This window comes from Scomber japonicus, chromosome 7, assembly GCF_027409825.1.
Source record: "Scomber japonicus isolate fScoJap1 chromosome 7, fScoJap1.pri, whole genome shotgun sequence".
NCBI lineage: Eukaryota > Metazoa > Chordata > Actinopteri > Scombriformes > Scombridae > Scomber > Scomber japonicus.
Genome location: NC_070584.1, coordinates 30,127,420 through 30,198,506, shown reverse-complemented (window position 1 = coordinate 30,198,506; position 71,087 = coordinate 30,127,420). Strand labels below are relative to the sequence as shown.

At 41.0% G+C, this 71,087-nt stretch overlaps 2 protein-coding genes across 3 annotated transcripts in view; one reads left to right on the top strand and one right to left on the bottom strand.

The window, feature by feature from the left end:
* Nucleotides 1–13,765: 13,765 nt before the first annotated feature.
* On the bottom strand, nt 13,766–45,837 carry LOC128361502 (tensin-3-like). 2 transcript variants are annotated; one of them, XM_053321990.1, is made up of 15 exons: nt 45,403–45,837; nt 43,819–43,869; nt 43,556–43,678; nt 42,991–43,055; nt 39,534–39,617; nt 39,113–39,225; nt 36,962–37,022; nt 36,770–36,845; nt 35,947–36,076; nt 35,583–35,648; nt 32,570–32,674; nt 25,148–26,089; nt 15,739–15,869; nt 14,097–14,205; nt 13,766–13,981 (listed from the first exon to the last, which is right to left on the bottom strand). In XM_053321990.1, the coding sequence occupies exons 1-15, from the start codon at nt 45,550–45,552 to the stop codon at nt 13,875–13,877; spliced, it is 2,313 nt and encodes a 770-aa protein (XP_053177965.1). In that variant the 5' UTR covers nt 45,553–45,837; the 3' UTR covers nt 13,766–13,874. The 2 variants fall into 2 exon arrangements, with proteins under 2 accessions (XP_053177965.1, XP_053177966.1); XM_053321991.1 differs by lacking the exon at nt 45,403–45,837 and having other exon boundaries at nt 39,534–39,612; nt 43,819–43,884.
* Nucleotides 45,838–52,209: 6,372 nt separating this feature from the next.
* Nucleotides 52,210–71,087, top strand: part of LOC128361500 (PH domain leucine-rich repeat-containing protein phosphatase 1-like) — a 35,701-nt gene continuing 16,823 nt past the window's right edge. The window contains exons 1-4 of the mRNA XM_053321988.1: nt 52,210–54,031; nt 64,757–64,953; nt 68,737–68,862; nt 69,478–69,626. Coding sequence (XP_053177963.1) covers nt 52,498–54,031; nt 64,757–64,953; nt 68,737–68,862; nt 69,478–69,626 — 2,006 coding nt within the window. The 5' untranslated portion in view covers nt 52,210–52,497. The remainder of the gene's footprint in view (nt 54,032–64,756; nt 64,954–68,736; nt 68,863–69,477; nt 69,627–71,087) is intronic.

Genomic DNA, 71,087 nt, shown 5'->3' with positions numbered 1-71,087 from the left:
CAGGTCTTAAGGTCTATGGCATGTTACAGCTGTTCACTGTGATCACAGGCTTCGGCCTCTCAGGGGGACGAAGAGGAAAACTGGGCCAAAAGAGCAACTTGAAAAGAAGCAGGAACAAAATGAGAAGGAAGACACCTGCTGTGACCCTGAGACCCTCTGAAGCTCCTCACTATTCAGTCTTTATTATTATTTTATAAATAGTTTAAGGTGAAAGTTGTTGTTTTTTAAATAAATGTAAGACAATACTGGATCCTGATGATGTGGTTTTACTGTGTGTCTGTATATAACATGATGGATTGATTGACATGTATTTGACTAATACAGGAAGCATTATGTAGTATGAACCAATAGTTAGCATGTTCTGTCCAAGCTGCTAAACTAATAGAAGAGCTGCATATTTAGTCAGCAGTTCATCTCATGCTTATATATTACATTACAAACACGACTGATACTATAGCTCCTCTACATTAAATGCTGAGGTGAATCTGACAACTTGCCTCATTGGAGGAGGATGCACATATAACAGGAGAGGGAGTACATAACTTAAGCTTATATACTTGCTGGAAACCAGTAAGAGGTGAATTTATATGCACATGCAACTTTTTTGAAGTTATAACTGGCATCTACAAGCAGTAATAACACAGAGGCAAACTACATAAAGTTACTTCTACATATAGTGTGTAGAAATGAACTGTGTGTGTGAGGACAGAGCCCCCCCCACACACACACACACAAGTAATGTTGGCATAAAACCAAAGAAAAGCACATATGACAGTCCTGCTTATTGTCTGTCACACGAGTTAAGAGCACTCACGTCCCTTCATTCAAGGTTTTAGTAAATGTGTCTGTTAATCATCACAAAGCACCAGACTCTACATATCTGCCAGGATGAGTATACAGGAAGCCCTTTACTCTTATTAAACTGTGTTAACTACTTATCAGCTGCACAATAAACATCTTCTCACATGAATTACATCATGCATTCAGTCTGAGTTTAAACCCCTCTGTTTGCACGCATATTACAACTATGAGGTTGCCTGGAAACCATCTGTCAGATAAACACAAGCACAATAGGCTCAGATACTATGAACTGACTGCAAAGTGCAACAGGTTGTTTTTATTACTGCATTAATCCAAAGCAGTGTGTCCAAAGCAGAGTTGCACTTTCTGTTTTAGCATCTGTAAACTAAGCTCACATTTTGGCTGAGTCACTCACAAAAACAATGATATACAAAGATCTACAGAGATTATCTTGATAAAAAATAAAGCTAGCTAACAGCCAATAATGTGTAGACATATCTGTCAAATAGTCTGAAAAGTCGGCTACAACCCACATCAACATTAAGCATATTTTAGGGGTTATTGTGATATGTCATGCATTTGTTAGTATGTTTGGCATCACTGGTAATGAACATGAAGCTTTCTCTCTTTCCTCTTAGTATCACTTGACTCTGCATTAGAATGTCATCAGCCGTCTGGTTTCTCCCTCCTACGTCTACAAAAATCAATCACACTCAATCCCCTCTGTGTCCTCCCCTCCTACTCCTATTCAGGACCTCTGAAGTGTCCGAGTGTTTTTTTTTTTCTTTCCATAACAGACTAGTGGGCGGTCGCCTGTAAATCAGATACCTCTGTCCTTCTGTTGGTGTTTAGACAGACAGCTTTATCGATTCAGCGGAGTGGCAGAGGAGAGACGAGTTACGAGCCAACTGAAGAGGGAGTGAAGAATAACAACAAAGTGGAGAGGGGAGAGGGAGAAACAGGGTGAAGGGTAACAATAAAAAAAGGGGGGGGGGGGCTGTGTTGGAAAGGAAAAAGGAAAGGGTAGGGGAACGAATGGTGTCATCGCAGAGCCGAGGTGTTTGAAGTTTTCTGATAATCACTTGACAGTTTTATAAACTGCAGCTCGAGCTACTGCAATGTTTGACTCATAATAAACCTGCAATTATAAGAATATATTCTCCAGACTACAGAGACGTTCCTGCTTCCACTTTCTCTCAAGAACATGATAAGAATCAATAGTCTGTTTAGTCTCAGCTGCAGAAATGTTCTAGTTATTTGATCGTGTTTTGCAGCTGGATTGAAATTCCTGAGCCTGTACCCATCTGGAGAAGTGATCATGGTGTACAAATTGTTCTCTGTTGTTGGGGCTCATACATGACGAATGTTCAAATGTGCCACAGGCTTTTCCAGGCAGCTCCCTGTTTTCTAATTTGTTAGTAATTGGAAGATATTGGCAGACACGGCTCAACGTCACTCTGTCTGCGTACCACAAAGTTTGGTTAATGAGAAGCCATCAAAGTCTGTTTCTGGTCAGCTTCTCGTATAAACTGGGTTTTTGTTTTGTTTTTTTCTGTCTAGTTTAAAATGGGTTGAAAAGTGAAGTTTTTAGACTCGTTGGGTTACATATAACAGCTGTTTCAACAAAATTTCAATATTTACACATATATTTCAACACAACAGCTGTATGCAACCTCAACATCTTAAAAAGCTGTCACTTTTTAATATAACCTGGCTTTAACTAAGAAGAAATCAATGTCGACTGAACTTGAACTGTGCTTTTGATTGATGGTTTTCACATCTTTCACAGAGGAAGCACGCCATTTATAATCAACCTGTGATCTCAATATATCCTCTCAGACTTATGAACACATACACAGACTATAAGCATCCTTCTCCAAATCTTATAAGTATTAATCACAGTCCTTAGATGAAGCATGGTAGGATAAAGGTGGAAGTTATTCAGTCTCAAAGTACTAGTCTGAAATTTGTTGTTACTCGATATGAAAAATAACATTTATGTAGCGCTACTGTCTGACTAAGCTAATTAAACTCAGCAGGAAGTAGTTGCAAGCTCATGATTTAAACAATCAAACTCAATAATTGCTTGCATTGGAATCAGAAGAACTGCCTCATTTAATAAACAATGGAAAAACATGATGCAGAAAGAATGGAAATATGGCCAGGAAATTATATATGCATCGTGGTGGCTCATCATTGGCCCTGTAAGCAGTTAGCATCGTCTTTAGCAGTTACTTTAGCAGTTAGCATCGTCTTTAGCAGTGACTTTAGCAGTTAGCATCGTCTTTAGCAGTAACTTTAGCAGGTAGCATCGTCTTTAGCAGTGACTTTAGCAGTTAGCATCGTCTTTAGCAGTAACTTTAGCAATTAGCATCGTCTTTAGCAGTAACTTTAGCAATTAGCATCGTCTTTAGCAGTAACTTTAGCAGTTCTTTGTCACCATACAATTCAGAATAAAAACATCTAGTTGTCATTTAAACTCGACATTTTTCTGGAAAGTTATGACCTTTATTTTATTGACTATATTTCCAACATGTAACTATCTCTATCTCTTGACAAAAGTGCTTAAAAAGTGAAATCCTTGCACACCCTGCTAGCCTACTAGTTAAGACGCTTGTCAGATAATCAACTCTGGCGGTGGACTTTTGTTGCATGTCGTTTAATGTCTGTCCCCTTTTTGTTTCCTGTCATGTCTCATCCGTCGCCGTCCAATAGAGGGATAAAATGAAATTCATTACAGTGTCACACTCAGCTTTACAAGTGAGGTGCAGTAATAGCACAGCAGGTTGCCTTCATCTGACTAAAGCATGTATTTGTCTATGCTGCTAGCTTTACGTCCAAATTTAGTGCAAATTTTAACCAAATTTGAAGAAGTGCCAGTAAAACCTCAAACTGAAAAATAACATCTCACAGATCTGATGTTTCAGCTTTAGTGATATTTATATATCATGATTTAATGGCTAAAACTGTTATAATTTAGCTTTTTATTGACATTAAGCATTTTTGTGACGTTTTTTATGTGCAAGTTAAAAATGTGAATAAAAACAGGTGAATTGAGGAATGATACTGCAAAATAAGCTGGTGAACTCTCTAACTCTCTTTGGGTTTCACTGAGGCTGCTCATATGGAGACTGTCTCTGTTCCTACTCAGCTGGAGTACTGACGTCAAATACAAATCTCATCATATTCACTTCAGAACAACCGTGTCAAGAATGCAGCCCCCCCCCCCCCCCCCCCCCCCCCGCAAAAGGACGCAAGGTACTCTAACCAAAAAGTGGAAACTGGATCAACTTTTGCAACAGAAAAGTCCAAGGATGCAACTGGCAAGCATCTTGATATTACAGTTTACCCTGCAAATGTCAAGGTTGGTGTTGTGATAACTGATAAAATTGTCATTTGTGTGTCACCAGCAGCATCTGGCCTTCAAAATAAAATGGACTCATACTAGATCTTCAAATGCATAACTTTAAGAAAATGCCCATTCCAATGCAGTTTGTTGTTTTCTCGTTGCAGTCCTGTTGGTCTAATACTTTTTCTCAGCTGATGATGCACTACTCATTACATAAATTTCATATTTCCTGTTATTAAGCATGTCTTGTCCTGCGGCTGTGTACTGTAGATACACCAGACACCATAATCTCATCGGAGATAATAGACCTCATGGACATCTCATGAGACCGATGGGCCCACTGCTGTTCTGCTAAGTCTCACGAAGGCTCAACATGTGTGTGTGTGTACTTGTTGATTGATTCTCTTGAGGAAAACCAAATCCATGTTTTCCTCAAAGTCCACTTCAGTCCATGCACCCTGAACTGACCCTCTGTCCGCTGTGTTGTCAACATTTTCCATCCTTGAGGAGTTCAGATTTTCTGCCTCTTTGCCCTTCATTTCCTGCAACCCTGCGAAAGTCAGACGTCTGCAAAGCGTCTCCAAAACAGCACTCATCATTAACTTTTGTCTCATAGCAAATTATCTACTTTATCCAAACTTGCATGTGGCAGATAATATTTTCAACCTGCTCAAAAAAAAAAAGAAAGGCTTTGCACAAATTCCTCTTGTGTTTTGCTCTGTGTAAAAACCACACGTCTCCTGTGAGGGAAACATTTTTATGTTGCATGAAGCCCATTTTCAGCTGGGTCCCAATCTTTCCTGTTTCATCATTTGTTGGAAAACTCACTATTTCTTTTATAGATTTCATGAAAGTGCTGCAAGAGTTTGAGACTAGTTAACTTGTGGTTCAAAAGATGTTGATCCATGGTGTACGGCATCTTCATTCAATGTGGTAAAAACCTCCACGGCTATAAGCATCCCCCCCCAACAAAAACGACAAATCTTCAAAGGCTTTTTTTGGTTGAGTTCAGGTCATTAGTGCAGAAAAAAAGGGGGACGGGGGGAACGAGAGGGGGGGGTCGGCCTCCCCTCGGTTAACCACCAATACATAAGCCTTCCATGACTCCACGATGGAGGCCAAAATAGCCTTAAACTGGATGAGATCATGAACACACAGCAGTGGAACAAACCACCTCATCATCTCACCATATGTGAGATGTCAGAAGCAGCTACAGAGAGAGCTGTGCAACACTTTAGATCAACAGAGACAGAAAAAGACGGAGAAAGGTGAGAAAAAAAAAGGAGTAAAAGGCATCTGACACTGAAAAATTCCAGAAGCTGTTTGCAAATACCAGAGGCCAGGAGGAGAAGAAGAAGAAGAAGAAGAAGGGAGTGTATCTGTGTATGAATGCCCTCCTTAAAATTCCCAGTAGGGACAGAGAGAGAAGATAACGCTGTATAAACAAGCAGAAAACACATCCTGGTGAGAGAAGAGGAAAAAAAAAGATAAAGAATGCACAGAGAGATGGATAAGTGTTAAAAGCTGCTGGATTACTCAGAAATATGAAAAGATGAAGATTTGTGGAGCCTGAAGAAGAAAAGAAACCATTCAGTCATAGTGACACACGTGTGAGTGTGTGCCTACGTACCGAGAGATGCGGTCATGATGTGACACCTTCAGAAGTATCCTGACAGTCGCCGCCGGTTTCCTGTTTACCCCCCAAAAACTCTGTGGATCTCTTCTTCACCTTCTTCCTGTTTCAAAATCTCTCTCTTTCTCTCTTCTTTAACTCTCTCCTTCTCTCTCTCCTTCTCTCTCTCTCTCTCTCTTGGGTCGTACGTACGCTCTGCCTCCCAACGTGAATGAATCTCTCACAGTTACCAGAATCTCCTCCTCTCTCTTTTACCTCAGCAATCTGATTCGACTAACTTACTGGAGGTTTTTTTTCCCCTTCTCTCTCTCTCTTTTTCTTTTTCTCTCTCTCTCTCTCTCTCTCTCTCTCTCTCTTTCAGGAGCCGGTTTGCTGCCGTTTCGCCGCCATGCCCGATTCCTTTTTTTTTTTTTTCTTCGTCCCCCCAGATGGAAAAAAATAAGCTCCCTGTTTTGTTCCTGGCTTGTTGTGACACCGTTCGACTTCTGGGTTTGTATGGAGGGAGGGACACAGAAGGGGAGGGAGGAAGAAAGGAGAGAATTTCTACCCTCTCCCACCACCCCCCCCCCTCCTTCTTCCCCCTCCATCCTTGTCTACATACCCTCCCTCCCTCCCTCCCTCCCTCCCCTTCCTCTCACTGACCACTAAGCATTGTTTCTGCTGGGCCACTGCGAGCACTTTCCCCCAATCAGAATGGATTCCAGTGGGGGGGTTGGGGGGGGAGGGAGGGGGTCAGAGGTTGCATGTGGCCTTTTATGGGCTAGCGAGAGAGACGGAGGGGAGCGGGGGGGGGGGTGGTAGTGGTGGTGGTGGGTTAAACTGGGGGTTTCTATGGCCTCTCTGTCAGAGCATGTGTGTCCACTCCCACCATCTGCTTTGCCACAAACACCGAGACAAAGGCATGCAGACAAACACACACACACACACACACACACACTGACCACATCTCCTGCCATGTGTCTAATCTTAGCACGTCATAAATTACACCATAAAGCTCTTGATTGAATCGTGTTTGAGTTTACTTTTTGTTTCAGTGAAAGCATGTGTGCTGCTCGCTGCTCATGTTTTAACCTCCGTGTGTCACAGGAAATGAACTGGAATGGACATCGGCTCTCTCTCTCTCTCTCTCTCTCTCTCTCTCTCTCTCTCTGTCCATCTGTGCTGCTCATTTATCAGAAGCCGCAAGGGTCAGTTTTCAGATGTGACAGAATTAGTCATAACTCAAGTTCGTTTTTAAAGTCCCTGTATTAAAAAGGAAAAGTGTGACATTCTGGCAAGCACACTTATTCACTTTTATGCCAACACCACTGTCAGATGTTTGGGTTCAATATAAGGCTCGTTAACTCTTACATACTGTTCAGGGTCTAATTTGACCCATTTTTACATTTGAGAGAAGAGGAATAAATAATTAAATAGAGCTAACACATAAGGATCCTTTAAAAAAGTCCAGTATATATAGTTAAATAAAGCTGAGTAAAGTGTCTGATAAATACTGAATAAATAACAATATGAAATCATTTAAAACAGGGGTGTCAAACATGCGGCCCATGGGCCAGATACGGCCTGCTGAAGGGTGCAATCCGGCCCACTTGCCATCCTGTGTTCTTTTCCTTCCTTCCATCTGTCCTTCCTCCCTTCCTTTTTTCCTTTCTTCATTCCTTCCTCCCTTTCTTCCTTCTGTTCTTCCTTCCTCCCTCCCTTCCTTTTGTCTGTACTTCCTTCTTTCCTTCCTTCCGTCTGTCTGTCCGTCCTTCACTGTCTGTCCTTCCTTCCTTCCTTCCTTCCTTCCTTCCTTCCCGCCATCTTTTTAATGATCCGGCCCACATGAGATCAAATTGGTCTGTATGTGGCCCTTCAATGAAAATGAGTTTGACACCTCTGATTTAAAAGGTAGCTGTTGTATATATGACACATTTAAGAGTCTTATAATCAATACATAAAGGTGCATTATATGAAACTTGATTGATTTATATTGATTTTATTTATTATTTTGATGTAAATATTATCAACACATTTTAAAAATACTGTATAGATAAAATGACTTTAAACTTAAAGATGACCATTTTGCATTTATGTGATCATAATTGAAAACAGGTGCATTACTAAAATAACTTAGATTAGGTTGTTTTTAAAGTGTATTAAAGATGAGCTAAGCATCTATTTTAAATGACAGAGTTTGAGGTAATTAGACTATAAATCATTTCCTTGATGAAAAGCAGCACTTGACATTTCTGAGATGCTTCACGTTCCTCTCATTCATCACTGACGATCAATCCAGTCAATCTGAAGAAGAAGAAGAAGAAAAAGAAGAAGGAGAGTTTCTCCTGAGTCTGCTTCTGCCCTCTCAATCACTCCCTGCGGGACTTTCTCCTGACCTTTGACCCCTGAGGTTCAGACAGTCAAGTGTTTGTCTGAGCGGACCATCTGCCTCTGCTAAACCTCAGCTCATAACATCTACATTCCTCTGGCTGAAAGCTGCTTCCGCTGGCTGAGAGCTTCTGTATATATATCACTGTTTATTTTGATATGCTCCCGAGTACACAAAGGAAATGTTATTACGTAACATTTTAGAGCTGCTGCACTTTTGCTGTCTTGGGGAAAAATAAAACAACTTCAGAGACAACAGTAGCAGAATTCATCTTTAGGTCAAAACACAAAACTCACATAATGATATTTTTTTTTTGCATCTATAAGTTTGTTGATCTTCTTCTCTGGTTGAGAGATTTCGTGCTCTTTGGTGAGCAATTTCACGACCGCTTTGACCTCATGGAAAAATAAAAAAAAGCTATAAACAAGTAGATTTATCATATTTAACATTTTTCACTTGACAGCCCAAACAACATTTGGTGCATATGACTTCTGTGTTTTTGTATGACCTCATTTGGCCATTTTAAAGGTGAAAGGTCATCCTTAAATGTCGATTAAAACTGGGAAATATGCTTAAAAAGTGAATTTAAGACCCAAATGCCTTTCCTTCCTCCCTTCCTTCCTTTTTCCTCCTTTCCTTCCTTGCTTCCTTTCTTCCTTCCTTCCTTCCTTCCCTCCTTCCTTCCTTCTTCCCTTCCCTTCCCTCCTTCCTTCCTTCCACCTTTCCTTCCTTCTTCCTCTTTTCCTTTCTCTCTCTCCCTCCCTCCTACCTTCCTTCTCCTTCCTTCCTTCTTCCTTCCTTCCTTCCTTTCCTTCCTTCCTTCCTTCCTTCCTCCCTCCCTCCTTTCCTTCCTTCTTCCCTTCCTTCCTTAACTCGAGGACAACAGGAGGGTTAAAGGTGAAAAGTCATCCTTAAATGTGGATTAAAACTGGGATAAAAGTGGCTGAAAAGTGCATTTAAGATCCACATTGAAACAATAAAATCAAGTAAGATATCAGGTAGTGGAGTAGTGTACTAATCTTTTACTACAACATTAAAGTGAACATGATTGGTGTTAAATCCAAGCAGAGGTGTCATGTAACAGAAATCATATGACTGTGTAGGTGTGAGGTCATAAACGGGGGAGCAGGAAAAGAACCAAACAGGAAGTAGCGCTTGTAAAGTCCATTTAAAAGGTCAGTGACCGAAAAATCAGTGTCAAGGATATAAACCTGGTATGAAGAAAACAATGAATTAATTATTACATTATGTTGTATTATGATGTATTTGTGCATTAAATGATGCATATGCTTAAAAACTAATGTCTCAGATATATTATATTATATTTGAGTACAGTATCTAAAAACTGTCTTCTTTCATAATGATATAAGGTTTTGATATAATGTATTGGATTCTTATTTTTATTTAAATATTGTACACAAGTCAGAATGGCATTACCCTAATCCACCCTAAGTCATTTTTTAAGTCATTTTTTGCTACTCTATCTATTCTAGACCTTAACCCTTAACTCTCGTATGGTCCTCCTGGGTCATATTGACCCTGTCTGTTTTGACTGTTCCTTCTTTCCTTCCTTCCTTCCTTCCTTCTTTCCTTTCTTCATCCCCACTCTTTCTTTCATTTTTCCTTCATTCTTCTCCCTTCCTCTTTCTTTGCTTCTTCCATACTTCTTTCCTAATTTCCTTCCTTCCTCCTTTGCTTCCTCATTCCTTCCGTCCTTCTTTCCTCCATTCCTTCCTTTCCTTCCTCCCTTTCTTCTCACCTTACTTCCTTCCTCTTTTCCTCCCTCCTTACTCCTTTCCTTTCCTTCCTTCCTAACATAAAACTTGTCCAAATAACCTTCTTAACTTCCTTCCTTCCTCATTCCTTCCTTCCTCTTTTCCTCTCTCCCTCCCTCCTTACTCCTTTCCTTCCTTCCTCATTCCTTCCTTCCTTCTTTCCACCTCCTTCCTTGACCTGAGGACAACAGGAGGGTCAAACAGACTCTTTAACACGCTGTTAGAAGCATGATTGGTTAAGGTGGTTGTCCTTTTTTACTAATTAGTTGAAAAACTGAACTGGATTGGTAGAAATGAAGCTTGTTGGTACAGTAGGCCTATACTTTGATAGAAATGATTAAAAACAATGTAGAAACTAGTGTGTGTGATAGTAATGACCAGGGAAAATAAAACATTCAGTTGTTTACCATCATGACCATTTTTATACCATAGTTGGGGAAACATATCCTGGTGGAGATACAACTCATAAAATCCAAAATATACAAAATATTTATTTAAGTGCAAATTCATTTTCTACTCCTGCCTGTTTTAGGGCTAAATCACCAGAATCACTGCTTCCTAGTCTGCTTTACTTCATAAATATCTGCCGACATCACCAGGTCCTCGGCGGTGAGATTAGCCTGGTGATAACCCGGTGGGAACTCCTCTCTGGGTGGGGGGGGGTTGGCACAGCTGACTGAGTGCATCATGGTTGTTTTGGAGCTGCCCTCTGTAATCGCTCCCCACATTAAAGTAGCCTCTGGTCAAATTCAGATAGCAGTAATTACTGTAAACATAAAATAAAAATCATTTAAATGAAGGAATCTAAGCGTTCTGTCTCGACATGGCAGATTGTTTCCCAGACGTTGGTCCCATGTCTTTGACTGTGGGAAACAGGAAACTCTTGTCTGCCCCCAAAAATGGGAGTGAGCTGAAAGATATTTTGTGCCCTTTGTTAATTCTTCTGTCCACGCGGCGGCGGACAGAGAAGAATCAGCTGTTTGTCTGTACACAAGTAATAATTCCTCTTTCATCGTCACCTTCTCCATCCTGCCGCCAACGTGTTTATAATAAACAGGCGGACCTGAAACCTTTGACAGGATGAACACCATCATCAACATCACTGTGGGTTTGTTATCAATAAACAGATGAGAGGCTGCTACGCTCGCAATAGTTTCTGTTTACATGCAGCAGGTGAAAAATAAGACACATGAGAGCAGAGACGGAGCCCATATTTACAACTCTGACCTAATTTAATAAAGATATTTAACTAAAAACAGGCCCAGTTTCACTCTGCCTTCATCCTCAATTACATTTATTAGTACATACAGGAAGTAATGAGTGAACAGCAGCATCTAAATGTGTCTATATTCTGTATTTATATCTGTATTTAATGTTATTTTGTATATTCTGGTTGATATTTGATGTGCTTAGTAACATCAGTAGTAGCTTTTATACAGCTAAGTTATATCTGTGTATGTTTAGTTCAGTAAATAAGTGCAGTTTGTATCTTGTTAAACAGTTAATGTACATTTAGATATAGGTAAGTGATTTCATTGAATAAGTTAATTAATAGTAATTTGTTAGCATGATATTTTGTCTGTTAAAATGGTGATGATCTGTTCCTTCTTTCCTCCCTTCCTTTCTCTTTTCCTTCTTTCCTCCCCCCACCTTCCTTCCTTCCTCCCTTGCTCTTTTCCTTTCTCCCTCCCTCTCTCCTACCTTCCTTCCTTCCTTCCTTTCTTCCTCCTTGACTTTTTCCTCCAACTGATGATTTTTTGCCACAGACTTTGTTGCTAAGATCGTCACTAAGGCTGTTTCATGATTGTTTCACATTGTCTGCTTGCATATTTCACAGCAGATTCATTCTCAAACATACGTGGAAGTACTGAGACTTTTATATTTCCAGTAAAGAACGGGGGAAAATATTAAAAATCCTATAAAGACTGTTTGCTTACGTAGCCTGTGGAGCCAGAGGAAGCTAACTGGAGCTAACCAAACAGATTCAGGCCTATCTGTAGGACACAGGAGCTCAAACAGCCTAATGCATGCAGACGCTGAGCTAAGGGGATGCAATAAGGGTCGGTATAAGATCAATAATGTGTTTTTAGCTAAATAATGCAAAGTTATTCCTCTATAGCCCCAGAGTAAAAATATAGATCTGTGCATGTTTTCTTTAAAATATATAATAAAAAACACTTAAAATAACTCATTATGCTCCCTCAGTGAAAAATCCAAGAACCATTAATATGCAGATATTTTAATATATTATAATAAGCGTAACTATTGGACACAAGATGAAAAGTCCCTTGAAATAACTGCTCCCTCAGTGAATTTTTTTTTAGATATATTATAATAAGCGTAACTATTGGACACTTGCTGTATCGTACTGTAGTGAAAAGTCCCTTCTCAGTGTGCGTGCAGCGGAGGTTTTAAACTCCTTAATCAGATAAATGTAAAAACAAACAAACTTGTAGTGTCAAGCCTTTGCACTTTAAAAAAGGTCAAAAACATTCAAGTGAAGTAACAGAAAGCAAAACACACTTTTGAGAGTAGGAGGCGGACTTTAAGTTGTGCAACTGTGCAACGCTGAGCTGCTGGAGGAACAAACGTTTAACAGCCAGAGTTTGATCTTTAGTATCATCTGAGGTATTCTTCTACAAACTAAGTCATACTGTGTGTTCATGTGTATTTACACACCTTTATACCTTCTTTCCTCCCTCCCTCCCTTCCTTCCTTCCATCCGTCCTTCCTCCCTTCTTCTCTCTTTCTTTCCTTCCTTCTTTCCTTCCTCCATCCCCCTTTTTTCATTCCTTCTGTCCTTCTTTCCTCCGTCCTTCCTTCCTTTCCTTCCTCCCTTCTTCCTTTCCTTTCTTCCCTTCCTTCTTTCCTTTCCTCCCTCCCTTCCTCCCTCCTTCTTTCCTTTCCTCCGTCCTTTCCTTCCTTCCTTCCTCCATCTTTTCCTTACTTCTTCCTTCCTTCCTCCTCCCTTCCTCCCTTTCTTCCTTCCTTCTGTCCTTCCTTCCTCTCTCCCTGCTTCTTTCCTTCCCTCCTACCTTCCTTCCTTCCTTCCTCCCTCCCTCCTACCTACGTACCTTCCTTCTTTCCTCCGTCCTTCCTTCCTTCATCCCTTCCTTCTTTCCTTTCCTTTCTTCCCTTCCTCCCTCCTTTCTTTCCTTCCTTCCTCCCTCCCTCCCTTCCTTCCTTGACTCGAGGACAACAGGAGGGTTAAAACTTTAAAGCCACCACAGGAACACGACAACCGCTCTGATCAGGTATGAACATCAACCACTGAAACTACGCTACTGTTTTTCCTTTTTTTCTACTTCTTCTTCTTCTTCTTCTTCTATTGACACCACCACCAGTAAATTCCTTCTGCAGCTGTGCGTGGTACGTATCTGTTTAGGCACCGGTCTCTCTCCGGATGTCCCGGGCCAACAAAAGACCCTCCCCTCTCCTCCTGTCCCCTCCCAGAACAGGACGTGAGTGGACATCCTGCAAGCAGTGGTCTCTTCCTCTGTTACTGTCGACTATTATTAGCAGACACCGAGCATCAGCTGTCCTGCATAAGGCCTTAAAGGATATCTAAAAACCTCTCTTTACCCCTAAACTGCTTCTTTTTTCCTTTTTTTCCTTTTTTTTTTTTTTACCTCAACATGACGTAAGAAACCTAAAAATAATGAACCCTATTTAGCCAGAAACAAGCATTCACAGTCTGTCTCTAACCAGACTTACCAAAAACAGAGCCATACCCACATTTGCAGCCAATGGCAACAATGAGCGAGCCAGGTGTGTGCGTGTGTGTGTGTGTGTGTGTGTTTTGATATATTGTGCCAGGAGTACATTCCAGCCAGCTCCTGAACCCTGTCCGGCAACTATCAGGGGTTCGAGTGTTTTGGTTGTAACTTTCTCGCCACTCAGGCTGAAACAACCACAGACACACACACACACACACTTATATATATATTGTCACACACACACAGACACATACTCCTGGGAAAGTGTACCTTGAGTCCAGCTGTGTTGCTCCCACTGGATGCTGGTTTTGAGCTGGGAAAACTCTGGGAAGTTTTTCACTAGGATGGAGAAGGAAGGAGAAGGAAAAGACACTGATAAGATAAAAAAAAAACAAAAAACAGAGAAACACCCACAAGTGAGAAGTGTCCATTTTTTTGGGGCGTTATCGCTTACCGTAGGGCGTCGGAGGAGTCACTGGGAAGGACGGAGTGGACGGGACGATGTCAGAGCTATCCGTTTGTCCCCGATAATCCATGCTGTTGGTTTTGTAGAGATGCCCGTACTTTATAATAAAAAAAGAACAACAAGGAGAAATAAGTAAGAAAAGGAGGGTTAGGGTTTTTTCCAAAGTCTTATGAGTTGACAAGCCCACACACACACACACACACAGACACACACACACACACACACACACACACACACACACGAACACACCAGCAGATATCAGTCTTGTGATCTGTGTGTGGCTACAGACTGTGTTTTGGTGTAAACAGTCGGGCCATTCAAGCCACCCAGCCATAAGAACGAGCACAAGAAAGCAGAAAGCGCGACTAAAAAAGAAGAAAAACAAAAGACAGACAGATGGAGGGAGGAAGGGAGGGAGGAAGGAAGGTAGAAAAGACAAGCTTAAAAAAAAAGGTAAGATTTTAGAGTTAGATAATCACAATCTGAACCAAAGAACCAAAGAGACAGTTCACCTCTAAACTTCTCGCGTGGTTTCGTTTCAAATGATCCAAAATATAGAAATAGAAAATATAGAAAAGTCCAAAGAGAAAAATCCAAAAAGTAAAAACTGATTTGTCTATCAGAGGTTTTTTCTTCACCTTCAGCAACTACAACAGTAACATGTTGATGCTTCAGTATTAATAACAGAATTTATTACATGTATTATAATATATTAGTCACAGTCACCTGATTTTCTGCAAAATTACTGCTTTTAATTCTTTACCTAAGTAGTCACTATATTTACTTAAATTGTCTATATTTATATTCTGGGGCTTTACTTTGATATCTGTTCATGATTCCCAGTTAAAAAGCTTCTTATTTATATTATAGTGGTTCTTTATGGAGACACTCAGTACTTCAGGTTAAACATTAATACTATTACTAATTACTTAATCTATCACAAATGACTATAAGGCCCCTGCAGATGGAGCCAATAGAAGATAAATGTGTTGCAACCCAACTTATTTATATGTTTAAAAATATATATGTTTATTCTTTTTCTTTTTCAAGCTCCCTATTTTACTTTTTTATGATTTTTGAAGTCTGTCCAAACAGTAGTAAGGTATGTAAGTGATGGAGGACAAAATCCACAGTCCTCCTTCTGTATAAAAATGCATTTAAAAAGTTGATCTGAAGCTAATATGAAGCTTCAGACGTCCACATGAGTCAACTCAAGTCTTCTATGTTTCAACATTTACTTAAATTGTCTGTATTTATATTCTGGGGCTTTACTTTGATATCTGTTCATGATTCCCAGTTAAAAAACTTTTTATTTATATTATAGTGCCTCTTTATGGAGCCGCTCAGTTCAGCCTCTGTCTCTGTCTGAAACAAGCCGTTTTAACTCCTGTCTCTTTAAGTCTGAGCTTTAAGGATCTGAGAGAGGTTCACAATTTTATCAAGACTGCCTTAAAAGCACATTTGAAGATCTTTTAATAGTCAGTATGAACAGGAGGAATGATTACAACCAGGAAAAAACCTCTTTCACTGCTTCCATCAATTTTTTTCTACTATGTTTGCATCAGTGTTTAAATATAAGAGAAGTGTAACTACCAGCTGTTAGATGAGGTGAACAGAGGAAGTGTTTTACCTGAGGAGACAGTGAGGGGGGGCTGTGAAGAGGGGAGCCTCTGAAGCTCTGAGGCCCATTCGCTCTCCACCCTGGACTACGGAGACCACCACAGTCCGTCACATCGCTGACCTGTTTCTGCTTCGTCCAACCTGATCAGAAAACGAGAGATAAAGAGAAGAGTGAGAGAAGAAGAGAGGGAGGGAGGGAGGCAGATACGGAGAGAGCCAGACAACCAGACATGATAAACAATCTGATTTGAAACTCAGTCATGTGTTCGATATGAAATCAGTTGTGTCTGTTCTCCTTGATCAGGGGTGTCAAACATGCGGCCCGCGGGCCAGAACCGGTCCGTCTAGGGGTGCAATCCGGCCCACTGTCCATCCATCTGTCCTTCCTCCCTTTCTTCTTTCTGTCCTTCCTCTCTATCTTCCCCTTTTCCTTTCTTCCTTGGTTCCTTCCTTCCTTCTGTCCTTCCATCGGTCCTTCCTTCCTCCCTTTCTTCCTTCTGTCCTTCCTCTCTACCTTCCCCTTTTCTTCGTTTGTTCCTTCCTTCCTTCCATCTGTCCTTCCTCCCTACCTTCCCCTTTTCCTTTCTTCCTTCCATCTGTCCTTCATACCTTTCTTACTTCTGTTCTTCCTTCCTTCCTTCCTTCCTTCCTCCCTCCCTTTCTTCCGTCTGTCCTTCCTTCCCTCCTTCCTTCCTTCCTTCCTTCCTTCCCTCCATCTCTTTAATGATCCGGCCCACATGAGATTAAATTGCTCTGAATATGGCCCTTGAATGAAAATGAGTTTGACTCCTCTGTTCTAGATAGATCCATAACATTAAATCTCATGACACCTTGTTATTATGATCGGGAGCCAACTTGGCAACAAAAAAGGTGATGACACCGCACCGGTTCATGTTTGGCTTGTTTGTTTCAGACAAAAGCATCTATCAGTGTGTTTATCAGCAGCGCAACAAGGCCGAGGCTGTGACTAAGCAAGACTTCACTGTGACCAGATGGTGGAACATCACGGAGGCCTGTCGGAAAAACATCTGTTGGAACAATCAGATGAGAGTAGATCATTACCGCCCGCCCCCAACCCCGCCCATCTCCTCAGGCTGGATCGCATCCAGAAAACATATAGATTTACTGAGTTAACTCTCACATGTGACTATAATCTATCACCAGCATGACAGATATGTAGTGTATAATTATGAATGTTTATATCACTTTTTCCCCCTAAATGTCGGCTACTTAATGACAACTATATATTTAAGGTATATCTGATTTGACAGAGACGATTAGCAAGCAAAGTGTAAAGCATTAACTAGCTTAGATGAAATAAGATGCATAACGGAGGTGCTAAGGTTTGTAGTAATTTAGAAGCAGCAACATCATTAAATAGTTTATCCATGTGAGCAATGACAAGTAAAATCTCATGCTCATTAAATATCTTGGTCACCATTAAACAGATTTAAAGTCATACATTTATGTCTATGTACACTTCTCCAGATTTAAGGCATCTGTATTAAAAATCAGCCTCAAAAGTCCAGCATCATTCAGGCTCTACAGATTAATCTTTCAGTGTATGTTATAATACAAAATATTCACTGTTTGCAACTTTAATTTGAAAGTTTGAGTATTTGAAAACATGTCATCCATATAACATCCATTAAAAAAAAAGTATTATCTATCCTGTGATAAGTCACCATCACATGTGTGACAGTAAGCTTTGAAGTCTGGTTAAGGATGAACACAAATGTACTTTTCTGAGTAGCAAAAATCTGTGAGAGGTATTCCAAAAGTACTTACACCAAACTTTAAAAACACATGCAATATGAAATCAATAGTTTGGAGCTATAATTTGTGTTGCATCCTCCTCCTACCAACCTGTTGCTGCTGCATCTGGTTCAAACTGCTTATTATCTTTATTTCATTTCATTATGATTGTTTGGCTTCAGATGGTTTGAATGCATTTTTGAACATGTTAAGGTGTGTTTGAGCTGAAATGGAGTCAGATGGGAGACAGAGCGCCGTTATGACAGGCAGAAACAGCTTTTTCACTTATTATGTATAAACTGTAAGAAGATTGTTGGGGGAGGAAGGCCTTGAAGGATTTCTAAAACTCTCCACAGAAAACACCTGCCACTGAGTTTTATCAGCTTTTATCAGCCAGCTGGCTCGATTACATCCCCGGTTACACTTCATCAAGAATCTGGACCAGATGAGTGTCATATTTTTTTACAGAATACTTTGATATCGATAGTTTGGCTGTATTTGGAGGTTGATTTTGGACTGATGTTTTTGCAGTCAGTGTAAAGTAGTAATGTGAATAAAAGCTGCCAGTAATGATTATTTTCATAATCTGTCAATCGTCTTCTCACATCTTACTATCCAAGTTTCTCAGAGTCCAAGATGAAGCATTCAAATGTCTTGTTTTGTCTGACCAACAGTCCAAAACCCCAACGATACTCAGTTTACGCCCCTCACATTGGAGAAAGTAGAAAACAGCACTTAACATGATCAAACTAGGGCTGTCAAACAATTAATTTTTTTAATCGAGATTAATCGCAGAATTTCCATAGTTAATCGCGATTAATGGCGTTTAGAATTGCATGTTTAAAATCCTGTTATTTTACATTTGAAGGCAGTTTTAAGCCCATAATGTAAAGCATTTCTTACCAGAGTGTCTTAACTGGGAATCAATCACGGCTCTGCTGCGACTCCCACACTCCAAAATGGTCCTTTGGTGGGGCTGAGGCTCGCTTGGCTGCACCTGGGTGTTTAGCGTGGAGGTGCTAACTCAAACTCGACGTACTCCGGTGGTAGTTAAACTCCGTTTGACACAGGTTGCATTTTAGTTTTGACTTGTCAACTGAACCGTCTGGAAGTGTTTTAAAGTTAAACAAGCCGTTCAAAAGTCCAGTAGCTCTCTTACTTTCCATCAGCGCGGTAGGTTTACTGCAGGGGGCCACTTCAAAGCATAGCGCAACAGCTAGAGGAGCCGTCTACGGGTGAGTAGAAGGGACAAAAAGGCTTGCAACATTAAAATGCGATTTAAAAAAATAAAGCGTTATGGATTGCATTAATCTAATCTAATCAGCCCTAGATCAAATATTTAGGCATTTATCCAGAGGACTGTTCTTTATCTTGCAAAGAAAGAAAAATGGTCGATCTTTGTTTACTGCAGGCCAAACGCTGTACAGCATTATGTTGGAAGAATGTTGGTTGCCCCTCTTTTAACCACTGGTTGAACAACTTAACATCGAGTTTGGCTCTTGAGAAGCTGACCTATATTGATAGAAAGAGGATTTTTCTGGAACTGTTGAAGGGTGGAGATATGGAGAAGGCAGCGGGAGAATGAGATAATAAAAATATTTATTGTGTTGGTGGGAGTGTACGATGTAACCTATATTAAGAATATTATTATTAATATTAATTGATTATTATTGTTATTATTTTAGATGATTATTTTTATATTTATGTATTTATTTAATTTCTTATTTATTGCTCAGTACTTTGTTGACTAATTTGTTGGCTTATTTATCTTTTTAAATATTTATTTTATTAGGATATTTAATTTATTTACCTTTTCTGTATTATTAATATTTTCATTATTATTTTCATTACTGCCATATGTTTAAATTGTTGGATGTTGTATGAATACAAAAACCAAGAAAGAAAAAAAAAAAAGATAAAATATTAGACAATTAATCTTCTGTTTCTCAACTAATTGTAGCAGCTCTACCAAGAAACTAAAATAAAAAATGGAGATGTGACAGTAGAGACAAAAAGACATTTCAATCATTGTCTTACTTTTACTGCATTACAGCCTTTTTAAGCTCATGGAAACACACCGAATCCCCCGACCATACCACAGAAACCAAAGTCTGACTGGCGTTACATCACTCTAGACATTTACCATTTATGGGATAAAACTCAATTGTGCATATCAACTATAAACAGCGATAAGAGGAACATTGTGAGCTCAGCTTTCAGTGTGAACATCCATCATGTAGAAATCACATGAAAGCCAAAGTCAGTCCAACTGAAACTAATCCGGTTCCTCTGCGACACCGGCGGGTCCCGCTGAAGGTGCTTCCACTCTTGGGGTTAGGGTTAGGTTTTTTTCTAGTGTCGAGTATCATGGCGCTTGTATATTTGAGAGAGCAGAAGTCTCTTGTCTTTTGAAGAACGTGACCCTGAGATGATGAGAGGGGAGAAAGGAGGCGTGATGCAAACACACTGGAGAGCAAAGTGTTGTGTTGGACTTCAAAAGCATTCCTGATCCCTTACAAATTCCTGCCTCAAAACATCGCCTCGGAAAAAAAACATGCTTTACTACTAGACTTCTGCTCGCACACACACACACACACACACAAACACACACACACACACACACACACACACACACACACACACACACACACACACACACACACACACACACACACACAGATTGTCAAAGTAACCGATCAGTGAAATATTAGAGCTACTGCTTCAAATATGCCCCTAGGACATGGGTGTCATTTTCATTCAAGGGCCACATACTGCCTAATTTAATCTCAGGTGGGCCGGATCATTAAAAAGAAGGAAGGAAGGAAGGAAGGAAGGAAGGAAGGACAGATGGAAGGAAAGAAGGAAGGAAGAACCGGAGGAAGGACAGATAGAAAGAAGGAAGGAAGGAAAAGGAGGAGAAGGAAGAGAAGACAGGATGAAAGACGGAAGGGTTAGGGTTAGGAAGGAAGGAAGGAAGAGAAGAAGTAGGAAAGGAAGGAAGGGAATTTGCAAGGAAGGGAGGAATAAGGAAAGTGGGCTGGATTGGACCCCTCAGCGGGCGGGATCTGGCCCACGGGCCGCATGTTTGACATCCCTGCCCAAGGAGCTATCAACCTCCTGCCCCCCCCCACCCCCAAACACAATCACTGACCTACATACACACAATCACATATGCTCAATTTCCTGAGTTCAAATTTCATGATTGGAGGAGAACTTGAAGACCTTTCCCTGACCTGATGTCGTCCAAGGGTCAAAGGTTAAACGTCAGCAGTAATGTAACCCCCTGCTAGGCACATGGTCGCGGGTCACCAATAACCACAGAGACCCTGACAGACATGATTCAGGAGGTGTCACGGCCCGTTCTCGTCAGCGCTAGACTCAGTCAGGAGCTTCCAGCATGAAGCATCGGGTTAGCTCGGAGGTTAGCTTTGATGAAACAGCTGCTCTGTATGCAAAGAGCTGGGAAGTGATTACATCACTCGAACACCTTTTGACCTGCAGGCTGTCAAACAGTAAATGAATCAGGCACGGAGGTCACGGCAGAAATGTGCCTCTTCCTTCAGGCTCTGTCCCCGATGGATACGAGGGAGGATAAATCTGTCATTATGTCCCAGCAGGGTGAGAGGAAAGGAGGAGCGCCCAAGAAGCTGAGCGGAGGGGTCAAGAAAACGTTCAGGTTCAAAGTTGTACTTGTCCTCGAGTCATTTTAGGTTTAACAGCGTTTTCAGAGAAGATCAAAGGACAAAGAGTACAGTGAGTAAGAACAACCAGTGTGTAAGTTTACTGCATGTCAAACTCAGCCCTGATCGCTATCTGTGTCATACTTTACGATATCAGATTGTAGATTAATGTGTGGTGAATCGTGGTACTACGATGTCAACAGAAATAAAGTGTATGAAAGCCAGCACACGCCATGGATCACCTACTCTGCCTCTCATTAGCTTAATGGGGATTTCCACCAGGTCCGTCACCGGCGCGGAACAGCTGTGCTTCGGTTTAGCTCCGTCCTCTGCCCGGCGTCAACTCACACCGGTAGCGTTACAGCAGTGGAGCTCTGGGAGAGAAATCTGCCTTTTAAAATGAAGTTGCACTGCTAATACAGTAATTACGGCAGCCCAATCAACTCCAAACTTTTACTGTAGTAAATTACTGTAGTAGCAGCACAACTAAATGGCCCGGTTTTGTTAACTTGAGCTTGTCGCGAGTTACAAACAGCTCCGTCAAATATAAAAATGCTACCTATTGATAGCGCTGCGGCACGAAGAGCCGCTGCTGGGACGTTGCTGACACGCTGCTATAGTGTTACCTATCAGCTCCGGTGACCGTGGCGCAGCTGTAACGCGCCGCTGACGGACCCGGTGGAAATTGGGCTTTACACTAACCGATCTCACTCCTCTCGCCTAAACCTAACCAAACTAAGCAACGAAGGGAACAAGTGTTAGCCAATCAGAGGAAGAGAAGGGGAGAGGTGGGTCTTGCCAAGAAAAGCAGTGGGATCCGTAATGATACGTCTCCGAGACTGTCCTCTGAAGAAAAACATAACCATCGTAATGCCAGTGGCTCCAAACGACCAATATTTACGTTGAAATGACAGATGCCATCTAGTGGCCGCAGTAATTATCACCAGAATGACGTCACTATAGCAACAAAGCCCACAAAGGGAGGAGGTTACGTCGGGTGATCATTGTTCCTTTCCTGTTTCCAACCATGGAGTCAAGTCTGTTCTTTAAAAAGCATCAAAACTACAATCTTCCTTTAACTTTAACCATGTGGTTATTATCGTTACCATGACCACGAGGGTCACCTAAGGTTAACCAACCCCATGTTTCTTCAATCAAATGATAATTTTCACCCAACCCCAAGATCTGATCTCTCCCTGAAGTGGTTTTTGTGCCTAAACCTAACCAGATCTCAACCACAGCATTGTCACATCATAAAACAGCTTTTTTTTTTTTTTTTTTCAATCTGTGATTTGAAACAGTTTGAAACAGACACAAATAAATGATGTCATCCTTCTGATTACTGGCAATAGAGGCGCCAGATCAGAAAACACTGCTATGTGTTGTTATGGAGTCCCACGGTCAAATAACATATTTGGTTGCTAAATTTGAAGGACGTGTTAACATCGTTTTCCTTTCCATCTCCAGTGTTTGTTGTTTGGTTTGTGTGTGTGTGCCATATTTAAACTTCATTAACCCTCCTGTTGTCCTCAGGTCAAGGAAGGGAGGGAGGAAGGAAGGAAAGGAGGAAAGGAAGAAAGGGAGGAAAGAAGGAAGGAAGAAAGGAAGGAAGGAAGGAAAGAAAGGAGTAAGGAGAGAGAGGAAAAGAGGAAGGAAGGAATGAGGAAGGAAGGAAGTTAAGAAGGTTATTTGGACAAGTTTTATGTTAGGAAGGAAGGAAGGAAGGAAGGAAGGAAGGAAGGAAGGAAGGAAGGAAGGAAGGAAGGAAGGAAGAAAGGGAGGAAGGAAAGGAAGGAATGAAGGAAAGAAGGATGGAAGGAATGAGGAAGGAAGGAAGGAAGGAAGACCTTCCTCCCTTCCTTCTTTCCTCTCTCCCTTTCCTCCCTCCTTTCCTTCGTTTCTTCCTTCCCTCCCTCCTTCCTCCTTTCCTTCCTTTCTTCCTTCCTTCCTTCCTCCCTCCATTCCTTCCTTCCCTCCTTCCTTCCTTCCCTCTTCCCTCCTTTCCATTCCTTCTTTCCTTCCTCCCTCCCTCCTTTCCTTTCTTCTTCCTTGACTCGAGGACAACAGGTGGGTTAAACTTCAACTTTTGAAAACTCAATTTCTTTATCAGTATTTGAACAGTTCTGTTATTCTTTAATCAGAAGTTACACATCCTAATCCTAGATATAAATGTTCTTTGAGCTCAGTCCTGAGTCCTGCTGCAGGCACGAGCGTCTTATATCCTTGACCAAAGCTTAGCAGATAAGGAAGAACTCATTTAATCTCATCTTCAACAGTAAATCAGTGCCTTCTATAATTATATCAGTGCACAATGTTTTTCTTTAGCTTGAGATTTACTGTGGTGAGAGGTCAAATGGGTCCGCCATTCACTGCACATACACACTTTAATTATGTAACCTTTTTTTTTCTGCCGAGCTCTGTATATTTCCATTTCCAAATAAGACAGATTGGAGTGTAAACACATCATTGTGTAGAGAGAGCAGAGGTCCTGATATTTTACACTGCTGCTTACACTGCAAGAATATCCACTACCTGTTTAATAAAACGCTTCCACACTTTCAGCAAACACTGCACGCACACAGACACACAGACACACACACACACACACACACACACACACACACACACACACACACACACAAACAGACCAAAACACCACAAACACAGATGCATGTCTCTCTCTCTCTCTCTCTCTGGTGGAGATTTCCACAATCAGCCAGTGCTTCAGTCCTTCAGTCTGGGTTATAAATGCTCCTCTGTGTGTGTGTGTGTGTGTGTGTGTGTGTGTGTGTGTGTGTGTGTGTGTGTGTGTGTGTGTGTGTGTGTGTGTGTGTATGTTTGTGTGAGTTCAGCTCTACATTATAACAAGTTCAGCCTGGAAGCTTCCTCTGACCACCAGCCTGTTAGCACAGGTGTATTTTTCTTAGTGTGGCATGTCAAGCCAGTGGAAATGTCACAGTGGACTGCTGTGTGTCTCTGTGCGGGTAGAGATGTGTAAATGAACTGTACGCTTCAGTTAAAGGGTTAGTTCACCCAAAATACATACATATTTTATCATAATTATATTTAGCAGTGCAGATAATTTTGGTGTGAATGCTGAGGTTTCATGAAATCTCCCTTTTAAACATCAGCAATTCAATTTAGGCGAATGTTATTTTGTTTCTGGTGAAAAATGACACAACTAAGAGTCTGTATAGTTACATAGATACAGTGCTGCTTTGAGCTAAATGCTAACGTCAGCTCACAGTAACAATGGTGTTTAGGGAGCAATGCTTTCAATGTTCTCCATCTGGACATTTGGTCATTTGTACTAAAACACAAAGTACAACTGAGGCGGATGAGAACATCATTAGTTTTGCAGATATTTGATCATAAGCCAAATGTTTTGACCAGATGATAAAAAAATCAGAGTATCAACAAAGTTAATTCATCCTAAGGTGAACATAAATGTCTGTAGCGAATTTCATAGCCAGTCCACCCAATAATAGTCAAAACATTTCACTTAAAACCACAGATGTGAACCTCATGATAATAAGTCAGAGGATCACCAAAGCTGTAGGTTTCATCATCTCTAAGCCACGAATACCTGTGCCAAATTTTGATGAGGAGATGAGGAGATATTTCACTGGATAAATAAGAACAATCATGTTAATCCATCGAGTGTTTGTTGAGATATTTCAGTAACCACCACAAAAGTCAGCCTCATTGTGGGATTGTGGGTGAAAGTTCACAGTCTGAGGATCAAGAATGTCTTTACAAAATAAAATGACAATGCATACAGTAGTTGTTGAGATATTTTAGTCTGAGTAACAGAGCCACTTTCTAAAAACTCAACATCACAGGAGTCTTTTTATATTATTTTTTATATAATTTGGGTGAAATGACCCTTTAAACCGTCTGCTCTCACCACTGGAAAAAGAAATGTTACTCTTCAGTGTTTTTAAACCAATTTTAAACCAATATATTTATTTTGACAGGTCTTACCGGTCATGTGAGTACTTCCTTGGTGGCTGAGTCCGTTGGTTTGGAGGGAGGCGGATCGTGACAGGGGGGCACAGCGGGTTGGAACAGGAACAAATGTGGGATCCAAATCCAGAATCAGCTGGTTTAGCTGCTCTATAGACTCGTCAATGTCTGTGGCTAAAGACGCCATCTCCTCCTCCTCCTCCTCTTGGCAAGGCGAAGTTTGTGAAGTGTGGGTCGTGCTTTGTGTGACGCTGTCTGTGCAGTCCTCGTTCACCAGACCTCTCTGCACCGCTTCCCTGCTACTGAGCCCCCTCTGTGGCGTTTCAGGAGATACCAGAGGTGGTGGTTTCTCTTTTCTCGTCCTGTTCGTCCTCTCCTCTTGCCCGTTTACCGCGACGTAGTTTTCAGTGCGGACATCGACTATCTGCTGCTGAACCCAGGAGTGAGTGGAGTACTCAGTCTGAGCTGATCTCTGCACTTCAGGCAGGTTCTCAGACGAGAGAGAGCACATACTGCTCGAGCTAGGCATGTCTAAAGTAGAAGTCGCCACATCATCCTCGTCATCCAGTATATCAGTCTCCCTCTCGATGGATGACACCTCTCCATTGATAGTGTGCCCTAAGCCAGACTCATCTCCAGTCATCTCCCCCTCCCCTCCGCTGGCTATACCGAGCTCAGTCATAACCTCCAGAAGAGGCTGAGCAAGCGCGAAGTCGACCCCAGGGAGAAACCTCTCTGCCTGGGTGCGCTTGTCCTGAGCGGCCCCTCTCGTCTGTCTGGCTCCGGTCGGCCCCTGAGAGGCGACTGACAGGCCCGAGTCACTGCTGGCAGACGGAGCTCGGTCGCTGCAGCTCGGGCTGCTGGCCGTCGGGGGGAACGGAGCTCCTTCCTCACTACTCTGCTTCTTCCTCACTTTGGCATATAAACTGCTATTTCCAGGGTCCAGGATATGAAGGGGAGCTGTGAAGACAAGACACTGTGTTACATATAAAAGGTTTACATGTTAACAGAAGGGCGAAGAGTATCACCAGTATCACCAGTATATCAAAAAAGGAAATTAGGGCTGCAACTCATAACTTTAATTCATTATTGTCTTATCAACAAAATGGAAGAAAATAGAGAAAAAAGTTCATCACAGAGCACATGGACACTTATTTAAATTGCATGTTATGTCCAAAAAATGGCCTCAAACTTCAAGATATTCAGTGTACAATAAAAGGAAAAGCAAACGTAAGAAAATATTCACATTAAAGAAGCTGGAACTAGATCATTGTTTTGCATTCATGCTTTAAAAAAATGATGATAATGATGTTTGATTGATAATTACAGATTCATTTTCTGTCCATCCACTATTTAATTAATTGATTCATCATTACAGACATATTTAAATTGCATGTTATGTCCAAAAAATGGTCTAAAACCTTCAAGATATTCAGTGTACAATGAAGGGAAAAGAGGAAATATTCACATTTAAGAAGATGCAATAAGATCATTTTGGGGCATTTTGGCTTAAAAATGATGATAATGATGCTTGATTGATTATAAAGATGAAAAATTTCAGACATATTTAAATGAATGTTTTATCCCCAAATGGTCCAAAAGTTAAAGATATTCACTTTACAATAAAGAAAACCATTTACCAGTAAAATATTCACATTTAAGCTGGAATCAGATTATTAATTGATTCATCATTTCAGCTCTAACATAAATTGTATTCATTTGTATGCAGCAGTCCTCTCAGTCAAAGGTTTAAAGCAGCCTGTATGAAGCCTGAGAGGTAAAATCCAGGGCATGGTAACATTTAAAGGTGATGTAGAGGAAAATGTCAACTCTGTTTAACCAACTCTTTTTCTTTCTTTTGCATTCTAGCAGCACTAATTGGAGGTGTTTTAAATCTTTAAATCAAAGTTAAACTGTAAAAGTGTAACCTAAACACAACGTTACTTAATCTTTGCATTCTTGCTGTGTGACTCCGTACCTGCACGACTACTGTATATGATTCATTATGACACACATGCATAAACACACCACCTGTTGGAGCCCAGCCACGACTCCAGACACACTTCATGTAGATAAAACAGAGCCCCTTTGTATAGTCTGGCGGATGCATATGCGTGTATTTGTGTGTGTGTGTGTGTGTGTGTGTGTGTGTGTGTCATGCAAAGGGCATGCCTGTCACAGCAGTCTCTACCTGATAAAGCCAGATAGAGCTGATTGCACACACACACAAAAACACACGATCACGCTCCGTTTTGTTCAACTTTAAGTAACCGTAGCAACATGAGAATATATTTCTGACAAAGCCTAAAAGTTTGGAAACACCTAGACGGTAAAATATCAAACAAAAAGTAGGGTTTTGTTTTTTTTTGGATAAAGGTTAACAGACTTAGATGAGATAAGAGCGTCTCGTACAGTCAGTGATTGCGACAGTACATACAGTGCATACCAGAGCTGTATGAGCAGAGCCTCTTAAGTCCAGAGAGGCAATAAACTCAAATACCAGACATGCATGTTAAAACCTCACAGCTGGTCTAATAAGCCCTAAACACACATGCACAAACAAAAAACTGATAAATACACTGTATAAATACTATCGCTCCAAACTAGCATGCAAACTGTCATGAGCAGCATCAAGAAAGCAGCTTTACTTTACCAGCGAGTCCCTGAGAAGAGAGTGAGCGGCTGAACTCTCACCGTTCCCTCTGCACACTAGAAACAGGATGGAAATAACTTGCTGGAGTCTCCCCTCGGAGAATCAGAGAAAGAGGAAAAGAGAAAACAGATGACAAGCAGAAAGGAAAAGGATAAAGGGGGGTGGGGGGGTGGGGGCGAGAACGAGGACGAGGACAGAATTAAAAAAAATAAAAGAAAGAGGATGAGAGAGATAGAAAAGAAGAAGAGAGGCTGATTCTTTAGAGTTGGAAGTCTCTCTTTCCTCCTCTGTTGCTGCTGCTGCTGCCGTCCTCTCTGTCTCTCTCAGGCTGCCACAGGAAAACAAGCAAAGAACATTCTTTCTCTTAAGGTGCTAACAGCCCCCCTATGTCCACCCCCCCTACCCTCACCACCACCACCTCCCCTACTCTCTCTCTCTCTCTCTCTCTTTTTTCCCCCCTCTCTCTCATGTCACTCCTTCCTCGCCTGCTCCGTCCCTGCACTATGAATCCCCGCCTTCACCGTCACCACCGTTTTTTGAAATTAGCCTTCCCCCCCTCCTTTTCCCCCCACCCCCCCTTCCCCTCCTCCTCCTCCTGCATCCTGTCCCGGCTGACACAGGTAGGCAAAATGCTGTGGAGTGAGTGAGTGTGTGTTTGTGCATTTTTTATGTCTTTTTTGGAGGGTGGGGGGGGGGCTGAGGAGTGGATCATTCACTAGCCGGGGGTGCATGCAAGCGTGACCGAATTTCCACAGGTGGGAAAGTTTGTGCAACACATGTAATGCACATTTAAGAAATAAAGAAACAGAAAACACACGGACCTTGAGCTGGCCAAATATGGAGGGGGGGGGGGGGGGGGGAATGTAAACATGCGGGCGGGCTCTGGAGAGACTTGTGTGCAGAAGAAAAAAAAAAGAGGAGGGGGCAAGGGTTTTGGGGGAGGGGGGGGGGGGGGGGGCTACATGCTAGGAGACAAATTGCAACCTGCAACTTGAACCTGGAAGAAACACAGCAGAGGTAGGGGGGGGGGGGAAAAGAGTGAGACGGCACAGATAAAGAGAGGAGAAGAAAAGGTGAGAGCGGGAGAAGTAAAAGAAGACGATGGAGAGGGGAGATGGAGTGATAGAAAAGGAAGGAGGGGAGAGGAGGGTGGGGGGGGGGGGGGGTAAAGTAGAACCACCTGTGGTTGAAAACAACATTCTTGTGACTGGCTGTGTTGCTTGCTAACTGGTTGGCACACTCATTATACTCACGTGCATTATGTGTGTGTGTGTGTGTGTGTGTGTGTGTGTGTGTGTGTGTGTGTGTGTGTGTGTGTGTGTGTGTGCATGTGTGTGTGTGTCAGCCGTTAAAATAATGGCTATGTTTGTTTGTGTTCATGTGCACCTTATAGAGTCTGTGTGTATGTGCCTTTACATGCCACCATCTGCACCCCCCGCCCCCTAAAATGTGGAAGGAAAAAGGAAAAGAGGAAGGAAAGAATGAGGAAGGAAGGAAGTTAAGAAGGTTATTTGGACAAGTTTTATGTTAGGAAGGAAGGAAGGAAGGAAGGAAGGAAAGGAGTAAGGAGGGGGGAAAAGAGGAAGGAAGTAAGGAGAGAAGAAAGGGAGGAAGGAAAGAAAGGAATGGAGGAAAGAAAGAACGGAAGGAATGAGGAGGGAAGGAAGGAAGGAAGGACGGAAGGAAGGACGGAAGGAAGGAATTTAAGAAGGTTATTTGGACAAGTTTTATGTTAGGAAGGAAGGAAGGAAGGAAAGGAGTAAGGAGGGAGGAAATGAGGAAGGAAGTAAGGAGAGAAGAAAGGGTGGAAGGAAAGGAAGGAATGGAACTGGCTGGCACAGTCATTATACTCACGTGCATTGTGTGTGTGTGTGTGTGTGTGTGTCAGCGGTTAAAATAATGGCTATGTTTGTTTGTGTTCATGTGCACCTTATAGAGTCTGTGTATATGTGCCTTTACATGCCACTTTTCCGCACCCCCTGCCCCCCCCCCCCCCCCTCCAAAATGTGCAGCCTATCTAAATTACACGGCAGGCTGGAGCAGATTTAGCAATGGCATAAAACAGCTGGAACTAAAAACCTCAAGCCGCCAGTTAAAGTGATGTTTTCTGCTATCTGGACGTGTATGTGTTGGTGTTTGTGTGTGTGTGTGTGTGTGTGTGTGTGTGTGTGTGTGTGTGTGTGTGTGTGTGTGTGTGTGTGTGTGAACAGTTATTCTAACTAAACGGAAACTCCCAGAAAACATCCCAGCCGCCCATCCGAAAATGCAGGGGCCTGGGCCGCTTGCCGTCCAGATGATTGCTGTTACACCCAAACGCAGGAACGTCAAAGAGGCCCTTTTGTAACCACAACAGTTGTAAGTTGTCACACTGATGACCAGACAATTACCCACAAGGCCGACCGCAGCGAAGCCCAGAGAGTCCAAACACATCCTCTCTGAGACTGGATCTAAACCCACAGAGCAGCATCACTTCTGAACAGCAGCCAGACATACAGTACAGTATATTAATAGAGATTTGGGGATTTTCTTTTTTGGCTGTTTAGTGGCAGAAAAAAACAAAAGAAAGCTAAAAAAACACATTTTTATTACATATTATCAGCTTATGAAGTCATTGTGGTGAGCTACAGTATTCTCTCTCCTTTTATCTCCTTTATTCTAGCTTTCACCAACTGCTGAGAAACATATCTATATTGTACATGTATGTATGCAAAGTAAAACCAAAACTATAAATCCAAAGAGTCTAGAAAGCTCGGTGAGGCTTCCTTCTTTCCTTCCTTCCCTCCCTCCTTTCCTTCCTTATTCTTTCCTCCCTCCCTCCCTCCCTCCTTCTCTCTTTCTTTCCTCTGTCCTTCTTTCCTACCTTCCTTCCTCCCTCCTTTGATTTCCTTTCCTTTCCCCCCTCCCTCCCTCCTTTCCTTCCTTCTTCCTTCCTTCCTCCCTCCCTTCCTTCCTTCCTTGACTCGAGGACACCAGGAACATCAAAGAGGCCCTTTTGTAACCACAACAGTTGTAAGTTGTCATACTGATGACCAGACAGTTACCGACAAGGCCGACCGCAGCGAAGCCCAGAGAGTTTCCTTCTACATAAACCCAATATTCTCTCTCCTTTTATCTCCTTTATTCTACTTTTCACCAACGTCTGAGAAACATATATATATATATAAATGTATGTATGCAAAGTAAAACCAAAACTATGAATGAAAAGAGTCGGAGAAAGCTCGGTGAAGCTGAAGAATGACTCATCCTCAGTGAAGCTCAACACCTTTCACTTTTGATTCAATCTTAATATGAGTCGAATATTTCTGAGGAAACCTGGTGAAAGGATAACTATCATGATGTGAATGATTCATCTGATAATCCTTTATATTATTTCTTTTATATTAAAGATAATCATTTAGCAGCTGGTTTTTGATGTCAGTATCTCACAATAGCAGAGATAGTAGTAGATAGTAGTAGATAGTAGTAGATAGGAGTAATCTGGTTCACTAGCAAGTCAATTCATTCAAAAACTGACATTTAGAAATTAACCTTCTCTCACATGTTAACCCTTGTGTGTCGTCTTATTCTTCTTTCCTCCCTTCCTTCCTTCCGTCTGTCTGTACTTCCTCCATCCCCCTTTCTTCCCTCCTTCCTCCCTCCTTCCCGTCCTTCTTTCCTTTCCTCCCTTCCTTCCTTCTTTCCTCCCTCCTCTCCTTTCCTTCCTTATTCTTTCCTCCCTCCCTCCTTCTCTCTTTCTTTCCTACCTTCCCTCCTTCCTTCTTTCCTTTCCTCCCTTCTTCCTTCCCTTCTTTCCTTCCTTCCTCCTTCCTTTCCTCCCTTCTTCCTTCCCTCCTTTCCTTCCTTCCTCCCTCCCTCCTTTCCTTCCTTCTTTCCTTTCCTCCCTTTCTTATTCCTACCTCCCTTCCTTCTTTCCTCCCTCCCTCCTTCCCTCCTTCTTTCCTCTGTCCTTCTTTCCTTTCCTCCCTTCCTTCCTTCCCTCCTTCCTTCCTCCCTCCTTTCCTTCCTTCTTCCTTCCTCCCTCCTTTCCTCCCTTCCTTCCTTCCTTCTTTCCTCCCTCCTCTCCTTTCCTTCCTTATTCTTTCCTCCCTCCCTCCTTCTCTCTTTCTTTCCTACCTTCCCTCCTTCCTTCTTTCCTTTCCTCCCTTCTTCCTTCCCTTCTTTCCTTCCTTCCTCCTTCCTTTCCTCCCTTCTTCCTTCCCTCCTTTCCTTCCTTCCTCCCTCCCTCCTTTCCTTCCTTCTTTCCTTTCCTCCCTTTCTTATTCCTACCTCCCTTCCTTCTTTCCTCCCTCCCTCCTTCCCTCCTTCTTTCCTCTGTCCTTCTTTCCTTTCCTCCCTTCCTTCCTTCCCTCCTTCCTTCCTCCCTCCTTTCCTTCCTTCTTCCTTCCTCCCTCCTTTCCTTCCTTCTTTCTTGTAATGAATTGGAGGGGAAAAGTGGTTTTTCTCTACCATTTATTGTGGTTATCATCAGCAAATGGAGCTTATAGATAATTCACTGTGACAGATACTTTATATCAAAGCAATAGTAACCTGAATTATCGTAGTAATGTTAGGTAACCCAATTTGAACTGAAAGGCTGGCAACAGAGGAAGAAACTTCATTTATCTGCTTAAATGTTCTGTGTCCTCAGACGTGTTGGTTTCCTGTTAAATCCAGTCTGATAACTGACGCAGGAATTCAAAACAACAGGAAAAAGAAAAGTGACAGAAAGAGAAAGAAGATTGTTTAAAAGGAAAATTTTTAAAAAAGGGAGAACGAGGAGGGGGGAAAACCAACAGGAAGTGTCTCACCTTTTTCCAGAGAAGACTTGTCCTGGTATGAATCTCGTCTCACTAAAGGATCCAAGGTGTCGTAGTCCACCGTCACACAGCGTCCGTTGTGCCACAGCTCTCTGCCTGCTCATGGAAATGACAAAGAGGAGGAGAGCCGTGGTCAGGAGTCAGAGTTAAACAACAACAAGACGCGCACACACACACACACACACACACACACACACACACACACACAGAGGCACCTATACACAATAACATCAGCTGATCCTGCAGTGCCAGATCCAGTTTCAAATTTGATTTAAAATGCAGTAATGCAGACTTTAGTGTTGCTTTAATTTCCTGGACGGACGTACCTGTCCATCAGAAGGTGTGTGTTTGTGTTAATGTGTGTGTGTGTGTACCCTGCTTTCCCCTGCCTGTGTGTGTGTTTCCCCCCTGCGTACAGTATCTGCAGGAATCTGAATTCCTGTCAGATGTGTGTGTGTGATAACCCGCTCATATTGCTTCCTGTTGAGAGGCGAGGAGTGTGACTGTTGGTGTTAAAGGGGCATTTCCACTGCGGTGTCGCCGTACTGCCACAAAGCTCTGCAACACTGCCCCCGCCTGGGTGACTCTTAGGTGAACTCGCTGAGGAGGAACTTTTTTTTCATTCATGAGTAAGCGAGTGTGTGTGTGGGGGGGGTGTCTGGTGTCACACTTCGCAAATGAGTAATTTCTGTCTCTTCTGCTTGAATTCAAAAACACAATGTGATGTTGGGTGAAGCGTCTGGTCGTCATCGGCAACAACAGCCAAAATAATATGTGTTTGTGTACGTGTGTGTGGCTCTAGGTGAGTCCAGGTGTGTGTGTGTGTGTGTATCAGTATACGTGCAGTTTTTCACAATCTAAAAGGTCATGGTGCCTTCAGGGGTCATGATATGATTAATGAAAGAGAAAAGCAACAAAAGTTTATTTATTCTTCTAATCTTTGCTTTTTTCTCTCGACATAAATTAATGGATAATTTAAGACTCTTGAAATAATATAAATCACTCTTTTGTTGAATTTGTCACAGCTGGTGGACATGTATGCAACCAGGGAAGTTATTTCTTCATTTTAAGGAGACTCAAGCCAAAAAAAAAAAAAAAAAAAAGTTGGGAGTTAAAGAAGGTTTGTTTGCACATTTTGGCAATCACTTGTCTTTTTTCATTTTAGGTTTTAAAGGGGAAGTTCACTTAACCCTCCTGTTGTCCTCAGGTCAAGGAAGGGAGGAAGGAAGGAAGGAAGGAAGGGGGGAATGAGGAAGGAAGGAAGGAAGGAAGGGAGGCAGGAAGGAAGGAAGGAAGGAAGGAAGAAAAGGAGTAAGGAGGGAGGGAGAGAGGAAAAGAGGAAGGAAGGAAGTTAAGAAGGTTATTTGGACAAGTTTTATGTTAGGAAGGAAGGAAGGAAAGGAGTAAGGAGGGAGGAAAAGAGGAAGGAAGTAAGGAGAGAAGAAAGGGAGGAAGGAAAGGAAGGAATGGAGGAAAGAAGGACGGAAAGGAATGAGGAAGGAAGGAAGGAAGTGAGGAAAGAAGTATAGAAGAAGCAAAGAAAGAGGGAGGGAGAAGAACAAAGGAAAAATTAAAGAAAGAGGGGGGAAGGAAGGAAGGAAGGAAGGAAGGAAGGAAGGAAGGAAGGAAGGAAGGAAGGAAGGAAGGAAGGAACAGTCAAAACAGACGAGGTCAATATCAATTTAATTTTAATAAACTTAATTAAACTGTTCTTTAACCTCATCATAGTTTCTTGAAGCAAATGACACAACACTGGAACATTTTTCTTTTCAAAGCTCTGCTGTCTGGGTTGTTTTTTTTACCTATAATATAAATACTTGTTACTAACGCCTGAGTCAGACACAATATTTCTGTCTTTCGCTACGCTCACTTTGCTCACTTTGCTCACTTTGCTCAATTATGCAAACAAAGAGTCATAATTCGTTGCCGTGACTTGACTGAAAGACACAGACGATAACAAATTGGACGCCGACCAATCACAGCAAACAGTTTTTCCAAACTTGTGTAACATACATACAGAAAGTGAGCTAAAAAAAAGAAAAAAAGAAAAGGTGCCAGGAACCAGCTGCATCAGGACTTTATGTGAACTTGGAAAAAAGTTCACAGTGAGATTTATTTGGTGTTTTAACTCTAACACAAGATGATAGGTAAATAGTTGCAGGTTGCATTAAATGAATTAACCCTCCTGTTGTGGAAGGAAAGGAGGAAGGAAGGAAAGGAGTAAGGAAGAAAAGAGGAAGGAATTTAGGAGAGAAGGAAGGAAGGAAAGGAGTAAGGAAGGAAGGAAGGGAGGAAGGAAGGAAAGGAGTAAAGAGGGAGGGAGGAAGGAAAAGAGTAAGGAGGAAGGGAGGGAGGAAAGGAGGAAGGAAAGGTGGGAGGAAGGAAGCAAGGAAGTATGGAAGGAAGGGAAGAACAAAAGAAAAATTAAAGAAAGAGGAAGGAAGGAAGGACAGACGGAAGGAAGGAAGGAAGGAAGGACAGACGGAAGGAAGGAAGGAAGGACAGACGGAAGGAAGGAAGGAAGGAAGGAAGGAAGGAAGGAAGGAAGGAAGGAAGGAAGGAACAGTCAAAACAGACAGGGTCATTATTATTATTCTTATTGCATGTTAATATTTTTAAAGACTTGAATGATTTTGCTAGTGGAGTCCAGTCTTGCAGTCAAATGAAAGTCACATCTCAAGTCTGACTAAAGTGCAAATCTCAGTTATGACACTGACATTTGCCAAATCATCAAATTTCAACCTCTAATGGTGCAAAACAAACAAACAAAAAAACTTTGCTCTTCTTGAATGTGTCTGAAATTCTGAATAATAAAAGCAGAAATGTGTAAACTGTCAATTCTGGGCACAACAAGATCCTTAACATCTGAAACACATTCATACCTGCATTCTTCTTCTCTGCTGTATTATCCTGCTCCAAAACCTTTATATAGCTTAACACTTCATTTCTAAGTTTAAAAAAAAACAACACTAATAAAAATCAGTTGCTAGGAGACAGAATCTACCTTTAATCTTTTCAGGGCTGTCAGAAAGTAACAACTCCACTTTTCCATCTTCTGGGAACCGAGCATCTGGAAATTTAAAAAAAAAAAGGGGGAAAAAAAAGTCAGGTGTCAGGTGGACAGCATACTGGGCATACTGGTCATACTCCCACATGTGCACGTCACACCTGCCGCCCAGCACACAGCTGGTACGGGTTCCAAGGTTAGTTCAGGTACGTGATATTTACATTGGAAGAAAGGGAGGCGAGCAGAGAAGCTGACGGATTTATCAGTTACAGATTAAGACTGATAACGTGGTGGAGGTGGGTGTGAGACAAGCGTTGGCGGAGACTGGAGAGCGTTGGCGGAGAGCGAGGGCTGTAAATACCTTCACTGGCAGAGTCAAGGTCCGCCTTTGAGAAAGTGAGGGCGTGTCCGTTCACCAGGCCCGTATGAAACTGGACGCGGAAGATGACCTGACGGGTGGCTGAGTGGCTGTTTTTATCATAACAAACCACCTGAAAGCACAAAGAGTATAACACACCGTTAACCCTCCTGTTGTCCTAAGGTCAAGGAAAGAAGGGAGGGAGGGAGGGAGGGAGGAAGGAAGGAAGGAAGGGAGGAAGGAAGGAAGGAATAAGGAAGGAAGGAAGGAAAAGAGTAAGGAGGGAGGAAAAGAGGAAGGAAGTAAGGAGAGAAGAAAGGGAGGAAGGATTGGAGGAAAGAAGGATGGAAGGAATGAGGAAAGAAGGAAGGAAGGAAGGAAAGGAGGAAAGAAGGAAGGAAGGAAGTGAGGAAAGAAGGACGGAAAGAAGTATGGAAGAAGCAAAGAAAGAGGGAGGGAGAAGAATGAAGGAAAAATTAAAAAAAGAGGGCGAAATGAAGGAAGGAAAGAAGGAAGGAAGGAAAGAAGGAAGGAAGGAAGGAAGGAAGAGAGTAAGGAGGGAGGGAGGGAGAGAGGAAAAGAGGAAGGAAGTTAAGAAGGTTATTTGGACAAGTTTTATGTTAGGAAGGAAGGAAGGAAAGGAGTAAGGAGAGAAGAAAGGGAGGAAGGAAGGAAGGAAGGAAGGAAGGAAGGAAGGAAGGAAGAAAGGACGGAAGATCTTCTATTGGCTCCATCTGCAGGGGGCCATATAGCAATTTGTGATAGATTAAGTAATTAATAATATTATTAATGTTTAACCTAAAGAATAAACAACACTGATCCTCACCATGATGTCTCCTTTGAGCAGCTGAGCCGGCTGCAGCACCATGTAGAGCCGGTCGGTCTGACCTGCACTAACATGGCTGAGGTGGAGATATAATAAACATGCATATTATTAATATTATTATTATTATGATATATATACTGTCTGCAACATCATCATACAATGAAATGTGGTATAAGATGATGTATTTCTTACTAGACTGCAGACGTGCAAACAGGTTGTAGACTCTGGTAGACTCTCAGGAAGAGACAACACCCTAAGATCATTTACAAAAAAAAGATGACATCATTACAAACTAAATGGATGAGATTTGTAGATTTTTAGATGGCTCAGACACAAGTTGACAAATGTGGGAGAAAAGTGTATTTATTTAAAAGTGATGCTATATTGTTTTAGAGATTTAATCTGACCGATTTCAAATTCACTCTTCAAGAAACATCTTGAGACACTGGAGATGAAAAGTTCCTAAAATCTTTCTGATTAGGGATTTCGACGTTTTGCCATCAAACAGGAACAGCTGGCCAAATGGGGGTACTGCACCCCATAGAAGATTAAGAAAATTGAGCCCCTCCCTCCAGATAGACATAGATGAACAAAATTTGGCATGTATATGTATGGTGTAAAGTCGCACAAAAAAGTCTCTTGGACCCATATCCTCACGCCAACAGAAAGTCGGCCATTTTGAATTGAATTTGCAATTTTGCCGCTGTTTGTTTCCATTTGACTTAGAAGATGTGTGGCAGCCAGTCTCGCTCATTCGTGGGGGGGCGGGGGAGCTTGGGCCTGGTCATCGCTAAATCTAAAGGACTCTCATATCTACTCCACAACTTGCTTTAAATGTGACTTTTCCTGCAGGATCAAACAACAGATGCATCATATACTATCTTTTTTAAGCTGCAAAATGCTTATGGTGAAAGAATGACTCCCAATCCATTACAGCAGGGGTGTCAAACTCATTTTCATTTAAGGGCCACATACTTCTCAATTTAATCTCACATGGGCCGGATCATTAAAAAGATGAAAGGAAGGAAGGAAGGAAGGAAGGCAGGAAGGAAGGAAGGAAGGACAGATAGAAGGAAGAAAGGGAGGAAGGACAGATAGAAGGAAGAAAGGAAGGAAAAGAAGGAGAAGGAAGAGTAGACAGGAATGAAAGATGGAAGGAATAAAGGAAGGAAGGAAGGAAGGAAGGAAGGAAGGAAGGCAGGCAGGAAGGAAGGAAAGATGGAAAGAAGAAAGGGAGGAAAAGAAGGAGGAGAAGGAAGAGTAGACAGGAATGAAAGACGGAAGGAAGGTAGGAAGGAAGAAAGGAAGGAAGGAAGGAAGGCAGGAAGGAAAGATAGAAGGAAGGAAAATAAGACAGGAAGGAAGGAAGGAAGAAAAAGAAGACAGGAAGGAAGGAAGGGAAGATGTAAGGAAGGGAGGAATAAGGAAAATGGGCCGGATTGGACCCCTCGGCGGGCTGGATCTGGCCCACGGGCCGCATGTTTGACATCCCTGCATTACAGCAATTTTTGAAGAAGGTCTTTGGTTTCACTGCCTTTGTTGGTTAAGCTTATTTCACCCCTTCAATTTAAAGATTGGATCAAGAAGGCACTGAACTATCTCAAGCTGGAGAAAATAATACTCTAATAATCTGAAAGCAGTTCTGGATCATATAAAAGCTCTGAGACTTGAGCCTGAAGCTGAGGAGGGATGATTTTTTTCTTTTTCTTTTGTTTTCTTGTTCATTCAGTCTTGTTTAAACGGGCCTGGATTAGATTATATAAATATGTTTTCTGCTTTTAAAAATTATCTATCTATCTTATTTTTATTTTCTCTTATTTATTTTTTTTACTTTATTTAATTTTTGATTTTAACTATAAATCCTATTTTTTTTTTTTACTTTATTTAATTTTTGATTGTTACTATAAATCCTATCTTATTTTTCTTTTATTTTATTTATTTTTTTTCTTTTATTTAATTTTTGATTTTTACTTTAAATCCTATCTTATTTTTATTATTATTATTTTTTTTTAATTTTATTTAATTTTTGATTTTTACAATAAATCCTATCTTATTTTTATCTATTTATTTATTTCATTTTTATCATTATTATTTTCTCTCTCATGTGCATTGGTCGCAATTTTTTCTTTCCAGTTTGTTATTCTCAGTTTACACTTTTTTATCAGCTGTAAAGCACTTTAAACTACATTATGAATGGTGCTATAAAAGTGTGTATAAAGTTAAATCATTATATAATAATTGCCTTTCACGTGACCCAAAGACAACTGTCACACTATGCTCACTGCACTGCTGCTGCTATTTATCTCCTTATTTTCCCACAAATTCAGATCATCTGTTGCTCACCTCCATCTGCTCTTATTTTGGGAAGACCGTGAAGAACAACGCAGAGGAGGAACGACGGAGAAGGACACATCCTTAATCCTCCTTTCAACATACTCCCCAGCATCCACACATACCTGGAGAGCAGAGAGAGAAGTTAATGAATGCACGTTTGTTTTATCTGCTAACAAATATCTGTAAAGACATTATAACCTGATGAAAGTGCGGTTGTGATTTTCATTGAGTCTCTTTGTTTTATAATCTGCTCCGTAGCTTTATGATCGGAACTTGTTTCTCAGCAAAGATAAATCAGGTGATTAGTGACCCGAGGTCGAAAGTCACAACTGATCCGTCGATCTACATCAAAGATCAGAGGCTATAGGAGCTGAACTGGGAGGTTGACCTTTGACCTATGACCTACTTCATCAGTCCAGTGGTCTCTCACCGTTTTTGGGAGGGGGTCATCAGAGCGGAGAGTTTGTCGCTGTAGAACCTCCTCATGGCAAAGTGGTCCAGAGAAAGGTCTGCACTGAGAGAGACGCATGTATTCAGATCATTTAAAGGGTCAGTTCAAACAAAAATGACAGAAATAACTTCTTTTTTTTTGGTTTATCTCTGGTGGTATTTGGGGTTGGAGATAATTTTGGTTGATATTTATGTCAGGAAATTCTGCCTACACCCCAATTAAACAGGGCTGGATGTACTTTACCCTCCTGTTGTCCTCGAGTTAAGGAAGGAAGGAGGAAGAAGGAAGGAAAGGAGGAAAAAAGGAAGGAAAGGAGGGAGGAAGGAAGGAAAGGAGGGAGGAAGGAAGGAAGGAAGGGAAGGAAGGAAAGAAGGAAAAGAGGAAAAGGGAAGGAAAGGAGGGAGGGAGGGTAGAAGGAAGGAAGGAAGGAAGGAAAGGAGGGAGGAAGGGAGGAAGGAAGGACGGAAGGAAGGAAGGAAAGGAGAGAGAGAGGGAGGGAGGGAGGGAGGAAGGAAGGGAGGAAGGAACGAAAGGAGGGAGGGAGGGAAGGAAGGAAGGAAAAGAGGGAGGGAGGGAGTAGGAAAGGAAGGGAGGGAGTAGGAAAGAAAGAGAGGAAGGAGGAAGGAAGGAAGGAAGGAAGGCAGGAAAGGAAAGGAAAGAAGGAAGGAGTGGGGGAAGCAAAGAAGGACAGAAGAAAGGGGATGGAGGAAGGAAAGAAGGAAGGGAGGAAAGAAACAGAGAAGGAATGAGGAAGGAATGAGGAAGGAAGGAAGGAAGGAAGGAAGGAAGGAAGGGAGGAAAGAAAGAGAGAAGGAAAGAAAGGAACAGTCAAAACAGACGGGGTCAATTTGACCCGGGAGGACGACAGGAAGGAGGTTAAAACAGACACAGACAGCAGCATCAACTCATCATACAATAATGTAACATCATTATATCTCTATATGGACTCATCATATGATACATGGACATGACTTTAATCATTTTATTGACCTCAGTATTGCCTCACTTCACATTAGCAGCTAAGAGGCTACTCATGTCACATTGGCTAAGTGAGTGAGTAGTGTCCTCCATTCCTCACTGTGTTCGTCCTTCTTCCTTCCTCCCTCCTTTCCTTCCTTCTTCCTTTCTCCCTCCTTTCCTTCCAATCTGTTATATTATCATTATATCAGTGGTATAAAATGATCTTTAAATGACAATAATATTGTTTATCGCAATTATTTCTGAGACAATACATCATTCAATAAAAGTAGTTATAGTGACAGGCTCATGGTGCATTCTAGTTGTACTTGTAAGTCGGGATTTCCGAGCTCCGAGTCGGAACTTTCAACTGGAACGACCCCCGAGATCGGATTTCCTACTCGGAAAGTCAGACGATCCACATTCCTTCTCCTCCCTTCTTTTCTTTCTTTCCTTCCGTCCTTCCTTCCTTCCTTCCATCTTTCCATCCAGTCTTCTTTTCCTTCCTTTTTACCTTCCATCGGTCTTCCCTTCCTTTCTTCCTTCCTTCCTTCACCTCCTGACATTTAAAGATGGCTGCCCTGGTTGTAGAAGCTCCAGTAATAATCCTTTTATTAACACTTTTTACTATTTGTTGTCACAATAAGTCAGACGTATACATAGTATTGTTAGATGTATATATTTATGGAAATGCTGTCATAGTGTAATTTACATATTACATATTAGACCGTGCTAACGACGGCTAACCGTTAGCCTGGTAGTTTCAGCCGGTGTTTGGCCGTTGGCTACTTTTTTCCGACTTTGTAACTGAAACGCTGATAACTCGGGTGTGACGTCATTGAACGCACCATTAATGTATGGCATTGGGTTTATGCTTATGCATGCATGTTTGTTGGTATTTAACATTAGATATCTGCTTATGACTCTGTGAAAATTTAGTGTTGCCACCCCTCCCTTAACAGAGCAGAAATTTAATAAGGTGAACTCAATGTCAGACTGAATGAATGGAGTTCATTTAAAGAGCGTTTCCGTCTAATTATAAAGCTTTGATTTGAGTACCAGGAACAATAGATGCTGTCAGTCCAGTCGACTCCATCAGTAAAATATCATTTAGCTTCCTGGTGTTCAGGTGGAAGAAAACTTCTTTGGACAAATAAAACCAAAGCCAAAACACACACACACACACACACACACACACAGCAAGTTGTGTAATCTAAAAGAACTGACCCCTTTACAACAAACAGTAGTTATCAGATTTACACCCATTCACAAACCCCTGCATACCTGCACTCACTCAAACACACACACACACACAACAAATATCTCAGTCTGACAGGGACAATGGTCACAGTCAGAGAGTCAGCTGTTCGGTCATGAAACAGCAAACACACACACACACACACACACACACACACACACACACACACACACACAAAACAGAGCCAACAATGTAGAACCAACTTCCTCTTTTCTATTTTTCTAATGGACAATGCCTCAAACGGACCTTTTACATGGTCCCACGAGACGACGTAGCTAAAGCAGGGACGTGCATATAGACGATATGTAAACTACAAAGGCCGTCGTGTTTACCCTGAAAATCTAAAACCAACAAAGTCGTGCCTCCTCCTCTGCTGGCTCCAGACTGTGGTAGGCAAGCAAATTAATAGCACATAAATTCACAGGTGTCCAACAGTATACAAGGATCCCTGCCCGAAAATCAAATAAAGAGTCTAGTTCAAAGTCTCTTCGATTAACGGTCGTGCCCTTTCTCTCTTCCTGCCTGCGTGGTGGAGACGTGCAGCAGGTCGGCTTCTGTTCGCTCGGTCTATTGTTCAGTCAGTGCTCTTTGATCTGCAAACACGTCCAACGCTGAATGTCAATACTGTGTCATTGCTTCACAGTTACAGAGATCACTCATATGAAGGTGTGATTTCACCACTTCTCCTCTTCATAACTTAACTTTTTATTTTTCTGGTTTTACTTCCTCACATTTTACATTTTAGTTGTTGGAAGGAAGGAAGGAAGGAAGGAAGGAAGGAAGGAAGGAAGGAAGGAAGGAAGGAAGGAAAAGAAGACAGGGAGGAAGGAAGGAAGAAAGATAGGAAGGACAGACGGAAGGAAGGAAGGGAAGAGGGGAAGATGGAAGGAATGAAGGAAGGAAAAGAAGACAGGGAGGAAGGAAGGAAGAAAGATAGGAAGGACAGACGGAAGGAAGTAAGGAAGGAAGGAAGGGAAGAGGGGAAGATGGAAGGAATGAAGGAAGGAAAAGAAGACAGGGAGGAAGGGAGGAAGAAAGATAGGAAGGACAGACGGAAGGAAGGAAAAGAGGAAGAACGAAACTGGGCCGGATTGGACCTCGGGCCGCATGTTTGACACCCCTGTCCTAGAGGTTCATTATTGGCCTTTACCTGCTCCTGAATGTTTCTTTATACTTTATAATATGTGTATAAATTCCTTGTTGCTATGGCATCAGTGTTACCTGGCTGACGTGTTGCTGAAGTGGATGTAAGAAGCCACCAGAACTCCGATCCGGCCTTTACCTCCCTGTTGAGAACAGTCACAGAAACAAGATGAATCAATATCACACATGCAACACTCAGAACAGTGGAAGGAAGGAAGGATGGAAGGAAGGAAAGAAGGAAGGAAGGAAGGAAGGGAGGGAGGAAGGAAGGAAGGAAGGGCAGATGGAGAAGGAAAAGAATACAGGAAGGAAAGATGGAAGGAAGAGAAGAGAAGACAAGAAAGGTTGGAAAGATGAAAGGAAGGACCGATGGAAGGAAGGAAGGAAGGAAGGGAAGACCGATGGAAGGAAAAAAGGAAGGAAAAGAAGACAGGATGGAAAGATGGAAGGAAGGAAGGAAGGAAGGAAAGAAAGATGGAAGGAAGGAAAGAAGGAAGGAAGGAAGGGAAGACCGATGGAAGGAAAAAAGGAAGGAACAATCACAGAAACAAGATGAATCAATATCACACATGCAACACTCAGAAAAGTGGAAGGAAGGAAGGAAGGAAGGAAGGAAGGAAGGAATCATTGGTGCATATATTACTCTGCAGTGTAACACCAGGACATGCTTCGGGTTGGTTTGCAGCCAATCCTCCATCGCTGTGCACACTCTTAAGATCTGATCCAAGCTGGGAGCCAAATGATCCACCCAACCTGTGTCCAAAATCTGACACACACACACACACACACACACACACACACACACACACACACACACACAGACACACACACACACACACACACACACGCTGTTATACACTGAAACATTTAACCTCTCACACAGGTCATGTGACGTGCTGTCGGTACCTTGTGGGTCATGCGGGTGAGAGGGTCATTCTTCTGCGAGAGGTTAATGAGCTAAAGAGAGAAAAAAACAGGAAGTGAAACGAGGAACAAAATCACATTTATCACACTGATGCAAGATCTTTCTTCACTCATGTGGAAGGAATATTATAAGAATATCAGGAAAATATCAGTTTAATTTAATTTCTTCTATTTTAACTTAACTATAACTTCTAAATGTAAATGGAAAGAGAGACTGGAGAGTATATTCAGATAATACACATTCTTAAAAGTAAATTTACAATAAATAATATTGAAACTAAATTAAAGTAATAATACATAATAAACTGCTGGACAAACAACATATAAATGATGTTAAAACAAAAAGAAAGTTAAAGTTTAGTTTAACCACTTAACGCACGCTGTTCCGTCTATGGGACGGGACGGATGTTAGGAGGTAGCCACAAGTTCTTCTGAATGTTTTAAACACCAACCCTTAAACATATATACTCATGCCGTACATCGTTGGAAAGCTTAGTTTGATTGTACTGATTCATTCTAGACCACTCACGACTTATATGGTAGCGATTAGCGATAGCGATTAGCTCGGCTAGCCACTCAGCTAAGTAAGAAAAGCTATAATGCCTACATACCTTCAAAGTCTTCCCTTTATCCACAACGATCATCTTATGACTCAGGACTTTCTGTACAGCTCGCCAAGTATCCATTCTTGTGAAATATGAAATCCGTTTCCATAAAACCGGAATACTTTCCTCAATATGTCCATGTATTTAGTCCAACACGTAACGTAATAACACAAATAACAAACCATATACGGTCCGTTTACGTCATTTCCTGACCTGCACGTCCATCTCAGAGTACATGTGACTAGATGTTTACAACCGTGAGCCTCTCCTGCCTCTGACGACACCACACACAAGCCAATCGGTGTTTAGGATTAGGCAGTACATGTCTCCAAAGCCAATGAGGACATGTGACCGACAACAATGACGACATGGCTTTGATTGACTGCTGTTCTAGCCTATGGAAATATTCGGTGAAATGAAGTTGATAACCTTTTAGCCAATAGTCTGAGGTTTCCAACGGTGTATGACACTAAGCTATGAGGTTTGGCTGTCCATAAACAAACTCCAAGCATAACCGGCGTGCGCCCTGTGCGTAAAAGAGTTGAACCATATATCATTACGCACTCGGCATTTTGGTACACGGTTGGTTCTTCTCTGACTTAACATATGACTTATACCAAAATAAACAGATAGATAGATAGATAGATATGGCCAAACAAAAAATATGGTTATATGTAATAATAATAATAATAATAATAATATTAATAATAATAATAATATGGCGTCAGTTTTCATTAGAGACCAAGATTTTGATTGTAGGCAAAGGGGATGTGAAGTTATAGGTGTTTGATTGACTCTTTTTATTAGTTTTACTATTAGAAAGAAGTGTAATAACTCTTTTATGTTGTATTGTTTTCTATTGTGGTTTTATTGTGGTTAATTGCCTTTCTATGGACTGAAATGAACCTTAAAATAAATCAAACCCCCCTCTGATATGCAGCTCTAACTCTTCTCATCTCACCATGTAGTTGTGTCCGTGCTTGGACTGCAGCATGGGAATGATTTCTTGCAGGTTGTGCAGGTACGTCTCCTCGGGACACCCATGAGGACAGAATATGGTGATGATGCGTTCAGTGATGTAGGTCAGATCGATTCTCCGCTGGTCTTCCATGACTTGCACTATCGGTCACATGGATGCCTACAAGAGAGACACAGGAAGTGAAAAGGAAGGGTGTGAGAATGAGAGTCATGGAACATTTTCAAGAAGTGAGCATTTTCACCTCAGGTCAGCAGATTATTTGCAGAGCATTTATCTGAGCGTGTTGCTATATCAGCTGCCTAAAAAAAGAAAGAGCTGATCTTTGCCAAACGCAGCGAAATTTGAGTTCAGATGAGGTCAGCCTTATTAATCCCACAAAATCCTTTTACAGGATGTGTGTGATTGAGTCAAAGCCAAAAAAAGAAAGAAAGAGAGGAACTGCAACGAAAAGCTTAGTCATCGGATCTCCTCATTAGGCTTCTGACCAGAAGACGGATGATGATGATGATGAGGCACAGAAGAGTGATGTAGCCCAAACACAGGCTCATAACTTCATTACTCATCACCAAAAAACCTCTAAACTAAAAAAAACCCAAATCTGACAATGACAGAAAACGTGTCTGTCATTGTTCTTTTGGTTTTAACACTATTTTACCCCTTTTCCACTGAGCTGGAGCTGGAGCTGGTGCTGGTTTGGAGCCAGATCCTGACTAAGCACCGGTTCTTTGCTTTTCCACTGCCAAAGCTCCAGCCCGGAGCCTCAGAACGGGAGCCAGAGCAAGCACCAACTCTTTGCTGGTCTAAAGCATAGACTGTATATAAGAAAAGGTCTAAAGCTGTGGTCTAAAAGCAAGAACCGATTACATCAACGGACTGGGGGCGGGGCTAACGTTTATTAGCAGACTAGCGGGGCTAACGTTTATTAGCCGGCTAGCAGGGTTAACGTTTATTAGCCGGCTAGCGGGGTTCACGTTCATTTGCTGACTAGCATGGCATTTACAGAGGGTTAAAAAATTGTTGATTAAAAATACTATTTGTATAATTTTTTTGCCAGAGCGGTCTTCTTCTTCTTCTTCGTTTCCGGCAGGCTAGATGCCTTGCGCCATGTTGCTGCCTCTCACTGGTGAATCATGGAAGTGCTTCAAAGGCGCGCGCTGGCTACATTATACAGTGACATAATCATAGTAAATGTAGTAAATGTAAATGTGTCTCTAGGTTGGCTTCCTCAGTAAAATCCTCCCACATTCTTCTGTAAGCCATGAGAAAGATAATTCAGTGTGAGCTTGGGTTCCTACATTAGCGTGTGGATTGGAGCAATTACATACGTGTTAGTGCATGTCTATGGGAGCAAGATAAATGAGAGAGTAGTGTAAAGAGCAGCGGTTAACCTCGCCTTCACCCTGACCATGTGACCACGGCATAGTAAACACTGATACAACCATTTCCACTAGTATGCCGTAGTAGCTGTAACTCTGCTTCCCACAGAAATTAGGCTTAATACTCTCAGAGCTTTCTGTTCTGTTTCATCTCATCACAGGAAGTCAAATGTAAATACTCAGAAACCAACATATGGGAGTGAAAGGTGTACTTTAAGTTTAATAACTGGCTGTTATTGGCTTATAGACTTCTGTGACTCATCATAGAGGCTTCATCATCAGTTCATGATCACAATAATCTGGTTAAAATAATTGGTAATAATTAACTTTTACTCCCTATTGAACATTTATGGATAGTAACACACCATAAAGTCTTTATAACACTCTGAAGTGTTTAATGATGATTTGTCAGTAACGACAACTCCTCCTGTGGACACCCATAACAGAAAATATAGTCAAACACATTTGTAATAATAATATAAAGATGTCTTCATAGAAAGAAGTACAAGTACAGATACTTGGACTCTGGTAAAAGTAAAAGGTAAAAGTACTGATTCAACTCCTTTACTCAAGTAAAAGTAAGAAAGTACAGGCTACTGTCAATGATACACAATACCTCTCCTGATAACTGAACAAAACTTCTCGGCACACAAAATAGGATAGTTTTCCTCTTGGATATTTTCCGACATGATAAAGTTGCAAATTTGCAAGAAAATAAACTCATGAATGTATGAGAAAAAAAGTTGAATAAATGAGTTATATTCTGCCAAGCCGTCACATCGCCTCACTTCGCAACACTGGAGAGACGTCACTTGTTGTGCATCATTCCTACCGTGGAAGAACTGATAAAATTGGGGGGGGGGGGGGGGGGGGACTCTGGTAAAAAAAAAAGTAGAAGTACTGATTCAACTCCTTTACTCAAGTAAAAGTAAGAAAGTACAGGCTCTGAAATGTTCTTAAGTAAAAAAGTAAGAAAGAAGTTTTTCTGTTAATGAAAACAAAAAAGGTTCTCAGCACACAGAATAGGATAGTCTTCCTCTTGGATATTTTCTGACGTTATAAAGTTGCAAATTTGAGAGAAAATAAACTCATAAAAAATGAGTTTTATTCTGCCAAGCAGTCACATCGCCTCACTTTCCAACACTGGAGAGACGTTGTTTGTCATACATTATGCCAGCTGTGGAAGAGCTGATAAAATTGTACTTTTCAGTTGGGTTTAGCAATAAGGAGGAGATACTTGTGTAACTGAGCGTTATCAACACTCATACTTACACAAGTTATAAACTAGAAACATGGAGGCTCTGCTGCTTGAACATGGCAGTCACACAACCCTAACCCTTATTACTCTTCACTTTTCTGATCACACGTTCTCGGATATTCTCTGACATCGTATGTTTCTGTCTCTGAAACAGGCCCAGATTCTTGCCATGTGTTTTCAAAGTCCAGATGCTTTAGATGATATGATGATCCTGAGCTAAGATAACAAGTGAGTTACTTCTTAACCCATGGCTTAGAGTCAATGTATGTTCCTTCCGGTTAAGCATTCACACAGTTTTTTCGAGCTTCTGTCTCAGTAGGAAAAGCGAGTGGAATAGACAAACACACTAATACAACTTCCTGTAAGACCTTCAGCAGCTTCCTGCCTGAGAAAGATTCAGCTGTGTTCATTGTTGCCATGCTAACAGTGCTGAATCAGAAATCACAAGAGTTCAAATCTGAGGCAACGTGGGACGATTAGCTGGACAGAACACATATTTCTGCAACACAAAATCATGTTTTTTATGACTATTTTTCAGACATTTGCTTCTTATTGGTGAATTTCTTGATCATTTGACATCTTCAGCTCCTTAAATGTATTCAAATAACACAGAAACGGGGGTCACAAGCCAAAAAGGTGGGTTATTCTACACCATCCAGACCTTTCTGTCTAAACTACAGTGAATGAAAAGCCATACATTTAGTGTCCATTATACAACCTTTAAGTTACTTTGGTGAAAAACTTTCCCTCCTCTTGTGTCTCTGATTTTAAAATGTACTTGCTGAAAAAGTTGACAGGGTCGGGCAAACACAAGGCGCTCGATCTTAATGAGTGACTAGTCTCCAATTATGAATTTCCGGTATGTATTTTCAACATTTTTAGACTTGTGCAATCTAAATTTGTCCTTGCTGGGCCTAAGGAACCAAAACAAACGGAAGTGTGTGATTCAACCACACACACACACACGCACACGCACACACACACACACACACACACACACACATTCATATACACACGTTGCTATAGGCAGAGCTCCTTAGCAGCAGAAGTCCTTGAGCTTAAATGAGCCGTATTTAATTATAGTCTTCATTTCCCATTTTAAAGGAGGGCATACCAAAATGGATTATCCTGTTTTTTTTTTTCTTTCTTTTTTTTTGTTGTCTCCTTTCGGCGCTGACAAAAATCCACTGCTACCTTAAACGGAGCAGGAATAGAGCCGTCGTGTGGTATTAAATTCACCTGGAACATCGTCTGAAATTGAAAGTATATGTGTGTAAAATACCAGAAGTGAAAATGACTGCAATGTGTCACTGTGACCAGCTTCTGGTTTCCTTGCCATGCTCCAGCCTCCTACTCCTTTTTCTCTATTTAAGTCACATTTTTCTCTGTTTTTCCTTCTTCCCCCTGCAGTGCTTTTACTTCACACAGTAAACTAATCTCCCTCTAGTCCGTCCGATTCCCCAAAGAGACTCCTGATTGAGTTATATGATCCTATTTTCTCATGGAAATGTTGAATTAAATCTGCCAGTGGCATGAGGTAATTTAATTTTATTCTACTTGTTTCAAGGATATCTCAATCAATTACTGCTGCTCTATCTAATTAGCTCCAAACTCGTGTCACTTTATTGAAGGGGAATCTCTGAGGCGAGTACATTTGCATTGGAAATCAGTGTTATTATCACACCCCCACTGGTTGGGTGTTTCACTAGTCCAAAGAAAAGTAGGCTTTTACGACTTAATACAAGATTAAATGACCCTCTTAAGATGCACTGAGCCTCAGTGGAAACAAGTCTCCTGGGGGGTTTCAGTGTCTTAATGTGTCAGTAGGCTAATCTCCCTCTCGGTGCATCTGCAGGGAGACATTTTTCACTGTTAATCCCCCCGAGATTTACCATCCATCACATGTTCTTTTCGTTTACTGAACTAAAAAAAAAAAAAAAAAAATTGGATCACTGCCACTACCATTAAGATTCAAGGAGAAGGTCCAATTTGTCCTACATGAGAGCAGACTGGATTACTGAGGAAGTAAGGAGCCTCTACTGGGAGCAGATGAACCTTAAACTTAAACTTCACTGTTATTTCACAATTTAAACATGGTAACAGATAACAGAGAGGGCTTACCTTATAGCTGCCGTCTCATTCATGAAGTAAAAAATCACAGAAGCCTGATCAGTGAAAGTCTGTGTGTGTGTGTGTGACTTGCAGTAGAAAACAAGGTGGAGACTTGACATGGGGGGAGTGGAGGGAGAAAGAGAAAGAGAGGAAGAGTTAGAGCATGATAAAACTATACTGTAACCGCGTAGCTTTCTGCACTTTGCCCTCTGTTGGATTGCAGTGTGACAGCAGTCCTCCCTCGTGTGCTTGTGAAAGTGACTAAGACCAGTGCAACTAACGACAATCTAACGCCTCTTTCAACATACACTCATTTCCAGAAAAAGTAGATAAACATTTCCCTTGATCTTTACCTCCATCTCCGCTCCAGGGTCTCTAAATTCACAGGCTCACACACTCTTATCTGATAAGGAAAGAGGAAATATGTTGTATTTGCAGTATATTATAGGACTATTAATTTAACGTGCAGTAGTGGTGAAATGACAAGTGATATACTTAAGTACAAATTTGGTGTACTTGTACCATACTATTCCCATTTTCTACTGCTTTATACCTTTACTCTACTCTAATTTCAATTCACACTCCTCTTCCTCTTTACTTTTTATTCAGATTAATTGTTTTACATACAAACTGCACAATCATTGTATAAAACATGATGCTTTGTTGTGGATTAAACTACTAATTAAAGTGGTTCAAATCAGCTTCACTGTGACCTACTACACAAGTGCTGCTTACACACTAATACAGCAGCAACGATAAATGATTAAAATGTTATATAATGACGCAATGCTGACGGGTCATTCAGCTGCACTATGACTACCTTCATTTTTTAATATTGAAAGTAGATTTATGACTCAGTTTACTGGTTTTATAAGCAGGAGTTTGACTTGTAATATTATTTTCTTGCTACTTTTGCTTAAGTAAAAATATCTTAATGCTTCTTCCTTCAGTGACTTGTAGAAAGAGAAAATAAGCTTTCTTTACTCCATTACAGGTGTTGCAGTCTGTATCACACTGGGTGGCGCCAGAAGACGACTTACTGTTGTTGGGTGGTTACTGATTGACAGTAACTTTAAGGCTCAAACATAAATATCCGGCTACTCTTGAATGTCATGGATGTTATAAGCGAATTTCAGGTCACAAAGTTGAAGAAAACAACATACTTTAGCAGAAAAATAGACGAGTTAACCAAGTTAATGTGACTGCAGTTCATGATGCTTTCAATTCCCCATTTAAACTCGTAATTCGCGGCTTCTCTAGTTGGAAGACATGGGCTATTTCTCGTGCATTCATATGCTTTGTGGGGTCGGTGTTTGTGTTGATCTACATGAATTGTTACGCATGTCTTTTATTGTATTTATGAAGTATTAAAATAGATGATAGCACACAATCTTCTATATATTAGGGCTGAAACTGATGACTATTACTGATGTTTTCTTTTATTTGTTTGGGGGTTTTCTATTTTGTTTCTTCTTCTCTGCATTACTTTTTTTCTGTATGGTTTTATTGTTGTAATTGTCTTTGATTCTGTAAAGTGTCTTTGTGTATTGTTAAAAGTGATATATAAATTAAATGTATTATTACTATTAGATAGATAGATAGATAGATAGATAGATAGATAGGCCTAGATACTTTATTCATTCGCATAGGGGAAATTCATGTATCAAATAGCTCAAATATATACACAAATAAACACAAATACATAAATAACTAAGAATAAATAATATATACAAAAAAACCCTAAAAGGAAAGACTAATCAGAATTATTGCAGTGCCCCGTCACTATCTAATGATATTATTATTGTAGAGTAATAACAATAATAAGTGACACGTAAACATGTTGTATAATTTCAGACTATGATACTCAGTTTTTACCGTCGGCTTTCTTGTCCTCTAACCCAAACACAGGGAGAGGTACTTTCCAACCAGTTGTTTTTAAGCGTTTAAAAAAATTCCGAGCTTTTTATAGCAGTGAACGCGTCATAATTCATATCCAATGAGACCCCGCCCTGTCCACGACGCACCGCTGACCGTCAATCTAACCCGTACAGTAGCAGTTCTCCGCTTCCATGGCGACCGACTAAGACTAAAACTCCATGGCGACGGACTAAGACTAAAATTCCATGGCAACCGACTAAAAGAGAAATCCCATGGCAACCGGGATGATGTAGCAGCAGCAGGGGAACAACAACAACTCTTTTTCTTTTTAAGGGGACAAAACTGCGCAGTACTTTTTTTTAGCATGCTAAGTGCTAAGTGGACGGCTAGCATTCACCTGCTAACGAAGAAGCTAACTCGAAGCTAACACGAAGCTAACGTGAAGCTAACAGGATGGACCAAACACCTCAGGGTGAGTCTAATGGTGACAGTATATCGGCGGTGAAGCAGCAGCTCGGCGGGTTAACTACCACCGCCGGGAAGAGACCTTCAATCGGTGAGGATGAGGCTAAGTTATTCGGGGGGAAAGCACTGGCGGCCACCTCCCTTCTCCAGATTGCGATAAGAAACGGGATCTATCAAAACCAAGCTGCCAACATTTACACTCTAACATCAGCCAATAGTAACACCACCACTCCTCCTGTTGTTGTCAACTCTTTGCTGTGTAAGAAGAGGAGACACAGGCACAAGAGGAATCTATCTTTAGGAGCTCCACCGACTAGCAGCTCCTCCTCTGCTGCAGAAGCTGCCACCCTTGCTCCTGCAGCCTCTCCTCTGAGCACCCTCAGCTTAGATAGGAAGACTTTTCTCAGGCAAAAGCAATCCAAGCAGCTCCAGGCCTCCGATAAGACATGGGTGAGATCGGACCTGCGGCGTGGATGCATTCACGTCCACGACTGGCTCACGCCCAGCTACCCGCGGCCGGTGCTGTGCACGGTGGACACTGCAGCTGGAGAGGTCGCCTGCAAGCTGGAAGGGAGTAAAGCTGGGGCTGTGTTGAGAGTTAACTGTAAAACTACTGCTGTGCATGACTCAAATGAGCAAGGGAAGGATAGTAAAGCACAGACTGATGATAGTAGAAGTGTCAAAAGCCTCAAAGGAGAAGAAAATGAGGCTCTGCAGTACAGCAGCAACACAAAACAGTGTTATCCTGACACTAAACTGTCTGCCTCTAGCTTGTTTTTGGATGATAAAACAGCAAGTAACTCTTCATCAGAGGTGTACCTGAATGATATTGGTGTGGATTTGAGTCTCAGTGTGGCAGATTGTTATGGTGTCTACTCGGGCTCGGATATGGAGAGCAGCACCTGTGAGGACTTCAGTGGTGGACACAGAAGCACAGAGCACCGGGACTCCCTCAGCGATGGGTTGGGTGTCGGCACAGACTCCTCAGTGTTGAGCCCGAATTGTGACAGCGCCACAGAGGGACCTGACCCATTTGAGAGCTCGTCAGACGAAGTAGATCTCACTTCATCTCCCACACACTCAACCAGCATCTCTACTGCAGATCTCCCCACCTCCACCACCACTTCCACAGACCCCTGCACCACCTCTAACCATGTTACAACCACACTAGACAATGAATCTGGATCTATCGATAACACAGACCCCCCCAAACTCATCAATCATCCTTCTAAATGCTCCAGCAGCTCTCAAACTCGTCCCCTGACCAGCCAAGCAGCTGTCCAGCCCGACCCGGACCTCCCCCCCGAGGGGCCCAGAGCATGGCCGGAGCCTGTAAACACAACCCCGACCCCGGCCCTCTTCCTCCAGCTGCACGGCGGAGCTGTGAGGCGGCTGGCGGATGATGAACGACCCCTGCAGATACTGAAAGAGTACCTCACTAATCTGGGGTTTGAAGATGAGTGGAGGGTGCAGGAGGAGGCGATGAATCCAGAAATTGGCTGCCTGATCCGCTTTTACTTTGGTAAGTGGGTAAATTTACTTGTTTTTAACAGTTTTTACGATCAAATTAATCATTATTATCCACTTCAGCTGTCAGAAAGCTACTACAGCAGCTCACTTTAGGCTCTGCTTCAATTCATTGTCCTTCTCATTCTCAGTGTACCGTGAGTGGCGTCATTGTGTTTGGTCAGTCGAACTGTTAAACGAGTGTATTCAATTGTCACGCTTGGACAATACCCAGTGTTATTCCTGTAAACCCCCCCACCCCCCCCCTCCCCTCTCTCTCTCTCTGTGTGTGCAAGCCTGTAGGGAGACACATCTGGAGGTAACAGGTGTGCTCTGTTACCTCCAAATCCCCCAAATCCTGACACACATTTTTGTCTTCTTGTTCTCGTTCTGGTTGTTTTTTTGTTTTTTTTTTCTGTGTTGTTGTTATTGATAATGATCCTGTTTTGCTGACACGCAGGGATAAAGTAAAGAGGATGGAAACAGAGCCATGATGATCTCTTATGGGATTAACACAACTGGATATTGTTTTTTTGACCTTATTTTAACACCCTTGATAAAGACAGAGAGAGAGAAGGGGGGGTGAAGAGTCAGGAGATCACGGGTGGAGATGAAGAATAGATAATTTAACTTAGTTTCTCACTCTTATTTGATAAGTTTTAATTATTAAGTCACTTTAAAATTGAAATATTTTAATTCTAACTCTAACCCATTTCATTTAGACACACACACACAAAGATAAACACACTATAAGGGTCAATGATGTGATGTAACCCAGTGTCAATTGGTGTATAATCATAAAACATCTGATTATATAAGAGAAAATAAATGTGGAATAAATATAATCCACTTTAAGCAATGCAACATTATCATTTTTCGCAAATTACTTAGAAAAAATGGTTGTTTTTAGGATATGTCCTGCTCAATAGTGACAAAATGCTTTAAAATATAACTGTGGAAATAATAATAATAATAATAATAATAATATTAATGCATTTTAAGGCTCCTTTCAAAGCACTCAATGACACCTTACAAGATACACATAAAAAAAAATCAAATATCAAATATAATAAATCAGGAAACATTGATGAAGAAGTATAATCTTAAAAAGATATAAATATATATGAATGTGACTACGTAGTCAGCGTGAGACAGAGTATGCCAAGTAGTTATAGTATAAGTACTCTTTAATACACTGTAGGTGGATAAAATATTTAATATTCATCATTCTTTTGTGGTAACACCATTTGACATTTTCTTTCTTATCCCTGGAAATGTTATGTGGAGAGCTTCCCATATACGTCCTACTTTTCCTCCGTCCTCTTCCTCCTCCTCTTCCTCCTCCTTTTAGCTCCCACAGTAACAGTAACACACGACATACAGAGGAACAAAGCGTGACGTAGAGTTATGCCGCTGGACGCAGGGGCCCTTCAGAGGCTGTGGTGTGACAGTAGAGGGGAAGTGCTGCTGCTGCCACTGGTGTGACAGGGACAGTTTACCATGCAGGAGACGAAGAGGAAGAGGAAGAAGGAGAAGAGCTATAATGGTGTGAAATGAAATGTGGTCAAAATCAGAGTTTTATATTTCAACATAACTTCTTTCTGATTTTTTTAAGTCATTGTTACCTTTTTGTGACACTATATAAAAAAGAAGCAAAGTTAACTTTCTTTTCACATCATTATTTTTGAGTAAAGGTTTATGAGCCCCCCAAAAAATGTCAAACTAAAGTAATCCACAAGAAAATAACATAGATATGGATAAAACCAAATATATATGTAATATATAAAATATAATGACTAAAGTGAGTAAAAGGTAAATAATAGAACAGCTAGAACAGTCTGGTAAGTTCAGAAAACTAAAATCATGTTACTGTAGTTCCGTCTTTAAAACCAGGAAAAGACATTTATACCTTATCATGATATTACAATATACCAAATTAGCCAGTCAGTTACACCTAGGGACCGCAGAATAATGACAAAGTGGGAAAAGGGCAAATAATAGAAAAAGTAGAACACCAGAAAAAAAAAACACCTATGCTATATCACGATATACCGATATCCAAATTGTAAGACGATATCTTGCCTCATATTGCCACGTGTTGCTGATTTGCATTCATCTTTAATGAAATAATTAAGCTCACATGTGACAAGTTGACATAGTGATTTAATGTCATGATCAGAAGAATTGTGTCAGTATTTAAGTATAGATAGGTAGATAGATAGATGGGTGGGTGGGTGGGTAGGTAGGTAGGTAGGTAGGTAGGTAGATAGATAGATAGATAGATAGATAGATAGATAGATAGATAAATGACTTGGTTTACAGCAGCTACATTCACGCTTAATTCAGCCACATATAACATCACATAAACACACATCTTCAAAACTAAAAAATACTAAAAAATACCCCTAAGAAAACAAATATATATGTAATAAATAATAATAATAAACTAGTCCAGTGTGCAGAAAGTGCCAGAAAAAGTGTCCTATAGTATCTAAAAACTATTGAAAGAGATAAAACACCTTTTTAAAAAAAAAAAAAAAAAAACCCACAGACGTTACTTCAGCACATTAAACAGTCTGATGGCACAAACAGCAGATTTGGAAACAGTTTGATTGAGTCACATGATCGTCACCAGCTGATGGACTTTGCCCAGTTTGTTTCAGGGTTTGTAAATGTTGAAAGTTTCATTCTTTCACCACTTTTTAAGACGTCTCATTCGCTTTTAACACTTTTATAACACATATAAATAACCTGATAAGCTGCTTGTGATCAGACTAATGTGCATTTCTGTAAATAGGAAAGCAGTTTGAGAAGGAAAGAAAGGAGAGAGAGAAAGAGGGGGAGGGTGGACTAGAAAGAAAGAAAACAAGCAAGTTACAAAATCCCTTTAGGCTTAATAACCTAATGACTACTGCTAGCCAGGTAATTAGATTAAATTGAATTCATTAAATTAAATTGTTTTTGTAGGAGTAGGTTAAGATCACAATGAGCCTCAGTCACCACAAGTAAACAGATACAAGGATGAAATGAAAGACTAATACACATACTAAAAGTGAGAGAAGTGAAGGAGGATATAAAATAAGACAACAGCACTGTCACATTTAGAGCTAAGTTAGATTCATGTGTCAGTGCATGATGTATAAAACAGGTTAGTTAGTCACACATCATGTTTCCTATGTTACTTTCAAATCCATGAGTCACAGCAGCTGAGAGAGAGAGAGAGAGAGAGAGAGAGGAGAGAGAGAGAGAGAGAGAGAGAGAGAGAGAGAGAGAGAGAGAGAGAGAGAGAGAGAGAGAGAGAGAGAGAGAGAGAGAGAGAGAGAGAGAGAGAGAGAGAGAGAGAGAGAGAGAGAGATTTTAAAGTTATTTTTACTGCACGTTTTAAACTATAAATATATCTACATTTAGTTAAAGTTACTCTGTTAAGCTCTTGACACATCAGATGTCACAAATTTTGCTGATATGAGCTCCACATAGGTCGATAGGTAGGTAGGTAGATAGGTAGGTAGGTAGGTAGGTAGGTAGATAGATAGATAGATAGATAGATAGATAGGTAGATAGGTAGGTAGGTAGATAGATAGATAGATAGATAGATAGATAGATAGGTAGATAGGTAGGTAGGTAGATAGGTAGGTAGATCGATAGATAGGTAGGTAGGTAGATCGATAGGTAGGTAGGTAGGTAGGTAGGTAGGTAGGTAGGTAGGTAGGTAGAAAGGTAGGTAGATAGGTAGATAGGTAGGTAGATCGATAGATAGGTAGGTAGGTAGGTAGGTAGGTAGATAGATAGATAGATAGGTAGATGGATAGATGGATAGATAGGTAGGTAGATAGATAGATATACTTTATTGATCCCAAGCTGGGAAATTACAGTGCAGCAGCAGCGACAGCATTACACACAGTGACAATAACTTTAACATATAGTATAAGAATATAAAGAACAAAATAGCAAATCAAATAAAATGTAATGTACAAAAGTATATAGCAATGTTGATTTTAGTGCAAGGTAAAAAATGTGTGATGTGTGTAACTGTGTGTAGAAAATAAAGTGCGTGGTGACTGTAAGTTATGACCAGAGTTGTTTAGCTGTTATTATATAGTGTGATGTGATGTGGCGGGAAAGACTTCTTGTATCTGTCCCAGTCAATCATCAGTAATGTAGATGTAATGACTAAATGGATGAAAAGAACATTTATACTAATAATGCAGCCTTTAAAAGCAGGAAAAGACATATTCTGTATCACCATATTATAATATTCAGAATCTAAGACGATATCTATAAAGTATCGCAATATCAATATAATATCGATTTATTGCCCAGCCATAGTTTGAGCTTAAAAAATGAAAATATGTGTCATATATTTGCTCTTCTCTCTCCTCCTCCTCCTCCTCTCCTCCTCCTCCTCCTCCTCCTCCTCCTCCTCTTCCTCTCCTCTGAGCGTTTTACAGTATGATGATTTGTGTTTGTTAATGTCGGTGTTTCAGAGAGTCGAGCCAATGCAGTTTGACTCAGCATAATCCCTCTGGCTCTAAATACACACACACACACACACACACACACACACACACACACACACACACACACACACACATTCGCTTACAGTGCTGCTGAGTGTAAGAGAAAAGTGACCTTGGTTAGGAACTCAGATTTCACCTCCTCAGTGTTTCGGATCTCTGTGAGACAGTCGCAGCATCGGAGAGACTCCTCTTCAGCTCAGAGGTCACCGCTTTAGTTTTTACAAAGTAGAACAATAATAATAATAAGAAGCTCTTTGATCAACCCGTCTGTAAAAATAAATACAACGCAGGCTAAAAAAAAAAAAAGAGCAAACTTCTTCTTTTTCCTCTCAGCCGTGTCGCCATCACGTTATCACAATGCAGAACTGAGACGCTGCTGCTTCAGTTTCTGGCTGAAGTTCAAGATTACCACACACAAAGGGTTAAAACTGCTGTTGCTTAGAAATACATAAGACAAGAAAATGGATGATAGATGATGAAGATGAAGATATTTGAGAGATTTTTTGAGGGTCAAGAGGTTGAAATGAAAATCCCCTTTCTTTTTTTTAGCACTGAAACGAGAAGGAAATGGCTATTGGTTACTTGATGAGAGACAGGATGTTCCCCATTCAGAGAAATAGACGGAAGGAAAGGGCATGTATATGTGTGTGTGTGTGTGTGTGTGTGTGTGTGTGTGTGTGACTGTATATATTACACTACCTACTCCTGGCCTGCACCGCCCAGGGAAGGGTGGACCTACACACACAATACACATTCCTCATTATTGTTTAGCTTCAAATGGAAAGCGAGTCAGTCATGAGTTAAATAAAATCAGCTTTACGTCACATTTGATCACTCCAGTTAGATTTATACATTCAGACAGCTGAGACGGAGGAAGCCGTATAAATATTATATGAACGTTTTTATATGTTATTTTTTATTTAGGCTTTATTTAACCAGGTTAGTCCCGTTGAGATCAAGGATCAGCAGCAGCAGCAGCAGCACAGTTACAGTAAAAACTCTGCTCCAACCTTTTACGGCTTCTGTAAAAAGAAGCAAAGTCAGCTTTATTTTTTAGATTATTCCTTTTTGGAGAGAAACCTTCCCAAAAATGTAAAACTTCTGATGTCTAAATGGTAAAATATTTGTTTTTGACCATCCAGACACATGTTGCTGATTTTCATTCATTCTTAACCCTCCTGTTGTCCTCAGGTCAAGGAAGGAAGGGAGGGAGGAAAGAAGTAAGGAGAGAAGGAAGGAAGGAAGGAAGGAAGGAAAAGAGTAAGGAGGGAGGGAGGGAGGAAAGGCGGAAGGAAAGAAGGAAGGAAAGGAGTAAGGAGGGAGGGAGGAAGGAAGTAAGGAGAGAAGGCAGGAAGGAAGGAAGGAAAGGAGTAAGGAGGGAGGAAGGAAGGAAAGGAGTAAGGAGGGAGGGAGGGAGGAAAGGAGGAAGGAAGGTAGGGAGTGAGGAAGGAAGGGAGGAAGGAAAGGAGGGAGGGAGGGAGGAAGGCAAGGAGAAAGGAAGGAAAGAAGCAAGGAAGGATGGAAGGAAGTGAGGAAAGAAGTATGGAAGGAGGGGGATAACTAAGGAAAACTTAAAGAAAGAGGAAGGAAGGGAGGAAAGAAGGAACAGTCAAAAGTGATGGGGTCAATTTGATCTGGGAGGACGACAGGAGGGTTAATGAAATAATTAAGTTTACATGTGACAAGTTGCCATGGTGATTTAATGCCATGATCAGGAATATTTAAGTATTTTTTGAGGTATAAATAGATAGATGTAATTACTTAGTTTACAGCAGCTACATCCAGACTTAAGACAGCCACACATAACTTAAAACACACCTTTAAACCATCCAATGGGGAAAAATAATTATACTAATAAAACTAATATAAAACTAATATATGTAATAAATAATGATTAAATACTCCAGTGTGCAGAAAGTGACAGAAAAAGCTCACTACAGTATCTAAAAACTATCTAAAAGATGTAAAAAGCCGTTAGTTACAGTAAAAGAATCAGACATAAATTAGCGACATTAAAACTTACCCATATAAAACACCTGAGAGCCGGGACTCCACAGTCTTTTATACTAGCGCTTTAAATTCAGTTTAAATCAAAGCTACGAGGTTTTGAAGTTCGGTTTCAAATTGTTCCAATCATCAGATGCCGAAAAAAACCTAAAAGCTTTCTGTCCTATTCTAGTTCTTACTTTGGGAATAACAAATCACTAGCAGGTAAACGCAGCAGCTTCACTCGTCTTTATTATATTTTTAGTATTTGTTTCCTGTCGTCAGCTCTCAGGAGGACTCACTGATCCTGTTTGAACCAGCTCTAAAAAAAAAAACAAAAAAGGTGCTTTCATGTGGGGCCGATCACTCTTCAAGGAATCAGCTACATACAATTAAACAGCTAAAGGCTTCAAATAAAAAAAAACGGAGTCATCCAGAAGAATTTAAAACATAATCCATCGACATTTTAAGGACTTAAAAGGATCGGTGAAGTTGGTGAAACTAGGTTATAATTAGGTTTGGAAAAGGGTGGAAAATGCTCGATACATTTCCAGAAACTTTCCATGGGAAGCTAAGCTGGTGGAATTTGGGAATTGTTCCAAGTTGGAAACTTTCAATGGTAATTAACGGTAATTGACTGGAAATTTGGGGTTATTTATACACAAACTGTATCAACTGTATACAAACATAAATATAAATTATAACATTTCATTTTATCATAAGCAGACATGCATGCAAAAACAAAAAAAAAAAAAAAAAACGGCATTTTGACTGATTTTATTTGTGATTAGAACTTTAATCAATTCTTTCATTAAAAGAATTGGGTTCACATGTGTGGCTTCAATAGTCCAGGGTTGCAGATGATGATGATCTGTGCATGTGATAGATAGAGGAATACACAGTGGGCCACATACTGCCTAATTTAATCTCACGTGGGCCGGATCATTAAAAGGAAGGAAGGAAAAGAAGACTTGAAAGAAGGAAGGAAGGAAGGACAGATGGAAGGAAAGAAAGGAGGAAGGACAGATAGAAAGAAGGAAGGAAGGAAGGAAGAAAGAAAAAGAAGACTTGAAAGGGAGGAAGGACAGATAGAAGGAAGGAAGGAAGGAAAATAAGACAAGAAGGAAGGAAGGAAATAGGGGAGGACAGAAGTAAGGAAGGAAGGAAGAAAAAGAAGACTTGAAAGAAGGAAAGAAGGAAGGACAGATGGAAGGAAAGGAGGAAGGAAGGAAGGAAGGACAGATAGAAGGAAGAAAGAGAAGACTTGAAGTAAGGATGGAAGGAAAGAAGGAAGGAAGAAAAAGAAGACAGAAAGGAAGGAAGGGAGGAATAAGGAAAGTGGGCCGGATCGGACCCCTCGGCGGGCCAGATCTGGCCCACGGGCCGCATGTTTGACATCTCTGTGATAGATAGAGGAATACACAGTGCAGTAATAATGTGCTATGTGTAGGCATGGGCCGGTATGAGAACCATAAGTAAACATATCACAGTTTCATGGTATGGCAGTATTGCGATTACAGCTCTAAAATGTTCCTAAAAGGAAGAAAAATAAAGACAGACATGTTCATGTTCATTTAACCTGAATCTGTAATGACAGTGTGAGGGGTCGTGATACTCTACGCTGCAGCTGCACCACCTGAGGGATTTCTGACCAGCACTTCCTGTCTTTGACCAGACAAAAAACTGCTCATACCTTAGGAACGGTATGACAGCGGTTTCGGTTATCGTGGCTTTTTCAAATGGCAGTATACCTTGAACACGGTTATCATCCCATGCCCAGCTATGTGCATGTGATAGATAGAGGAATGCACATTACAGTAAGTAATGTGCTATGTGCATGTGATTGAGGAATTTTATAGATTTCCAGTTTATTTCCGTTAACTTCCATGGAAAGTTTCCAGTATTTTGCAACCCTAGTTACAATTAGGGATGGGAATGGAGAAACGGTTCTGGTCTAGAACCAGCTCCAAATTGTCCAATCCATTGGAAACGTTTTCCTCTCGGGTAGAGAGGCCGACAGGAAATAGAGAGAGAGAGGACCTTTATGTGTGTTTGACCTCTTTCAGTGTGTAATATTATTAATGTGCTTTTATGTTGGCAAGTAAAAAAAAAAGTTATCGATCTTGAGATTTAGACCCGCTAGACACCAGAGTTTTCACAATAACTGTAACAAGGAGCAACGAGAAGCCATAACCCCCCCCCCCCCCACACACCTCCACCAAATATCTTTCCAGTCTAGTGAGAAATCAATAATCACTTGTGTTTAGGAGCCTCGGTGTTGTCGTCGTCGTCGGGGGAAACGCTGCTATCAGAGTCACTTTTAAATGACTGCAGAGCAAGACAAGCAAGTGTACGGGTTGAGAGTACAGCTAAAGGCTCATGGGAATGTTTTTATTATAAATTTGATTTGATAGAGTTTGATGGGAAGTTATGAGATAATCATCAAAGTTATTACAGTTCATCCTGAGAACATGAATGTCTCTCTACCAAGTTTAATAACAATCTATTCAGTAGCTTTTTGAGATTAAGGCTGCAGAAAAAGATGGTTTTGTCTTTCACTATCGATGAATCCATCCATCCATTATAGTTTTGATTATTTCTGTTGTCTTTAATATGTGAGCAAATTAGAAAAATGTCCATCACATCTGCCCAGAGGTCGTGGTTACTTTCCTAAATAGTCCATAAGTAATTTAGTTTATTATCAAAGAAGAGCAAGAACAAGAAAATACTCATATTTCAGCAAATGGAACAAGTTATTCAACAATATTTGTTAATAGATTCCTTCCTTCCTTTCCCTCCTTCCTTCCTTCCTTCCTTCCTTCCTTCTTTCCTCTGTCCTTTCCTTCCTTCCTCCCTTCCTTCTTTCCTTCCTTCCTTCCTTCCTTCCTTCCCCACTTCCGCCCTACTTTCCTTCCTTCTTCCTTCCTCCCTTCCTTCCTTTCCTCCTTCCTTCCTTCCTTCCTTCCTTCCTTCCATCCTTCCTTCCTTCCTCCCTTCCTTCTTTCCTCTCTCCTGTATTAATTTTCTGTCTATCAGCTAATCAATGAATCAACTAATACAGCTCTAGTTGAGACATTTCAGTCAATCAGTAGAGTCAAATCTGATTCATAAAACACATAAATAAGTTTAAACTCCACCTGGCTCGAGTAAAGTAGAGATGAATATTCTCATTTTCAATACTAGTGCTCATACTTAACTTTTTAAATTCTTTACTTTAAGGAATATAAAATGTAACTCTACAAAATCAGCTGCACAACATGTTTCCCTGAATATAAAAAAAACAGCCTGAAATGGGAAAATTCTTCATTAAATGTGAGACTATTTGTTCAGTTAATCAATAAAAATCTCTAAATCTGGCCGATGATTTGAGGCCGATAGTTTTTGATACACGTTGAGGATTCAAAACTGTGGAAGAAAGTTGAGTGATGTTTAGTTTCAGTCACAAGAGGAGGCAGCAGGGAGGATGGAGGTGCTGCTGTTTAAAAGGACGTTACATAACAAGCTAATCTGATTTCAGGCTTAGACTCTTCGCGTGTTACTTTTCCCTTTTTTCTTTTTTTCCCCTCCACTTGATCAGAGAGCAGTGAGAATGAAACACGCAGAGCAGAAAACTTTTTTTTTCTTTTTTTTTTAAGAGAGAGAGAGAATATAAAAGTGTCAGTCACAGTTTAAAGTTGGGTTTTAAAGTCACAGAGCAATGCCTCTCTCTCTCTCTCTCTCTCTCTCTCTCTCTCTCTCTCTCTCTCTCTCTCTCTCTCTCTCTCTCTCTCTCTCTCTCTCTCTCTCTCTCTCTCTCTCTCTCTCTGTGTTACTGTTACTGGACTCTGGATACTTTTCTGTGTCAGTGAAGGGTTAATGCAACAAATCACGCCTGACTGACTGCTTGCTCTCTCTCTCTCTCTCTCTCTCTGTCTCTCTCTCTCTCTCTCTCTCTCTCTCTCTCTCTGTCTCTCTCTCCCTCTCCCTCTGAGCCCACAGGCTATTAGCTACAATTCACTTACATAACCACACAGCTCACAGCGCCTCTCGCTTTCTGAAAGAGGAATCCAGTATGAGGGCAGTTAATTCACAAAACCCCACAGGAGCTAAAAATAAACTGTTTTATTGTACAAAAGAAAAAAAGCTATTATGAAAAGAAAAGCATCACTGTGTGTGTACACCGATCACTCTGCTCATGATTATCACTTTTACACTCGTCTAACAAGCTTTTCTCTCTCTCCCTCTCCCTCTCTCTTCAGGAAAGCCTCGGAGTGTGGGAGGCTCGGAGCGCGTGCAGCTTTCTGGAGTGTTCAACGTGCGGAAAGGGAAGCTGGCGCTGCCGGTGAACCGCTGGTCGAAGCGTCAGGTCACGCTGAGCGGGACTTGCCTCATTGTCTCGTCTGTGAAACACGCTCACACGGGCAAGATGCACATCCTCCCTCTCATCGGAGGAAAGGTACTTTAAAGATGAAACCCCGTCATGTCTTTTACATTACGTTAAAGGCAAAGGCAGATTTGACTGTTCCTTCTTTCTTTCTTCCCTTCCCTCCTTCCTTCCGTCTGTACTTCCCTCCATCCCCATTTCTTCCTTCTTCCTTCCTCCCTTCCTTCCTTCCTTCCCTCCTTCCTCCCTCCTTTCCTTCCTTCTTCCTTCCTTCCTTCATTCCTCCCTCATTCCTTCCTTCCTCCCTTCCTCTTTTCCTTTCTCCCTCCTTTCCTCCCTTCTTCCTTCCTCCCTTCCTTCCTTCCCTCCTTCCTCCCTCCTTTCCTTCCTCCTTCCTTCCTTCCCTCCTTCCTCCCTCCTTTCTCCCTCCTTTCCTTCCTTCATCCTTCCTTCCTTCCTTCCTTCCATCCTCCTTCTTCCTCCCTCCTTTCCTTCCTTCCTTCCTTGACTCGAGGGACAACAGGAGGGTTAAACAAGCTTAACTTAATTTATTTTATTTATAAATCACTTAAACACAACACAGTTCATCCAAAGCGCTTCACACAGAAGAAACACAATAAAGAGAAATCAGAATTATAATAAAAATAACTACAACACCATTAAAAATAAAAGTAACCATGAAGACTTCAGCTAAAAGTTATAAGTATGTTTTTGGATAAAACAAAAAATCCATCAAGACAGGCTTATAAAAGCAACACATGGCAAAAATAAAAAGGCATATAAATAGGGTTTAAAGCAGGGATGTCATTTTCATTCAAGGGCCACATACAGACCAATTTGATCTCATGTGGGCCGGATCATTAAAAAGATGGAGGGAAGGAAGGAAATAAGAAGGGAAGGAAGGAAGGAAAGACAGGCAAAAGGAAGGAGGAAAGAAAGGTAGGAAAGAGAGATAGTGAAGGACGGACAGACAGAAGGAAGGAAGGGAGAAAGGAAGGAAGGAACGAGGGAAGGACAGATGGAAGGAAAAACAGAAGGAAGAAAGGAAGGAAGAACGGATGGAAGGAAGGGAGAAAGGAAGGAAGGACAGATGGAAGGAAAGACAGAAGGAAGGAAAGACAGATGGACGGAAAGACAGAAGGAAGGAAGGAAAAAAGGCACTGAATGGCAAGTGGGCTGCATTGCACCCCTTGGCGAGCCGTAACTGGCCCGCGGGCCGCATGTTTGACACCCCTGGTTTAAAGTGTTAAATTGGACATGAAGCTAAAATAGAATAAGACAGATGAAACAAGGAATAAAAAGTTACAGTGCAGTGTGAGATATTAACAAAAACAAAGCACTGACTCAGCTCATCTGATTCTATGGCTAAACAGTAAAAGGTTGATCACACGGCAATATAAAAATACATTTTAATACAATTTAAAAGTGTTAGATTGGTCATAAAATGAAGCTAGAATAGAATAAGACAGGAGAGTATAACGTCACAGTGTTAATAAACAGCCTTAAAAAGACAGAAATCCTCTCTGTGTTAGACTAAACAGAGAAAAACAGTCTTGGTTTAGGATTTAGATGCTGGTCACTTCTTTTTTTAACTGTGTGCTCATTCTTTCCTTCCTTCCTTCCTTCCTTCCTTCCTTCCTTCCTTCCTTCCTTTCCTTCCTCCCTTCTGTCCTTCCTCCCTTCCTGCCTTCCTTCCTTCCTGCCTTTCCTTCCTTCCTTCCTTCTGTCCTTCCTTCCTTCCTTCCTCCCCCCCCCCTCCTTCCCTCCCTCCCTCCCTTCCTCCCTCCTTCCTCCCTTCCTTCCTTCCCTCCCTCATTCCTTCTTTCCATCCCTCCTTCCTTCCTTCCTTCCCTCATTCCTTCTGTCCTTCTCTCCTTCCTTTCCTTCCTTCTTTTTGTCCTTCTTTCCTTCCCCCCTTTCATTCCTTCCTTCCTTCTTTCTTTCTTTCTTTCTTTTCCTTCCTCCCTTCCTTCTGTCCTTCCCTCCTTCCTTCCCTTCCTTCCTTCCTTCCTTCTGTCCTCAGTGTGTTCTCAGTGTTAGACTAAACAGAGAAAAACAGTCTTGGTTTTAGGATTTAGATGGTGGTCACTTCTTTTTTTTTTTTTTAACTGTGTGCTCATCCTACACTCCTAAAGCTAAATGCTGTCCTTCATGTTCATGCTGAGCAGTAACACAGTCTGGTTGTTATACAGAACCAGTCACAACAGTTTGGACACACTTCCTCATTGAAGTGAACAGGAATGTGTGTCTAAACTCTGTGACTGGTACTAGACAGTTAATGTATAAATATACTGTACATGGAAATTGACCCCGTCTGTTCCTTCTTTCCTTTCTTCCTTTCTTCCTTCCTTCCTTCCTTCCTTCCCTCTTTCATTCTGTCCTTCCTTCCTTCCTTCTTTCTTTTCCTTCTGTCCTTCTTTCCTTCCCTCCTTCCTTCTTTCTTTTCCTTCCTCCCTTCCTTCTGTCCTTCTCTCCTTCCTTTCCTTCCCTCCTTCCTTCTTTTCCTTCCTTCCTTCTGTCCTTCTTTCCATCCCTCCTTCCTTCCTTTCCTTCCTCCCTCCTTCTCTCTTTCCTTCATTCCCTCCCTCCCTCCTCCCTTCCTTCCTTCCCTCCCTCCTTCCTTCTTTCCTCCATCTCTCCCTCCCTCCCTACTTCCCTCCTACCTTCCTTCCCTCCTCCCTTCTTCCTCCCCTCCCTCCTTTCCTTCCTCCTTTCCTTCCTTCTTCTTCCCTTCCTAACTACCATCCTTGACTCAAGGACAACAGGAGGGTTAACCCTAACCCATTTAAACACTATTTATAATGTGTTTTAATGATGACTCTGATGCTTCTATACTTCAAGTGCTGCAGGAGCGTTGACCTTTTTAATGTAAATGTGCTGAGAAGTATATATATATATTTTTTATTTAATCTAGCTTGACTACCGATGCACATTAACCAAACAGACACACCTTCAGATACAGTATACAGTATACAGTGTTTATATAATATACTAAAGCCAGACTGATAAATCACCCAGACTGACTGATCTCATTGCAGATATAACAGTATCTATGTAGCAGCTGATAATAGATGACATGAAATGGAAGTACAGAAATGCCAAATATAACAGCTGTTAAAAATCCCTGTCTGGCACATTTCTTGGTTACAATCATAATAAAAAAGAAAGAGAAAATTATTATTAACTGATTTTTAAAATCTGAAATAATGGTATCAGCTTTAAATATCCTTTATCAGTCAAACTTTCATATATATATATTTTAGAAAACATCTGTCTTAACAGGATAAGCAATAATTTTAGCTTCTATTATATCATTTTTAACACTTGTGACTTGTGAAACATATGAATAACTGCTTTATAGACTTGGTTCATGTCGCCTACTTGCTTTGGTTATGATGTATTTCCAGTATAATGTTAAAATAAAACCTTTTAATCAGAGTTATAGCTGCCTGGTGTGCGGAAACTGATGGAGGAGTGAGGCTGAAGCTGTTACAGTCTTCTTTTTTTCTGGCTACAACTTCATATCTGTCCATTAAAAAACAAAATAACCTCACAATCTAAATTTGAGTAGTTGTTTTTGACATTAGGGTCAAAGGTAACCATATGAGGAGTTCAAAACATTAACAGTGAGCTTTAGCAGAAATGTGAAGTCAGCTTCCTGCAGTATGAACCGGTTCCAAAAAAAAGTCTCAGATTACCCAATGAAGCTAATAAAACATTCATTAATTTTCAGCGCGCTTTTGTAAAACCTGCAGTGTGTGTGTGTGTGTGTGTGTGTACATAAAAAGTCGTCTAGACAGATGATTTGTTTAAAGAAAAAAGATGCAAGTCAAACTAAACTGTTCTCTGCTACAGGTGGAAGAGGTGAAGAGACACAGCCACTGTCTGGCTCTGAGCTCAGCCGGTCCCCAAAGCCAGACGTATTACATCAGCTACGACTCCTACACAGAGCACCTCCGCTGGCACCGCACCGCCTCCAAGGTACTCATGGGCTTTTTTTTACACCACTCTTTGCTTTATTAAGTTTGATGTAGCAGCATTTTACACTTCTTAAATACCTCCTTAACTTAACTTGTGGTCATTGTTGCACAACTCTTTGCTTTATTTGTATATATAAGTTTGATGTAGCAGCATTTTACACTTATTAACTTCCTCCTTAACTTAACTTGTGGTCATTTTTGTGCCTGCTTTGCTTTATTTGTATATATAAGAGTGATTAAGCAGCTTTTTACACTTATTAACATCCTCCTTAACTTAACTTGTGGTAATTGTTGCATAACTCTTTGCTTTATTTGTATATATAAGAGTGATTAAGCAGCTTTTTACACATCTTAACTTCCTCCTTAACTTAACTTGAGGTCATTTTTGCACAACTCTTTGCTTTATTTCTACATTCTCAGTCTTTTCATATATATAAGTTTAATGTAGCAGCATTTTAAAACATCTTAACTTCCTCCTTAACTTAACTCATGGTCATTTTGCACCACTCTTTGCTTTAATTGTATACATAAGTTTGATTTAGCAGCATTTTAAAACATCTTAACTTCTTCCTTGACTCTCATCACGTCGTCCCGTCTCTCCCTCTCATTGTGTCAGATCGCGTCCCAGAGAGTGAACTCAGTCGACCTGTCCTGCTGCAGCCTAGAGGAACTGCCCGCTCAGCTGTTTTACAGCCAGGACCTCACCCACCTCAATCTCAAAAGCAACTTCATGTCACCGCACAAAGGTGTTCCAGCACTCACCAGGTAAGTTTCTGTCAGCTGAGACACGCTCGGCCGCCATCCTTTGTGTTTTAGAAACAAGTCAACAGGACGAGAAGACGGATGACAAACAGCTGTATGTTTGTTTTTGACTTGGGGAAGCTACCATATAGTGTATAGAAGAAGCAGCTAAGATGAAATTAGACATGGCGTGTGTGTGTGTGTGTGTGTGTGTGTGTGTGTGTGTGTGTGTGTGTGTGTGTGTGTGTGTGTGTGTGTGTGGGCGGCTGGCTGGCTGGCTGTGTGGTTTGGATGATTAAAAGCAAGTTACAGTCGTGATGAGAGTTTCGACCTCCAGCCATTTGACCTGCGTTGCTTTGTGAGTTCAGTCGTTCACGTCATGTGTTGAGCCGCAGTTTGGATAACTGGATAAATAACGTTACTCTGGAGAAATAAAGGAAAGTGACACAGACCTTCAAACAAGGACACAGTCGGTTTTGGACTAAATAAAGCTGCAGGGATGAGATAATTCCAACTGAGCAAAAAGGAATTAAAAACGGAGCCAAACTTAGAGTTGAAAGTAGAAATTGAGTGAAAAATAACTCTCTCTGTCCTATTTAAAGCTGACATCTACATTTCTACATACTGACATCCTCAACTGCGGCTAAAAGTGATTGAAATTCAGTTTGAACCTTAAAAAAAATTAAAGTTAACCTTTGTCCAAGCACAAAAAGCTCTCATGCTATTTTCACAATAAACTAAAGAGCAAGAGAAGCTCATATTTCATATTTTCTTGATTTCAGTTTTTGACGGCCATCACCTGCTTTGTTTTTTTTTCTTTTAATTTTTCCCCAGTTGAAAACCTTTACACGATCAAAGAAAGCCACACTTAACAAAAAAACACTAAAAAGTGCCCTGTAACATCTAAAAATATCTACAAGATATTTAAAAAAATTATAAAATGAATTTTGATCACTGTTCTGAATCAGATTAATCCAATTTTTGATCATGCTACTTTTTTCTTTTTTTTTTTACCTTCATTCGTTCGCTCTGCTGTTCCTGAGAGTTTGAGAACAATTGAACTAAAGCATCTGGCTTCTTTCTTCTTTCATTGGTAGAAAAATTAATTAATCGACACATGACTTGTATACAGATTATTACTTTATTGCAACACTTAAGGGTGCAGTGTGTAGAATTTAGTTGCATCTACAGGAGAGGACTTAGCAGAAATTTAATACATGAACCTTAAGTATGTTTTTAATTAATGTATAATCACTAGGGCTGTCAGCGATTAGATTAATGCAATCCATAACTAATATTTTTTTTTAATCGCATTTTAATTTTGCAAGCCTTTTTGTCCCTTCTACTCACCCGTAGACGGCTCCTCTAGCTGTAGCGCTATGCTTTGAAGTGGCCTCCTGCAGTAAACCTACCGCGGTGATGGAAAGTAAGAGAGCTACTGGACTTTTGAACGGCTTGTTTAACTTTAAAAAACTTCCAGACGCT

Excerpts from the sequence above, each read along its gene's own strand:
- LOC128361502 (XM_053321990.1), bottom strand. The coding sequence starts at position 45,552 with ATGGAAGACCAGCGGAGAATCGATCTGACCTACATCACTGAACGCATC. Across the intron at positions 39,618-42,990 it reads TTCAGCAACACGTCAGCCAG|TGCAGACCTTTCTCTGGACC; the intron begins GTAACACTGATG and ends CGTCTCTCTCAG. Across the intron at positions 32,675-35,582 it reads CAGCCCTGAAAAGATTAAAG|GCAGAGAGCTGTGGCACAAC; the intron begins GTAGATTCTGTC and ends TTCCATGAGCAG.